Source organism: Apus apus, chromosome 8 (genome assembly GCF_020740795.1).
Source record: "Apus apus isolate bApuApu2 chromosome 8, bApuApu2.pri.cur, whole genome shotgun sequence".
NCBI classification, from domain to species: domain Eukaryota; kingdom Metazoa; phylum Chordata; class Aves; order Apodiformes; family Apodidae; genus Apus; species Apus apus.
The window spans coordinates 15,020,466-15,076,306 of record NC_067289.1 but is presented as its reverse complement, the minus strand read 5'-3'; the positions used below and the strand labels follow the sequence as shown (position 1 = coordinate 15,076,306).

The 55,841-nt window shown below is 45.3% G+C and overlaps 3 protein-coding genes across 3 annotated transcripts in view; 1 reads left to right on the top strand and 2 right to left on the bottom strand.

Moving 5' to 3' along the window:
* CLDN1 (claudin 1) overlaps window positions 1-2,152 on the bottom strand; it is an 11,500-nt gene extending 9,348 nt beyond the window's left edge. Inside the window, exon 1 of the mRNA XM_051626897.1 lies at window positions 1,824-2,152. Coding sequence (XP_051482857.1) covers window positions 1,824-2,046 — 223 coding nt within the window. The 5' untranslated portion in view covers window positions 2,047-2,152. The remainder of the gene's footprint in view (window positions 1-1,823) is intronic.
* A 13,848-nt stretch (window positions 2,153-16,000) lies between these two features.
* Window positions 16,001-22,957, top strand: CLDN16 (claudin 16). Its single transcript, XM_051626589.1, has 5 exons — window positions 16,001-16,114; window positions 20,652-20,754; window positions 21,020-21,184; window positions 22,288-22,479; window positions 22,818-22,957. Exons 1-5 carry the CDS (start codon window positions 16,001-16,003, stop codon window positions 22,955-22,957), a joined length of 714 nt encoding a protein of 237 aa, XP_051482549.1.
* Window positions 22,958-30,850: 7,893 nt separating this feature from the next.
* On the bottom strand, window positions 30,851-34,944 carry TMEM207 (transmembrane protein 207). The gene is made up of 5 exons (XM_051626873.1): window positions 34,852-34,944; window positions 33,003-33,040; window positions 32,550-32,594; window positions 31,960-32,102; window positions 30,851-30,999 (listed from the first exon to the last, which is right to left on the bottom strand). Exons 1-5 carry the CDS (start codon window positions 34,942-34,944, stop codon window positions 30,851-30,853), a joined length of 468 nt encoding a protein of 155 aa, XP_051482833.1.
* Window positions 34,945-55,841: the final 20,897 nt, after the last annotated feature.

Here is a 55,841-nt window from a genome sequence, read left to right as displayed (position 1 = left end):
TAAAAGGACGAATTGCTCAGCCTCAATTCCTGGGCACCTCACACCTCCCTCCCCAGTAGCCCTGGAAGAGAAGAGCCTTTATTGTTTGCAGCACAAAGGTGAGGGGAGCAGCTGGTTTTCAGCACTCAGCATGAATGAGGCAGGTCTGCAGGTCCCGGGGCAGGTTTTCAGGAGTCTGTTCAAGGCAGGCTCCGCATCTGATTCTGCAGGCTGGGCTCATTTACAGCACAATGGGCTGCAGCCGCACAGCCCCCCGAGGCAAGTTTACCTTCAGCAACCCATCCAGGGGGTGGCTGAAGATTCCTCGGCCTTGCCGGCATCTTCACCCTCCACCCCCAGTGCGAGATAAGAGGCTTGAAGCTGAGTTTACACATAATTACTACTCAAGCCACCCCGGACTGTGTGCTTAGCCCCAGCCCTGATTATCCACCGCCCTGCGCCCTGTTAGTGCTAAGTGGGTGCACTGCACCCCTGAAGGGAATATTTTCTACCTCTGTCTGCTACAGGGCCCTTGGGTGTTGAAGGCAAGCGAGCAGGAGTGACTGATGTGGGACAGCAACGAAGGTGGGGCCCGGAGTAAACGGCTTCACTGCGTGACACAGGAAGGGTTAGTGGCAATCCTAACTTGGGGATACTCCCAGTGGTTCCCAGATTATGTGAAACTGCTTGGCCATTCCTTTGGGAAAGAGAAGGTGACCGAAGTGGTAATTATTATTTTATTAATTAGGGAAAGAGATGGTGTTCCAGGGCACTACTGGACTCGGGATGAGGGAAAGTATATTGAGGAAGTATCTTTTTTGTTAGCTCCTTTGGGTGGCAGCTGCAGCTGCGCGCATCAGCGCTCTAGAAACAGCCCTCACTGGGGCTCCCGCTCGGCGTGACGGCCCAAGCGACCCACCCTAGCAAGCCAGGTTCCTGCATGCATGACATGGCTTCGCTGTCCCAGGACAAGATAAGAGATCTAGAGATTACCTTAATGTACTGGGTCTGCCTGAAAAACTACAGGCAACGCGACTGGGCTAGAGTCCAGCTCACCTGCCAGCGCTTTGCTTAAAAAGCCCCACGGGAGTCCCGGCCACTTTCCAAGAAAACAAAAGACCAAAAAAAGTCAAACGCAAGAACGAAAGGATCCGTGGTCGAAAACGACCACTTCAGCACCACTGATGACCTTTCCCTGCTGAGCCATGCCCAACCACCGCAGTCCCTGTCCGAACTTCTGTCGCCAAAAGCTCTTCTGCCATCACAGCGTCTTCCCAAACACACGTAAAGGATGTGACCCTTTCCGTCCCGAGACGCTTTCCCGGGGCCGGGCAGCCGGCGTGCGGGCAACAGGCTGCGGGACGGCTCCGGCTCCCCCCGGGTGCTGCCCCGCCGAGTCCCCCAACAGCCCCGAGGCGGCGGCGCCCGGCCCCGGCTGCCCCGAAGTAGAGTCCCCGGGGGAGTCACTCTTAGCCATGGCGGGGTTCTCCCTGAACCTCCATAACCCCGAAACACATCCATCTGAGCTCCGACGGGTGACCCCGAACCCTAGACCTTCCAGCCCGAAGGGACACGCGGCGTAGCTCCAACGAGACAGAGACCTTGAGACCCGACGGCACCGGCACCCCCAGCGGGACAGGCACTGGGCGAGGCAGAGGGGTGGGGGAGACAGACCCCAGTCCCAGCACGTAAGCCCGAGCCCCAACACGACCGGCATCGATGTGGGGGTAATGACCTTACGGGACCGATACCCTTCAGCCCTGATCGGAGAGGCTGGAGCAGTAGAAGGGATTACGCCGATGGGACGGACACCCCAACACCCGCAACCCCCAGCCCCGACTTACTTTTCAGGTTGAGCAGCGAGTCGTACACCTTGCACTGGATCTGCCCCGTGCTCTGCATGGCACACGTCATCCACAGCCCCTCGTAGAGCGCCTGGGCCGTGACGATGTTGTCCCCCGCGTAGGATGCCATTTTCCACTGAGGCATGGCGGTGCTGCTGATGATGCCGATCCAGCCCAGGAAGGCAAGCACGAAGCCCAGGAGTTGCAGTCCCCCGCTGGCCATGTCTGCGCGGAGCCGGGTGGCGGGGAGCCCGGGTATGGGCGGGGGGGCTGCTCCGCGCCGGCGGAGGGTTGCTGCGATGGGGAGCGAGAGACGGCAGCCGACTGCGCGCACCTGACTGGCGCCCGCGCACCGCCCCGCGCAGCTTTTAAAGTCGCGCAAATCGCGCCCCCTGGTGGCCGCGCCCCCGACCCGCGGGGTTTTCCGCGGTGGGACGCGGCCCCTCACACCCACGCACCCACCCACCCCCCTCGCCTCCTCCGCGGTGAAACCGGGGGAGCCGCCCTGGCTGTTGCCGCTCCCTCCCTGGGTCGCAGCGCCTGGGGGGGATGTCGATGCTTTCCCCACGCCCCAGGGAGTGACACCCTCCTGCAGGGTTTCGCCTCGACCCCACAGCCCCGGGGCCACATCCTCCCCCTCACTGCCCCTGGAAATACGGCTGGTGGGGCTGTCCTTTCCTGTCCTGTCCCGGGGGATGCTTTGGCACCCTTGGAGGTTTTGACACCTCCAAAGGGTGGTCTGGCTGTGGTTGTGGGTCTGCTCTCTAGCGTAGGGGGCCCTTAGAGCAGGAACCCACACTCACTTTCCTTGGTCTTGATGCCTGTTGCTGTCCCCCAATAGCCGGATCTATAAAAGTTCCCACTTCAGTGAAAACACTCTCCCTATGCCAGCACAGGGGACAGGAAAGGTGGAGATGAGGCTGTGTCAGTCCCACCTGTCCTGCTGGTATCTGTGTGACCCACCTTCCCCAGCCCACCACAGAAATAAACTGCTGCAGAGGAAGCAATAGAGGAGTCATGAAAATTATCAGCACTATGATTTTAAAAGGCTTTCGAAGGCAGCTGAGCAAACACTCATTGTCCATGCACAAATGTTGCCAGGAGACTAAATCCCAACTTTTGAATCTACTATTTTATTAAGGACGATGGGCTGTAGATCTTTGCATCACTGGGTCGCTCTTGAGGGAGAAATTTCGATTTTTGAATGCTTCAGTGATTTACTAAGGTTTACTGAACAAGGGGATTACAAACCAGGAAGAAATGTCATTTTACTTGGGTGTGTAGTTGTCCAGTTACTGTAGTTTCCCTTTCTCCTACGTGAATATTTGAATATTGACAGATCTGGATTCAGAATGGAGTCTTCAGGTGGAGGGAGGAAATGCTGTTTCCTTCAGAGGGCCTGGGGAGCACAGCACGGGCTGGGTGGTGCTGCCTGCCCTCACCTCAGGCAGAATGGAGGGGATGTTCAGCCTGGACCTGTTGTAGTGCCAGGTTCCGAGATAAAGTGGTGATAATTACTGATAAAGCTCCTGCTGGAGGTAGGGATGGGGTTGTATTGTTTTGATACCGTGGTTTGCTGCATTCTGATGACTTAGGAGATTTTGCTGGAGCTGCTTCCTGAGATTTGCAAACAGACAAACAAACAGACTCGTGATTACCTGACCAGTTCTGTGCAATGCCAGGGGGGTCAAAGGGGAGAAAAGCAACTGCAAATCTCGTCACACTGGGCAGTGACAAAGCAAGGCTGGTTTGCTCTGAAAACAGTTGTGGCTGCCAGTCCCCAACATCCCGGCAGCAGCACTGATGTGATGAAATCCATCCTAGCTACCTGGTAGCAAACTTTTCTTTTCCTGTTGTGTCCTTTTTCACTTTTGAAAGAATAAGGAAGTGTGAAACTGCAGCTAAAGAAATAGTGTCTGAGTATCTCTGGACCCCAGTTTTATAGCTCTGGGAGTGAAGAAGAGGAAAGCAACAAAGAAAGTTTTCTTTTGCGATGGCAGAGATAATGAAGTAGATGCATCTCTCCATATTTATTTGCTACAGGGACTAAAGAAACCAGCACGGTGCTGATTCTTGAAGCTGGTCCCTGGGAGGAACAATTCCTTGCCTGATGAGGCAGGGTAGAAGCCCATATAAACCTGAGGAGAGCAGGGTTAGGAGTGTCTGGATTTGATCATTGATGTCTGGGTAGTCATATCAGTCCGATAATGTCAGTCTTCAAAGGAATGTGCAATGTTCCCAGGTGCATCAAAGGGCACAAGTGACTCACCCCTTTCCTGACGGTCCTGCCACCCCCTAGACAGACCAGGCAGCTCCTCCCTGTCTCCTGTAGGGCAAGGTCAGCTATGGACAGGGGTACAAGTAACGAAGACACTTTTAGCAGGTTTAGATATTTTTGCTACAGACTCTGAACAGCCAGGTGGGGAACAGAGCTGTTTTGTGTGGGAAGGACTTGGGCTTTCCCCTAAATCTCCTAGGAAAGTGCAGGGAAGGGTTCTGTGTGGCAATGATCTGATTGCACTTGTACTAGAAGGGACACCAAGAGTGGTCTTGAGGAGATGCATGTAGCAGATGTGTGCTGTATGATGTAGCACTCTGGCCGTGCCACTGGCTCTTGGAAGGACTGCAATCCATGCCTGCTCTGTACTTGGGAAAAGATGGGCTTAGGGTGTGTCCTGGTGGCAGCTTTGAGCCAGTTTGTGTCCAATCTGTCCATAGTGTGAGTCTGACTGCCTGGACACATAGTAGGACATCATGCATCCTCATTTTATTCCCCTTCCACAGAGCCATGGAGCTTAGACAGAATGGCCTTGGGTCAAGCACAGCCATTGAAAGGCAATACAGAGGTACACCCATGTGCTGTTGGACTTCTCATAGTCCATGTAGGCTGCAACACAAACTCTTCCGTGTCACTTTATGTTCACTTTCTAGGTCCGAGTTCAGTGCCTCTATCTTGCTTTGTGGTAGTGAGAGCCTGAAAACAAGTTGCTCATATCTCTTTGACCGTTGGACAACACTGACAACCCATATAAACATGTTGTGCATGGAGTCCCAGCTTCATGAACACCCAATTTATATTTTCTTTCTAGGGAAAATTTGAAGTTGGTACTTATTACTTTTCATTACGTTTCATGAAGGATTTAAAAATGCAGCAACTCTTTCTGTGGACATCATAAGGAATTTACAGAGTGTGATAAACACTGAAACTCCAGTTTTCCCTTCGTTGCTCATCAGTGTTCTCAGAGCTCTGGAATTTGCAGAGAATTTTACAGCATCTCTGAAAGCATCAAGTCTCCTGTTCTGGATTTCCTTTCTTTGAGATGTGAAATATTTATTTTCTTTACATGATTTTCTGCACTGGTTCAATGGGCAAAGAAACCCTCTATTAACTCAGTAATCATTGCCTTTCCTTCTCTGCCTAATATTCTTTTTTTAACTGGATAAGTCCCAAAGAGTTTTCACTCTATTTTCTCCTATTTCTTCTACCTGATTTTCGGGGAAACACCATTCCTTCAGATCATTAATCTTCAGCTGAAAGACCAGGGTTTATCCAAGATGTTGCAATCTCCTCTGTATTCTCTAGGCTAAAGGTACTCCAGTCCTGACAGTCCTTAGTGACTGGCCTGTTCTTAAGTAAACATGTGAATCTTCACTTTTTGCCCTTTACAAAGGCAGGGTCAAGTGAGAAGAGGCATGTGTATAGACAGTTACTGAAACTAGCCTGGGATGTTTTAGACTCCAGGTAGACAGACTCCTCTAATTGTTTATAGAGATCATCTTCATGTGCAACAGACCTTGCTGCATGGAGCAAATACTGAACACCTCGGTCAAATCCCTCCTTTGGGTGTTGTTAGTCAGACGAGCAGCCTCACCTCCGTACTCAGCAGAGGTTTGTGCTCTGTGGGTAGCAAATGGTATCTGTAGCAAAAACAAGCTTTAATACTTGCCAGGACTTGCAGGTGAGCAGGCTGGTTTCCTCTTCTCTCAGGTGTTTCTTGGGGAAGGTCTCACTGTGCGGTGCCTGCGCTTGGAGAGCACAGGGTCGTGAGTGATCCTCTGTTCTGGAATCCCCTAGAGCTGGCCCCCAGGCTGCCCTGAATTCATCCTTGAGCTGTAACTGGTGTATTAAATCTCACTATGATTGTAAGTTATTGTAAGTATGGGCAGGTGTGCAGAGCAGGCATGGTTGAATGATCTTGATTTCAGAATGAAAACATAAGTTCTAAATCTGGACCAGAAAATAAAAATGGCCAGACAACATCAACTCAGCCTGCTGTTTCTTGTGGCAGCTAGTTGTAGAGCCAGGGAATGACAAAAGCACATGGTGACACTATGCCAAAATGTGTAACAGTTTACCCTGATCCATATCTGAATGTATCCTGAGCCAGTGATTTAATTTTGCTCATGTGATTTTTCCTCCATATATTTGGCTGTTTGTTTTTTTGAAGCTTCTGACACCTGCAGCATCTTGCAGTAAGGAGTTTTTCAGGTTTTCTCTACATTTCACAGGAAAGTACAACTTGTATTTTTTGGAAAGAAACCAAGTAAAGAGTGCAAGTCATCCCTATGTTTTGCTGTTTCGTATGATGCCCCCAAGGTTCTGGGGAAAAAGGGCAGACTGGTGAGACCATATACATTTAGCTCTGGCTTATAGTGGTTAGAAAAACCTTAAAATTACTTTGTTGTTTATCTTCAGGCTGTTTTAAATTCTCTCTTTCCCCTTTATTCCTCCATCCATCCAGGAGGAACACCCCTGCTGAACCATAGCTCCAAGCACTGTTTTGCAAGCAGCATCCAGATATCTTTGCCCAGATGTCATAAGGATCTAAGACGGCTGCAGATCTTCCCTGGGATTAGTCAGGACTGTGTCCAACCCATTCTGCAAGAGGGGCAGGCATTGTGTTTGAACATGGTAGCAGCTGTAACAGCCAAAGATCACAGCTGGCAGGGCTGCAGAGCACAGCAGCACAAAGCTTAACCCTTCATCAGCCGCTCACTGGTGCAGGACTGACATTTCAGTACTAAGTTTTCAAACAGGTTGTTGAAGACCTCTGCCAAATGACTCTTACTGCCTAAAAGGCAACAGGACAGTGAATAACACTGAAACCAGAGCTTTTCCCTGATCATCCAAACTGAAATCTCCATTTCCAGGAGGAAAGCTCAGATTTCCTCTTTGGAATTGAAATTTGTGGTTGATGGAGGCAGCAACAGCTAGAGGGGCTGACTGGACTTATTTGGTACTGACCATACACAGGGAGTATCCTGTGAAAATTTGATTTAAAATGGGCTGTATGAGTGATCCTTTCTCAAATGCTGGGGGGGCAGAGACATCATAAACCTCTCTGTGTTTGGTCAGCAGATATGAGCTGGAATTCCTAATCTGCTGAAGATAAACCAAGCTAATAATCAACCCTATTCTCACAGTCATTCAAACATTCATGTTTCCTCACCAGCTGTAATAGAGCTAGACTTTGGGTGTCGTTTCACTCTACTCTTCACATGGTGGATTTCATCTGACTCTAGTTAAAATGTGCTTGTATGTAACACATACTGGAGACTGGCTGAACTTCTGGCTGCTCCAAAGCACCCTCTGAGTGAAGGCTCTGGAAGGGATCGTGTCTCCCCCCTGGCTTCTCGGTTTTCACCTGTTGCCTTTGCTTTTTCTCCACTCCTGAATCAGCAACCTACAAATGACCACAAGGACTGAGACTGTCCTCCAGAATGCCTCAAAACACTGAAATCATTCCTGTCTGTAAACAAGAGTTTTTGGCATGTGGAAAGCTGCAGTGTGTGTGTCATTACACACAGCCCTCAGATCACTGGGCTTGGCTGTGCAAGGCAGCAAACTTCTGAGAAATAAAGGTGGTCCTGCATTTGACCACTTGTGTTGTTTACAAAAGTGATACTGGAACCCCTGCTAGAGATTCCATGGCATGAAGCCCATCCCATGGAGGCCAAGATATTTAACCCTTATGGTAGGATTTATTTTGTTTTCAATTTTTCTATTTTAGGATTGTTCTTTCACTGGACATTCTGTACCAGAAGCCAGATAAAAAACAAAAGTCAGACACAATCAAATTAATGGAAACAAGGAGTTTCACAGTGCCAAAGAGGTAATGGTGGGAAAAGCAGGGAGTTATTAAACTTGCTTCTGCATGTGATTGATAGAAGGTAGAAACTCTGTGTCATAGAGTCAACAAATTTCTTCCTCAAAATGTGTTCAACTAATCACAGTGTCATATGATGGGACAGATACGGTGGGACATTTAGGGAAGAGGCTCAACCATAAAATGGCAGGTGGAGAGTGTTCCTTGTTGGAAGGTTCAACCCACAAAATGTGTCCACTCTCCCCACCATGTGCCACTATGGCCAGGTGGAGCACAGCAGCTTCTGGGATTGAAATCCCAGGGCAGGAGAGGGAAAGCCAGGAGGATAAGTGAGACCCAGGCCTGATTGAGAGGGAGAGGGTAGGGCAGATCCATGTATGTGTGTCATACTCAGTGCATGAGCCATGACAAATGTGCACCAAGGTTTTGACATGATAAAATTCATCCCGGGTACGATCCATGGAAGAGATTTCTAAGTGCAGTTAGAAAACGTCTCTCAGCTCCTCCAGAGCATGGACTCTGTGAAGGTCTAACCCTTGGATACCCTGTTTGCTCTCACTGTACTCCTGATGCCTGCAAGGTCCTGATCCTCCAGGGACCAGTTATAGCAGGGATCACATTTCTACCCTTATCTCACCAAGTCTTCACCAGGGACTTAGTGATGGGTGGGTCTGTGTGTTCATGTATGAGTTTGATGGCCTAGTTACAGAATTAATCTCCCGAGATTGGCAAGTGAAGAATCTGACCACCTTCAGAATCAGCAATGAAAAATGTTCTTCCTTAGAAGATAAAGAAGATGAAAAAAGGAGAGGCATGGAAATGACGTAACAAACAGATAGAAAGAAGAAGAAGAGAGGATGCTTGATGACTAGATCTGAAATCCTCTGCAGGAACTGCTCTTAAGGCAATACTAAAGACAGTTACCACGACTTACATTGCTCACCCAATGAACAGCTAAGCCATCAAAGCTCAAGTACTTGTGAGTCTGGTTTTGGGGCAACCTTCATGTCAAGGAAAAGCCCAAGCCATAGTCAGCATTTTAGAGATTGCTCAAAGATTCCCATCCCAGGATATGGCTATGTCTCACTTTTTTGTGCCTGAACCACAGCCTCTACCCATTTCCTCAGCCCTTATGGCGTGTCAGATAATTGGTGCTTGGAAGATAAGGTCATCCTGAGTCCTTTCTAGAAAGGCTCAGCTGTAAACTGCTGCAAGATTTGTGGATTAGACTGTCCAGTTGCAATATAAAAGCTTAGGAGATGAGGTCTCTTTTGGGCTGCTGAACCTTGCTGGGGTTGCTGGGGTTCCTACATTCCCTTGCATGTAGGAATCCCTCTGAGGATCTCTTTCACCTAACCTTTTTGGGATGTACTTGGATATTGGAACAACTCAAGATACACAGATTACTGTGCTTTAGAAAATCTTATGACAGGCCAGAATACATGAACAATTGCTCAGCATCCTTTTGGATCTGCTGACCCTGTACAGCCACCCTCCAACAAACAGTTGTCGATGGGAGGCAAGAAGAGCACTAGGATGGGATTTTTAGTACTGATATTCATTATGCTTCAGTCCCCTTTAAGACACTGAAATCAGAGGCAGGTATTTTTGAAGCACTCAGTAGCTGCTGCTGTGACACAAATGGCTGGATTTTCCAGTGGGAGCAGTATCAAACATTTTTAAAAAGTCTTTAAATGTGGCCAGTTATTCTAGTGCCTTTGTGGAAATGAAACTCCTGAAAATCTTTTGCTATGTGCAAGACACACTGCACTGGAAGTGGAGCTCATGCATGCACACATGTGCAAGGCACAGGAGGAGGAAGGGAGCTTCTGCTATGGACTTTTAAATACACCCTTTAACATTAGGTCTGGGAGAGCATATTGGCAACCCAAGGTCATTATTTCAACGTCTAGTAGGAGTTTACAACTGGGTAACTCCAGTTATCTGGCTGGTGGCCAGAGGCTGGATGTGTTTCTCTCACAGCTGTGTCTTTCTACTCATGAAAAGTCTTCTTTAAGCCCTCTGTACACAGAGATTTGGCTGGTGGGTGATTCGGGAGCACTCGGGTGGGCCCACACCCTGTGCTGTTGACAAAGAAGGCGCTAACGAAACTCCAGCCAGAAGCAGGTGGAGGGATGGTCTCCTTTGGGAGAGCTCAGATGAGGAACAGCACATCTCCATAAACAACAGAAAAGGAAACCGAGCCCTGTGTGAATCACGACCACCAGGGCAGAATAGAGACAAAATAGGAGACAGAGGGAAAAGATGTGCCGTGCTCTTCTCTTTGGGTGCACAGAGACACTCTGATGTGGGGGAGAGGACAGGGCAGGAGAGAGGACGCCTCTGAAAACACTCCCTATACAAATGCCTCAGGCGAGATGAGCACCAGATGCTGGAATCAGCCACTGTTGTCTCCTGCCCCAGGGCTGAGACTGCAGCTCTGCTCTGTCCCCCCATTCCTCAGGGAGTTTCCGTCAAGGATTAAGCTATTCTTCTGCTTTTGTCCTCCAGCCTACAGAACAACTTGGCTGCAAGGCAAGGGCAAGGGGTAAAGGGTGTAGGTGAGCCATGAGGGGCTCAGCTGACACCAGTGCTCTCAGTGCAGCGGCAGAGGCAACCCTGGCTGTCCCCTCCCAGGCAGAGGGAAGGCTGGAGAGAGGGGGTGGCCTCGTGGGAGCCTTCGGGGTGTTTGCAGTTGGCTTCTCTCCCTTGCTGGAGCCTGGCCTCTGTGTGCCAAGCCCTTCCCATGGCAGGGGGACAGACCTGGGGGTCAGACCATCAGCTCTGGGCAGGTCGGCAGACACTGATTTTACAAGAGTCGCAGCCCCAGAGCTCTGCAGGGAAACTCCTCACAGATCCCATATCCAAACCTAACCTACACTCACCTAACCAGGTCCCAAAACTCTCCCATATTCATTGGCTGTGAACACAGCAGCAACTGTTTCCTCTGAGCCTCAGCTCTTGCCCTTCTTGTCCCTTTATAGCAAATAAAACATCCTGTTACCAAATGGTGTATTTCTAATCCAGTAGTTACTCTTCTTCCCCCTCAATGAGTTTCCTGGAGGGACTCTCCAACAGAAGGTTGGTGAATAGGAGTGAGGGGCACAGAGGTCTAAAGTGGGTGTTTCTTGTTAAGGGAGTCACAAGAGGGTCTGGATTTCAGCCAGGAGAGGCTGAAACCGCACGTAGGACGACCCTGACACTTTAGCTAAGGTGAGCTGAGTTTGTGAAGCAGCTGCCAAGAGCACAGGGACAATGCAAACCCCTCCCACCATGGGACGTTTCTTTCTTTGGTTTTCTCTGGTACTGTGAAAAGAGATAAATATTCACCCTGCTCTCCCTTCCCTTCCTACACGATTGCTATTAGTGGCACAGACCTTGCTCTTTGCTCGCATTTTATCACGTTTGCATCAGGGCACGGGAAAGTTCAGGCTCACGCTGGGAAGCACACGCTTGGATGAGGATGACGCCACCGTGATGTGGCAGGGCATCAACAGCCCTCGGGGTGCTTGGGGACGAGGACTATTCACTGGAACTACTGACATGCCGAGAAAAGGTGTGTCTGTTCCACTGCCCGACTCCTCTGCGTGGACACGCCTGCTTGGAGCTGGTATGCAGGGACTGAGCTCTGTGTTCTCGGTGGCTGCTTTCAGGAAACCTGAGTGGTCAGGCTTGTTTTCACCCATAAGGATCTTACCACACCCATGCAGAGAGTGCTGCCCCATTGCTAGAGAGGAGCAGGACTGTGACTCCTCGCTTTCGATCTAAGTCACTTAGTGACTCGGTTTCTCCAGCTCTAAAATGGGGCTAGTAATACATCGTTGAGATCATGTGTTTCGCAGGTGTGGGATTTCATAGACAGCTATAAAACAAAGTTTATTGTATGGGAGGTTGCAGGGTACTTTGAAAGCCTGAAAAGACAGTAGTGAAATGCTTATTTTACTATGTATTGCATTGGAGTGATTGAAAAAACTTTTTTAAAGGACAAGCTTTGTATCTGTGTGTATAAGAGTGTGTATAATATCCATACACACACACAGAGTTTTTACTTATGAATCCTTTAAGCTTATATCTACTAGAAAATGCCTTTGCCTTCCTATTTTCTTTTCATCCTATATGCTGCCTGCTTGAAAAGTCTCAGGATGGTCAGAAGTTTTACTATTTTCCTTGAGGTTACTGACCTAACCCCAAGCTAAATCCTAGGGATTTGTGACTGTAGGAGCATGGCTGGCGTGGTGCGTTACAGCTGACGTGCATTGCTCTGTAACCCATGTGCAAGGAGCATTGCTCTGGAGATGAAGAGGCCACAGATGGTGGTGTATGAAGCTGGCAAATGGAGTACATAAAACCAGGGGGGGAGGAGTGGGAAAGGCTGGGTAGACAAGCCTATGGAATCTTCCATAGCAGCAGAAGAGATCTTAGGGAAACCTCTCCTGAAACTCTACCACCTCTGGCTCCTGAGCTGTGCCTGTCAGACAAGGCCCTGACTCTGAACATGACTGCTGGCTTGCAGGTACGTCCATATTTCATGCATTAATGTGCAGCATCACCACTTCCCTCTTGCTCAAGGCCCTCTGTTACACTATATATTAGAGAGTGCTCACAGAACTGCAACCTCATTGGGGTGTTGCTGCAAGAATGATTTTGTCGGTAGACGGATGAAAACCAGCTATGATCCTCCTAAGAGTGATGATAGTTTCTCTCACTGTCTGTAGTATAATGGCTTGCCTTTACCAGACAGCCCAGACCACCTTGGGTTAATGAGTAATAAAATCATCAACCCGTAGTGCATTCATCTCTTAACTGGCAGTGTGTTAATGAGGTGATAAGGGTGCTACATTAATGAAGTTTTGTTGCATTGATACCACCCAGTTTGAGTGCTACAAAGCCAAGCTCTGATAATTAGGTATTAGGATACCCTAATGCTTTTGTTAGTGTCAAAGTACTGCAAATGTTAGGTTAGCCAAGAGAACTAGATACAGTTAACATACATAGACAGCCAGGTTTTAGGCTATACAAAGACATCTCAAGAGGTAATTTTGGGAGAGCTGTTTTCTGAAGCTGAGGGGACATGTGTTGTGCTAAGCTGGGAAAGAAACTGCTACAGACTTGGCTTCACAGAGATGCTGACTTGTTTTATTTGAAGAGTGTTAAATGTGCACTTTGCCATTTTCTACTGAATAAGATTCTTGGATTATTTCTGTATTTATAAGAACTCCACTAGTTACCACAGGAATGTTTGGAGACATGGGACTAAAGAAGGACCAAATTTTGGATTGGCCTCTCTGTCAGGCAAAAATCACAAACCATCTTCAATGTGTTGCCTGCTCTGGAGCAGTCTTATACCAGGGAAAACTGGAGGATCCTGACCTGCTCTGCCACAGAGGCCAGGATGTTCCTGACCCCTGAGCTAGATGCAAATGACTGGTGTGAGGCCACTTCCCATCCCTGTCCCCCGGTGACTCACGGCCAGGGAAGCACTGGCATCCTGCTCTAGGAAGGGTCACTCACCTGCCCTGCCCTGCAGGGAGGGTGAACACAGGGATGTGGATGGAGCTGGGACAGAAATATGAATTACTGGGCATGCGGAAAATAAACAAGACTTTGCCAGGACTGCCATGACAGCTGTGGAGAGATGGAGCAAAGCACAGGCAGCACTGCCATCTGGACATGCTGCCTTCATCCCTTGGTAGGGTTTGTTCCTTGGGTCGACAAGCCTGAACATCTGATATGCTAAGCTGGAAGGACAGAGCATGGATGTGCCCATTACAAAAGCTTAGAAACACCACACTGGCTATTACCGTGGTCCTGCTGGGAGTTCTTCTCTTTCTACTTTTGTCATGTTTGTATTGGGCACATTTTCACCATGCAGCAAAGAAAAATGGCCCCATTCTCCTCAACTGAGCTTACTGTCTCTGCAAAAGGTGCATATTTGGGTGCAGGACAGAAAGAGAAGTCAGTGAGATCCACCTGGCTATATAATACATTTCCTAGCTAATTCAGGCTCTGCTTGTGTCAGACTTCACTTTTGCCACCTCTAACAGCTTAATTGTGTTTGTGGGAAGGCTCTCAGATTTTCCAGGTGTTTACTGAGCTGAACGCATCACTTTTTCTGGGTAACTACAAACAACAACGGGCTCAGATACCTTGTTTTGAAAACTGGTTCAGCCACAGGTTAATTAATACAGTGTGAGACAAGTATAGGAAGATGATGCATATCATCAGTACCTGTCTTCTATCAATGCAATCTATACATATGTGGCTAATGAAGTTACTATCGTTTATGGGATCTGTGTGACCACTGCCATGTCCCTGTGGGTCAGAAATGCTGGGAACACAACTCTGTCCTTGTCGCAGACAACTATGGAGTGATGATGGGTTGTTGTGTTTTTTTTTTCCTTATGTAGACTTTTGGATACCAGAATACTCAGCAGAAGGCATCATACACATACAGCCACATCAAGACATGCAGCTGGCAGAAGAAGACAAAGAAAAGTTCCTCACTTGTAGGCTTCTAAGAATTAGATAACAGACAGCAGAAAAGCTAAAGCATCAGAATCCTGCAGACCCTGGCTTTTTGACTTGGGATTTTTGTTCTCTACTTAGTGTCTTCCAAAGCATGTGCTTAGGGCGTCTTCTGGCCTGTGACTTCTGAGGAACAGAGTGATCCTGGGATCAAGGCAAAAAATTGTTAACTCTGACAGTAAAACTGCCTCGTGAAGGAATTAATAGGAAATGATAGGAATTGTACAGGTTATATATATTGTAAGAATAATAAACTTCCTATTGCTGTTGTATTTGGAAGGAAATCTCGGAGAAGAGAATGCAAGAGTTGAGCATCTCTGTAAGAGTACCGACTGGCTCCATCTGGAGGTGACAGCTGAGATGACAGACATCATCAGCTCGGGCAAGCAGATCATAAGCAGATCTGAAAACAGAGTGAACATCTGCTCCTCAGCCCTCTGTTTAAAACTTGCCCGCTAAAGACAGGTCTCCAGTCTTTTATGGATTCTTTTTTCAAAAATAAACATCACTGAGGATGTGACGGTTTCTGTGCATTTGTAACTTTGGGATGGGAGGAATGTCTAGTCATGCCCCTGGAAGGTGTCCTGGAGCCCTGCTGCATTTCTGAGTGCTGCACGAGAGAAAGCATTGAATGAGAAGCCTCCTTACAGATGTCCTTCAATCCCCAGCAGACTTTGTGGCTGCTGTTCACTCAGGGAATCCTGCAGGAAAACAAGATTGCAATGGCAATAAGTGAGCAGGCAAATTCCAACAACAACAACAAGATCCCCCCCAGATGCCCAAATGGCACTGACTTGTAAGGCTTAAGATTCCCATATCGGAGGTTGACTCAAGCCATGAGCAAACTGAAGTCCAGGGCATGAGCAGTATCTAGACTTGGCTTAAATGCAGAATACACAGCTCTGAAGATCCATGACTGCTACATTTTCTCTTTTCTTTCTAGTGATATTCCTTCATTGAACTACGTCATCATTGCATTAGAGACCACCAGGGTGACCAAAGGGCCTGGAATCTACAGCAAGACAGTTTATAGTTGCTCCCTGCTAAGGCATGAACTGTTGTGCAGGAGTTAACACACGTGTGCACATGAGAGCCCTTCTTTCTATCCTTTAGCAGTGCTCAAAACTTCTGCCCTGAAGGACAAGTTTGGATTCTTTTCTTTAATGCCTATTTTGCCAAAACCTGCAATGATACCCCTGTTATCCTTGAAAGTCCAGGACTCCAGCTAGCTGCATGCCACTCCTGCACAGTCCCATTTCTCTTCAGTCAGGCATGACAAGAGCTTTAACTGTGCGGGGCGGATTGGCTGCAGCAGCTCCCGTGGGTGCTCTCACTCTCCTCCCGTCCCCATTACTGGTGAGATTGCTCCCGTGGCCATCACTGACGGATGGCATCTGCAGAAGTGAAAAGTTCCTAGTGTTCCCATCCACTGGAGGAGAGTGGTAGTGACCTGGGACACTGAGGCTCTGCCTCTACCCCAGCTTTGAGAACAAAGGCTGGGCATCGTTTTTCTCACCCCTCTGGATGTGCTGAACAGCTGCCGGGATGAAGTTTTTCCTCCAGTATGTGGGCTGCCTTTTAGCTTTTTTCTCTACTGGGTTTTTGATAGCATCTACCTGGACAGACTGCTGGATGGTGAATGCTGATGATTCCCTGGAGGTAAGAATAGGGTAACAAGAGCCTGATCACCAGAACAAATATATCCAAGAGAGAGTTTGGTTCCTAGCATCATTACTCCACTCTTGCATACTTTTCTCTTGTTGTGCTCTATGAAAGTGGATGAAAATTAAATTAATTACTCTGGCAAGAGCAGGAGGAAAGTTGTAGTTTGTGTTACTCATTCTGCCTGACTTTATTAGTCTGCTCTCAGGAAGTTCAGGAAAGATCTACAGGCTCTAGGTTTAAATGTGCATGAACTTCAGTACAGTTATCCTGCATCTCCAGCCTGCATGGATATTTTGGAGATATTTCTAGTTCTGCAGGTCAGACTTGTCGGTGGCAAAGTTCAGTGTGCTATGCCTGTGATCTTCAAGTCTTTTTCTTAATGCCCATGGAGCTACAGGGCTAGCAGAAATTTCTGGGGAGGCATAAATAATAGGTTCTCTGGCACACTGAATACTTTATGAAGGCAAAACATCTTCCAAGATGGTTTGGCTGAATACATCAGGAAGAAACTTTCTGTTACCCAGCACAGATAGGAAGCCAGAAGAGCTCCTCTGCACTCAGTGATCACAATGTAACATTTAGCGGCATCACATCAAGTGAAAATTATCTGAGGAAAGAAGGATAAAACTGATTACAAGAAAAATATCTTTTTGCTCCATGCCAAAAGAAACAATGACAATCTGACTGGCGGTCCCATTCTGGAAAAGCGTTTGTAGATGCTGAGGTGGTCACAGATCAAATATGGTGAGGTTGCTGTGTCTGCTCAGGGAGCCTCTCTGCAGGGAAAACTGTGCACCCACTGATGCTGTCTAGAATATCACTCTTCATTTACGGTCCTAATTTTGGAGATACTTTAGATTCTCTTCAGGAAGGTGTGAATTGTCTGTAGTCAGCTGAAGATATGAGTATACTCAGAAAAGCCAAATGGCAAGAAAAACGGAAGAGCAACTCCTGAGCAAAGAGTCCAGGAAAGAACCGGCCTGATACCCTTGGGGCTCTGTAACCTTGTATTCTCAGCACAAAGGCACCTGCGAAGTGCTCCATTAACACCCAGCTTGGCTATTAGCAGCTACTACTCTCACATTCCTGCTCTGAGTGTGAATACTAAATAATGGAGCGAAACGCCCCCAGCCTTAATACCTGACCACTGATCTTCTTAATGGCCCTAATGACTCACTGCCTCTCTAACAGGGGCATGCGGGTAAACTGTCCATGGCCAGAAAGGGGTGATTCAGGCACTTTCGACTTCAGGGGGGAGGAACTCCACCCTCTAGCATAGAAAGCCGTTTGGCTTTGGCACTGGTCCCCAGCAGCCTGGGAGCGTGAAGCCCTTGCTTTGGTCCCGCTGGAGAGCAGCAGCCCGGGAGAAGGTGGCCAGGGAGCATCAAGAGCAGTAGCCTCCAGAGGGGCTGCGGGTCCTCTCACCTCTCCTTCAGAAGCAAACATGTTACAGCAACACAGAAAGTGGTTTAAGCTGCTGCAATCGTTGTGAGCATCAAGGCAAGGCTCGGACGGTTTTTGCAGTACTTTGTGCTGGAAAAAAAACAGAATGACCAAGGCTGGAAAAGACCTTTGAGATCATCAAGTCCAGCCTATGACCTAACATCACCACATCAGCTAGATCATTTACCCTTGACACTTCTTAACCATAGACCTATAACAGTACACCCTTACCCTAGACCCTTAACCCTAGACCCTCAACCCTGGACCATTTAATCTAGACACTTATGCCTAGACCCTTAAACCTTGACCCTGATCTGCTTCCCAACAAACCCTGTGTTGTGTACACAGTCCCTCCCTGCTGCAGGTGGGTTCAAAACATTACCACTACTGTGAGGCACTGCCTGTTTTACTTTCATGCTGGTCTTGTCATCATTGTATGTTGGCACCTTTTTACAGTGCAGTGAAACACTGTGACTAACAACACTCACATGATTGTCTTCTGTGCTTCCCCAGAGGGGAAGTGTGTGCTTGTTCTGCCATTTCTTTGTATTAGAATTATTTTAATATTAATTATACATTATGCATGGACTATAATTATAAATATTACAGCCATTATGCAGTTTATGTTTTACATGCATACTTCTGTTAGGGAAAGCAGGTCGTGGCAATGTGTTTCATAATCAAAGTGGGAGTTGAGGAGTTGGGCCATGATGCTTAGTCTCCTGGGGAGTCCTTGGCTGGGCCCATGGAAGCTGGAGATTTGCTGTGGGGGAGAAAGAGGTGATGGGGAATCAGTGCTACCAACAAGGTGCATGGGTATAGCCATGGCATGGAGAAATCCCAGCCAGTCCTAGCTGCTCTCCTGTTTATAGCAGTGAGTTCCTGTGTGCCTGAGGGTCTGTGCTGTCTGCTAAAGGGCAGATGTCCAAGGGTGGTCTGGGAGCAGACTAACAAACAGAAGACCAAACAGTGCACAAAGCAGAGGGGAGCAAGGGATGGTCAAGGAGGTTAAGAAGCAGATAACAGAAATCAGAACAGTTCAGCATTGGCCTGGGCCAGCCACAGGTCCCCCCTTCGACTTCTTTTTCCATCCCTCCTGCACTAAGCAAGGACCCATTTTTTTCTGCTGCACAGGGATGGACTGATCCCTGCTTCTGCCTGTGCTCTGCACTAGCAGGAGTAGGTGACAACTGAAACATCTCAAGAAACACAAAACATTTACAACTTTTTTTCTAGTCTAGGAAGGAGGTTATTTCACAAGCTAGATCATGATTCCAACTGTTGCATCTTAAGACCTCTGTTTTGCTTGGAGGCTGCCACAGCCTGGAATCATGTTAAACTCTTCATTCTCTTCTAAATTATTTATTTAGATGAAGACACTGCTTGTCTGATTTAAAGAACAATAGTAATGTCAGTAAGGGAGGAAGTAACTGAGAATATTGGCTGAATACTGAGTAGCAGAAATAAGCCTATGGTAGTTTGGGAGGAGCATGAAATTCTATAAACACAAGTGGAACAAAATGTAATTTAATAAAAACATGTTAATCTAATGCACAGCGCCTGAATGGTGATCACAGCGCCCGAATGGTGATGTCTTAAGGCAGAAGAGGAGCTTCAGCTGGGTTAAGAGTGCCACAGTAAAAACTTATATCTGATATAAAGATAGCAAATTGTTTTGCATGACTCTGTTCTCCTGAAAAATGCAGAATCAATGAAACCAATTTTTTCCAGCACTGCTTCCTTTTTTTTTTTTTTGTGTATGTGTGTGATGTTTTTTTTGTTAAACCTGCTCTGAGATACTCAGAAGTTGTAAGCATTTGTCATCTTCATGAAACAAAATGTGTAGTTTGTTTTCATTCAAACATAAATAGCATAATTTTTTTTTTTTTTCCAGTTTGAAACAGTGAGTAGTTTTTACTCACCTTTTAGCCACAGTGCAGTATCACAGAGAAGGTGCACAGCTTGTCTTGGACACTGTAGTGCGGAAAAAATATTGCAGACTTCAATACATCCTGAATGAGACTTCATTAAGTGGCTGAGATATGTTATTATCTGCTTTGTGATTTACACAGTGCAACAAAAAGGAATTGATTGCGTCATCCAGGCAAGCCCAGTCCCCCTCCCCTGAGTGAAACCCATTCCCAGGGAGAGTTTCTCCTTCCATTAACTGCAGCGGGTGCTGCTGGCAGCAGGCTGGAGTCTAAAGCTGCACTGACATTAACTCTGCTCCTTGTATGAGCAATTCCAGGAATGTTTTAGAGGTGCTTGTTGCCATATTTGCATTGGTAATGAAAATACCTCCCATATTAAAGTGATTTATGGAAGGCTGGGCTGGTAATGATATCTACGGCTTCAGGACAGCGGAGGCGATTAGCTGTGATGCTGCTGCAATGTCTGCCCCAGTCTGGATGTCTCAGTGATGAGTCTGGCTCAGGCACGTGTGGTCCTGTAGTCAGCAGCACACTGGGAGCTCCAGGGCCAGGACCAACGCTGGCTGACTCTCATTTTCCAGCAGTGTTCACGGCTAAGTCGTTTGGGGGTAGCTGTCCACACACCTTTGGAGAGGGGCTCACGTCCCCACCTCTGTTCTGCAGCACAGAGCTCCTCTACCATGCAACGGCCACCTCCCTTTGCTGCTGCCTGGCTCCTGGTGCAACACCTGCCCCACCAGGCACACTCCCCTCTGATCTGCTCCCTGGCAGGAGGATGGTGTAAGGAGAGCATGGACAGCAAAGTCCAAAGTTTTCTGGTCCAAAGCCCTGCCCAGCTCAGCCTAGACAAGCATTTGGCAAGGAGAGATCCAACCTGCTCTTAGATCTCTCCAGTCAGCCACCCCCCCCAGCTCCTCCCAGAATTTTCCTTCAGAATTCTTATCCTTATCAATAGGAAAATTTTCTTCCCGAATGTCTAGTCTGAATGTCTTCTGCTCTAATTTAAAACCATTACAGAAAACACTAGTTTTTCTTCACCCTGCTACTCCTTCTTCCAGTGAAACTATTCCAGTTTGCCATCAATGGAACTGGACCAGGATTCCACCAGGTTGGTGGTTTTATTAACTTAGGTTCTTCCTCTTCTGCTCCACCCACAGGTGAGTACAAAATGCCGTGGCCTGTGGTGGGAATGTGTCACAAATGTTTTTGATGGCATCCAAACCTGTGATGAGTACGACTCCATCTTCGCCGAGCACCCTGGTATGTAAGAGCCAAAGATATTTCTACAAGTGATGGGGACACTTGAGTGTAGACAAAAAGAACATCTGTTCTGTTCAGTGAGAGATATTTTGGTGTACATACATATTAGAGCCATGTTTCTTTTCTTAGTGAGGTATTATTCCCAGGGGAAGCTGGAGAAATCTTTATCCCAGGAAAAAAAAAAATGTTCTCATGGGATCTGATCCCATTGCCCAGTCACATTTCCAATCCTTGTGCACTGGAACGACCTGCTTTTGTCCTGCAGTAAAGCTGGTGCTGACTAGAGCCATGATGATCACAGCAGACATCCTGGCAGGATTTGGATTTCTCTTCCTTGTTCTGGGACTGGACTGTGTGAAATTCCTGCCTGATGAGCCGCACATCAAGCTGCGCATCTGCCTGGTGGCTGGAGTCACGCTGCTCATTGCAGGTATTCTCTGCTGCATCCCCACTCTGCAGGGCATCCTTCAGCAAAGAGGGAAGCTTTAAAGCCTTCTCTTGTTTGGGGGGGAGGATTTGGTGATTTGTTAGAGGGTAAACAAGGGGGAAGGATCTTGATTTGCTTTATTTGTGCAATATAGCTTCCTTTGTTCACCACTTGCCCCTAACAGCACACAGTTGAGTTTATCTGCTTTCATTTTATGTATTGACCAAGTGACTTGGCTCTGAGTTGACCGACTTCCATTTACTGCTCTTCCACTCAGAAGAGGTCAGTGTTGTTGATAAGCCAAGGAGACCTAATTGCTGAAGGACTAGAAAGCACCCTAGCATCCTGGTTTGGTCCCTGGCTCTGCCATAGATTATGTGACCTTGGGCAAGTCACTTAGCCCAAAATCTCTGCAGCTGATCTCTAATAAAGGATAATAACACATCTGTCCCTCCTAGGAGATAAATACCTGACCGAGGTGCTCTGCTGTTACAGCCAGTGAGAGAACTTTAATTGCAAAGCTAAATAGACTATCAACTAGGTACAAAGTAATTCCATTTGATTTTATGCCAATATCAAGTATCTATTTCTATTTCAGCATAAGCAGATTTAACACATAACTCACCCCAGTTACTGGGAGCACACATAAAACACTTTGAGAGGTTCTTTTAAACATACCCCATCCACCTCCCAAAGTTTGTCAGAAAAAATGCTGTCAAAATTCTGAAAGTCAAAACGGATTACACAATTAAATTCTTGAAGCAACTTTACAATAAAGTGATAAATGAGCTGAGAAGGGAGGAGTTTTCTACCTTTTACTGCAGCAACCTGAGTGCTGCCAACCAGCACTGATGGTGCCTGTGAGTGCCAAGCTGTGAGGTACAGCCTCTGCCTGACAGAGCTCCAGCTGCTATCAGTAGGAACCAGGGTGAATCCACCAAAGTGACAGGGCTGAGACTGAATCGGGGCCAAAACCCACTGAGGAAGCTATTCCCATCCTGAAGTCTGACCCAGAAGATAGCAGGCTACAGGTCCAGATTTTATGTTTGTGATCTCCTCGTGGTCCCTCTGGGATCTCTGTGTGGCACCTCTCTCCTATCCTGCAGGTCTCCCAGGCATCACTGGCTCAGTGTGGTATGCTGTTGATGTCTACGTGGAGCGGTCCTCTCTGGTCTTCCACAACATCTTTCTGGGCATCCAGTACAAGTTTGGCTGGTCGTGCTGGCTTGGCATGGCGGGGTCACTCGGCTGTTTCTTATCTGGGGCCCTGCTCACCTGCTGCATGTACCTCTTCAGAGGTGAGGAACCCTGTCAGGGTTGAAATGCAGTTCAGAGATAGAGCCACTGCTTGGGACATGCTCCAGGCACACAGAGTGAGGAAAGTCCTTCAGGGACATCTTTCAGGATTGTTGCACATCCCCAGTAGCTATATCCTCAGCTGTAAAATGAGAATAGTGTTATTTCAGCAGCTCTAGAAAGTACATCAAGGCCTTCAGGTGGGAGCTGATGTGTAAGGATGACATAAATGTATTATGTCATACCTTGGAATGCTGCTTTCCCTGCATTTTGAGACTCTGCAGCTGAAAGTCATGAAGCAGTCATTAGCAGATCCTATTTCTCTCCCTGTGCCTCACAGAGACCAGCTCTGGAAGACTCCACTCTGCTTACTCCTTGAGGAAAGGCTACTATTCAGCTGGGACAATCGTATCGAACATGCATTTGCCATCCTCACAAACAGCTACGGCCAAAATGTATGCAGTGGACACAAGAGTGTGAGGAGGAGGTAAGCACTCCAGAAAGAGCTCTACTTTTGTTTGTAGTGGATTGAGCAGAGACCCAAGCTCCTGCGGTTGTGATACAGATGCAAAGCTAAATTTCAAGGATGTACTGTATTCTACAGTGTTTTCATTATGAGAGCTTAAAAAAAATCACCTTCCTTCAAGAAAGTTATCTCTGAGAAGTTCTTACTTTAGGGATTCCTGTTGTGTTGAGTGCTGAGGCTGCTTGCATAAGCATGGACTGAAATAACCAGCATAAAGTGACATAAATCTCCTGGATCAGACACCAGTGTTCAGCATGAAGATCCCCAGACTGTTAAATGGAGCTGTTCTGTGTCTGGCAGCGTGTCGACAGAACAGACAAAGCAGAAAATACAAGCAAAGAGAGGGCTCTACTGTCTGGCTAACATCTGGACCCCATGCATCCAGTGTTGGGGTCTGCTCATCTTAAAGGCAGCTGAAGAGTCCAGCAGAAGATCAAGTGCTGTGCTAAATGCCTAGCCCTCACTTTGTCCCACGAGCCTTTGCATTGAGGAAACACTGCAAATTCAGGTGCATACTTCCCTACAAAATACAGTCCTACTCAGTAGGTGTTAAAATGTACATTATGGATGCTCTAGACTCACTGAGACCTGGAAATTGTCAGCTTCCTTCTGCTTAGTAAAAATTTTGCCTGTAAAAAGACAAAATGAGTGAAGACCCTAGATCTGACATTGTACATGGTAATGTCTATAAGAGCTAGAAACTAGCATAAACAATACTAAAATCTATTGTCTCTTTCTGTCAAAAAAAATTAAATCCATTTCAGGACTGCTGTCCTCTGCTGCCACAAGCTGGATGAGGCTAAAGTATCTATCAGCCATGTCTAAACTAAGGTTGGTGAAAAATCCCAGTGTGGGTTAACACATTCCCTGGGGTTGAATGAAGAAGTGCTGACAGCCCTTCCACACCTTTGAAGGAAAGAGAAACTGAAACACAGTTTTCTTAGGGTGGGTAGGAACTGCCCAAATCCAGTCCAAGTGCACTACAGAGAAATTCCTGTTCAGGGAGAATGGAGAAACAGCAGAGGACTCTCAGGCTTCATCAGAATTAGACTTCCTGCACCGAGTGCTTGGTGGGGAGACTGGATGGGGAAACTCACTTCCTCCCTCCAGGCAATATGAGATGAAGCCTTATGTTATGAGGGTTAAAGGCAGACAGGATGGCTGTGGATGGAGTGGGCTGTGTCCCAAAACGTACCTGTGATGGAAGATGAGATGCTGAATCCTCTCACAAGTTCTCCCCCTAAGCAGCATCTTGTGCTGCAGCACAAAACTGACCAGCTGTGGCAAAACAGAACCCGGTCCTGACATGGCTCCTGGTCAAACAACACTCAGGCCCTGGGACAGACGAGACAACAGCAGGTCCATATGGCTTTGCTACAGGCTCAAGTTCCTTCCCAAGGCTCAGACCATAACGTAACCATCTCAGCAAGAGCCCTTGTGGCAGTGCTGCTGCCCGGGCAAGGGAGGCTTCGTGCCTGCTGAGTTCACGCTGTGCTGGTTGGCAGACGTTTCTGTTAGCCAAACCAAAAGCAACTGGTTGCCAACAGAAGAGTTATGTTGAACAGATGTACACACAGTAGGAGAAGTGTCAGAGGCTCTTTTACAAAGTCCTGAGAGACAAGGAGTACATGAGTTAGGATCAATGTGATGAATTCATGGATTATATCAAGAATGCACAAAGAGATCTGAAGGTGATAGGAGATGCTGCCTGTTACTGAGGAAGCTGCATCCAGAGATATTATTTTTCCTTTTTAAACTTTTCACAGTCATGTCCAAAACGTGTATTTGCTGTGGGGCATGTGAGCTGGAACTGGCATGCTTTGCTGGGGGAGGGAAGCACCAGGGATATTTGTGGGCCTGGTTTCTGGACTGTGCCTCTGCTCCTCTGCTCCAAGGGAGAGAAGAAAGGAGGAGAAGGAGGGTGTACCCACCACGGAGCTGTGCTGAACTCCTGCTCCAACATTCGCATCCCTGCTCCTCTCCAGGGAGGCCAATGCTGCCTCAGCCTCCTGAGGGAGGAGAGATGCCTCAACATCTTTGGCTGCCCCAGCCTGACTCACCCAGCACAGAGAGGTTCCTCAGGAGGAGGGACTGAGCAAAGACATCATCATTTGGACCAAAATCCTGAACCAAATCCTTCCCAGACTATGCAGCCAGGGCGTTAGTCCTCCTCACTAATATTCAGGGACACCTGCCAGCCTCTTGTTGCTGTTTTCTATAGCTTCTCCTCAGTCAAGAGGATTATCCCTTGCTGGGAAGATTTATTTCTTGTTTAATAGTGGAGAAATAGTCTGGGATCACCTGTGAATGCAGGTGTAATTGCAGATCTCAGACCATTGATTTTTCCTGTTCTTTTTCTTCTGCAAGGTATAGTTGAGGAGACTTCTGGGCCTTTGTCCTAATGGTCTTCAGCTTATTTTAAGGTGGTGGGAAGTGTTCTGTGACTTGCAACATGTGGGTCACATCGCAGTGGCCCAGTGGACACTTTAGAATTAATTGTATATTCCCTGGTCAGGGGTGAATATAGAAGACTGGTCTGATTAGTCCCTTTAGGCCTGTGCTCCTTCTTGGGGTACACAAATAAGGCAAACAAATACCACCTTAACTCAGAGTGCATCATCCCCAGGTACACATGTATACCAAGAAGCTGCATAAATACTTGTGAGCCTTCTTCCAGTGTGTATGTAGAATAAGGGTTAATTCTTTAGCTGTGCTCCAGTTCTAGCCATGCTCCATGATAGCTTTTGGGGATCTATCTCCTGCACAAGAAGACAAGGGAAAGGTCACAACAACCCTTAGGTTTGACAGGTCAGTGTTTTGTAACCAGTCTAATGCTGCATTGCTTCATTATTCAAATCCTCCTGACAGTCTATCTGATGTTTTGATCAGTTGTTCATATTTAATTGTTATTTCACTGTTTGATTTAATTCTGACTTTGATTTCATGACTGCAGTATTCACTCCTCATTAGCTCATTACCACACCAGGATTCAGTTCTGTTTTAGTTTGGTTTTTTATTCATTAGCAAGAAACCTACCAGAAAGTGTACAGGACTTATTTTTTCTTTCAAAATCACAACCAGTGCCTAGGGCTAAAGATGTGGTGGGTGAGCTCAGGTGTTAAGGTATTTCCCTAATACCTACCTACAGCCCGTGCAGCAGCAGCTGGCTGTGGGGGAGTAGTGTCAGGTATGACAACAGACTGCCTCTGCCTTCCTGATGGCCACTGATGGCTTACCATGGCTCTTTGCTCAAAGGCAATTTCCAGCTGAGGTCCAACATTTGATCCTTTAGCGTCAACAGCTTTTTAGCCTTCTCCAGAATTTCACTAACTTCCAAGGAGTATTTTTGTGTGCTTGGGCATCTCATCCTAGAGTACAGGCAGAGTCAGGGACTAAGTTGAAACCCAGGACTCTCAGGTTTCCTCCCTGCTATACCTTCCCCGTGGTGTCTCTTTGACCCTGGGGCTCCTCATTGCCCTCTCCACTGATGACACACAGCTCTGTGCAGCCTACCAGGGCTTCTGCTAGTTACAGTTTATGGAAAATAGCAAAGTCTTGTAGATAAGCTCTTTGCTGAGTTGGTTTCATGCCTTACAGGTAGCTATTGATTTCCCAGCTCTGATATACACAAGTGAGAGTACAAAACACTGACATCTGCAGTGACTCTCCTTTTCTGCACGCAATGTTTTGTCCTCTCGCTACCTCAATCAGCCTTGTTCATAAGGGCTCTTAATGACTGCTGCTCTAATTAGGACTCACTGTGACCTTGTGAACTAGACTATTTCCTACTGCAGCTGCATGAATATTTCCCAAATTTTGAGTTCCCCTCCTTTTTACACACACTGCAATGTGATTTTAGTGTGAATTCATTAGGTTTGAATAATTACTTTCATCAGATAAGAATGTTACTTAAAAATCTGTTTTTCTTAAATGTTGTAACATTAGTGAGATCTAATAAATCCAGTTGCCTCTGAGCGTCATGTTTCTCTAACCCATGTCCAAGTTTTGCCCAGAAAGGTGCTTTGCCAGGTGACTAGATCTGACTCCTGTGAGGGAAATCACTGCTCTCCTGCAAGGACACACAAAAGGCAGCAGCATAAACAGGACCAGCCTTTCGGAAATTGGGGTGTAATTTCAGAGTCTATCAAAACCCTTTCCAATAGCTACAGAGCCCAGACCCCAGTGCATACCTACAGCAATGTCTCCTTAACAGCTGTAGGCTTTATTCCCAGCTTAGACACATCTACCTATAGTAATTTTACAAACCTTCCAAGAGAGAAAAGTTAAAATCCACCAAGAAAGCAAAGTTTTCTCTCTCAGCTAGGGCTGGATCCCCACACTTTGTTTTCTGCACCTCTTAAGTATAGTGAACAAGCTATTAATGACCAAAATACTGTCCAAGCACTGTCACAGGCAGTGGAGAACAATTTTCTCCCGGTGGCTCTTGGGTCCCTGCTGTAAGGTGCCTTTGAGCGAGAAAGGCAAGAGCCAGACTTGTGCCATCTAGTGACCCGAAGAGATGGAGCATCTCTCCTCAGCCCCATCCTCTTCCTCGCTGCACAAAAGCCTTTACTCCATAAGCCAGATGATGGTAAAAAATAGACTAATGAGCATTTCTATTATTTTCCAGTCTTTTGTGTGTAACCCTCCTGGCAGCCCTGACTGATCCCCTGTTGTGACTCAGCTGCCTTTATTTTTGCTCTGTTTTGCCTAAGAGCCAGTTTATGACTTTATTATTCAGCTCTTGATGTACGGAGGTGAAAGTCCAGCCTTGTGCCTCACCCAGTTCCCTTTGTCTTTTGCTTCCAGATGGTCACCAAGCAATTAGCTCCTCTGTACCATTCCCATTTCTTCCTCTCAAGACTTACTGACAACAATTTCCCCCACAAATATACCTGCCTTCTAGTGTTTTCTGGGTTTTTCTAGAGCAGTTTGTCCTTTCTTCTCAAAATCAGCAGGAAGCATAAGTCACAGAATGTGTGGCAGCCAGAGGGTCACAGCAGAATAAATACTTTTCCAAAGTGGACTCTGTTCCTAAGGTGATGAATTATACAAAAATGGCTCATCTTTCCTTATGTGAATGTCTACTAATCAGCATTAACTGCCCCCATTAAGCACTGAGTGCTTATAAGAGCATATAGCCAGGCTAAATTGCTGTTTTTTTAAGAATGGGAACACAGGTCTGGAGCAACTGTGTCCATTCTGCTGGCACACCTGGGAGTTAGGGGGCAGACTGGGAGAAGCAGTTTTTGTAGGCAACAGTAGGTCAGTGGAGCAGTCCCAAAAATATTCGTAGAAGGAAGAAACTTATCCTTTTCACCAGTTCAATGATCAGGACCAAGGACCAGGACAGTGCCCACTGAGCCCCCTCTCTGGGTACTCTCCTTCCCCCCAAGCCAGCAACAAGGTCAGTTTATGCTCCCCTCTGAGCTACCCTACATTAACTGCTTTTTTTACAGATAGCTCCTGCTCTTCAGTGGTTTTTAGAAGCACCCATGGCTCCTGTCATGTTACACAAATACCACAGCACACAAGTTCTCCCATGCTAGTGACCAGCTAGAGCCTCATTTTGTGAGGGCCACTAGCTGGCTTTGCTGTGAGCCGCTTGATAGTTTTGATGGAATCATTTTATTCCTTTTGCGAATAATCAAAGCACCCCGAACACGAAGCCGAATGCACTGGAACGTACACTAGCACGGAAACACAAACCTGTTTCCCACGAATTGTTTCTGCAAGAGCAGCAGCCCCGGGGGTGCGTTGACAAAGGCCTCGCTTGCCCTCTGTTGGGAGGCTGGGGAAGGATTCCCCATCTCTGCCACGAGTGCCACTTACTGGACCTGGAAAGAGGAACTCGAAGCGGTGGAGGCATTGAAAACAGAGCAGTCCTTGCTTGTTAACCTCTCCAGCCATCTGATTAGAAGGTGACATTCCATGAAATTAAAGGCAGCAATTTATTTAGAGCCAAGCAATTAAGAAGCAGAAGACAGGAATGTTTTATGCAGCTTCTAATGTAGACAGCCTGTGGAGTTCACTTCCACGAAGGGGTCACTGAAGGAAATGTAGCGTGTTGGTAGGAAGCGATGGCTGATTTAATGCCCGCTAGCAGGTTTTGCAAGTTGAAGTGGCAAACATAATCAAATCTCATGCCTCAGGGCATAAATTGAAGGAGTTGAAGAGTGGAAGTAGTTATGTACATAAAATGTCTGATCCTGAGAGGTGCTGATTACCTGCAACTCTTATGAAGTTCAGCCAGCAAAAGCACACTCAGGAATTGCTTGACTTCTCCACTGTCTGAGTCTATACTTGCTAATTTTCCTTATTAATAAACTGCAATATTTTTGCCTGCTGGCACAAACATTCATTTTGCTACAGTAACATTTATTTCCTTTCACACAAGCGTCAAACACTAAAGCTGCTTCTAAAATAAGATTTTATGGAGACAATTTGCATTGGTGCTGGCAGAGAATTTGTCTCTCAAAATACGCTCTAATTCTTGATCTAGTGAAAGTACTGATATAGCCTCATTATGAAAATGTGAGCACTTCCTGACCTTCAGTGGATTTATCTTCCCACTTTTCCTTCCTGAGCAGGGGAACTGGTACTAACTCCACGCTACAGGTGAGGAGCTGCTCCACTAGGCAGGCTCTGGGCTTCCGTTAGCTTTTTGGGCTACCTAAGATGGACTCACTCAGCTCTCCACTCTGGCCATGAGCTTATGGCTCCCTGAGCACATGATGCAGAGCACTAGGTTGTGACATTTACCTTCTGCACCAAGGAGAATCTGATTGCAGCCCCCAGCGCTTGCCATTGAGAGAGCAGAGGCAGAGAGGGCAGACAGGCTGAATCCAGCCTGTTCATGACAAAGGAAATCTTTGCTTTCATCTGGAATCTGGCTAAGGGGGAAATTCAGCATCTTTCCTCTGTAATTTGAGAACTAGGCAGGTAAATACCTCCTAGGAATGGCTTAGATAGAGCTGATCTTGCTTGGGTACAAAGCAGTCTTCTTGAAGCCTCTTCCCTCTCTGCCTCAAAGAAAATGGCTTTTTTAATCTTATATTTCTGTAGTAAACACCAAATACCTGACCTTATAATCTGTGTCTCTGGGCAACTGCCATGTAGGTCCTGGGCCATTCAGAGCCCATAGGTCTGCCCATGCTAGGGCAAGAGTTGCTGAGAACAATCACCACAAAATGAACAACACCTTAAATGAGCAATTTTTTTTTTTTTTTTCATGCTCTGTAGCTAGCTCCTGATGCTGCCTACTCACCCCATAACCCCCATCTCTTGCTTTCCCTCACTGGCCATAAATCTACTGCCTTTTGCACTAGACAAATCTGATATGCTGGGCTAAATATTTTAAATGTGGCAAACAATCCTTCATCGCAGAGTGGCATGATTGCATTACAATGTATTAGAACAGCATGACTTTGCCAGAGGGTGTTTGTTGGCACCACGCCGAGTGAAGGAGGCAGCCCAAGTTTGAGAAGTAACTATCAAGTCATTTATCAACATTTGGTCCTAAAACACATGGGTTTGCATGAGCTCAGGCAGCCTTAGAGAGATAAATCTGAAACTCTGAATACAGGTAGATCTTTGAGGGAGCTTCTTGAAAACCAGACCACTATCAAAATGTCAAGCTGAGCTCCTGTGACAGATTCAACACATGCTTTTGGCTGTTATTCAGTTGCATTTTGTCTCCCCTTTTTGGTTCAGATGAGATATGGTGCTGCTTTTCAGTCTCTCGGCCAGCTTGTGGAAAGGGCTGATGATTTGATCTCCTATTACTGTAGCATGATGGAAGTTCTTCAACGAACCAAGCAGAATCACAGGAAGCCATCACATGGCATCTAGAGCTTGTTTTCCTTCATAATATCCTCATAGGATGGAGGCAACTCAGAAACCCCAGGGCTGAACCATGGGACAGGAGAAGAGGACATCTCTGCAGTCATGCAGGGGCTCAGAGATTCGGAGAATGGACACTGAGGTGCTTCACTTGCTGGAAAAAAGCAAAGCCATAACTGTACAGCAAACAGCCATGAAGAGCAAGTGTGAGGGTGTGAGGGGTGAGCCTGGAACGAGTAGTCAAACCACTTGGAAACAAGAAAGGCATGGATGTAATTTTTGAAACATGGCATCACAAAGCCTCTTGGCCACAGACTCCAGACAAAAGAAGTGTGAGCAGAGGAATTTGGGTTGGTTTGGGGTGGGTCCTCCCTGGGGTTTTTCATGACCACTCAGAAAGCAGGCAATACCTCTGCTGGGAAGGGCTTAGTCCAATGACAAAATTAGCTTTTTTCTTCTTGAAGAGACTGTTGTTTGGCCCAGCCTGCCAATGCTGCTGGCCATACCCCAGGTCACTGCTGGACGCTACACATAGTCATAGCCCAGTCCTCAAAAGCCTGGGTGCTCCTGAGGGAATGCTGAGGGTGGCTACCATGAGGAAAAGCACTCGCCAAGTCAACTTTTTGGCAGACCCCAGGGTGAATCAGCCAGTTGAGCTGCCTTCTGGGGTAGCACAAGTAGACCAGTGTGGTCTTGCCTGAGTGAGAAATTCAGGTCATGTTGGAAAGGGCTGCCTGATCCCAGGCAGTGCCTGTGGCTCAGTATGTCAGGTCAATTAGTGTTTTGACCTCAAGGAAAAGGTCCCACACATCTACAGTGTTAGCACAGCCAAACCCTGACTAGGCACCATTGAGACACACAGGCACAGGGAGAGTGCTGTTAGGCTGAGTTAGGCTGAAGGTATGTCTGGGGAAAAGAGGACATGGCTTGCTTAAACCCTCCAGCCCACAGTCCAAACATCTCGCCGAGACGCCCAAGCTGGGCACCCCACCATTGTTCACCAACAACACAGCACCCAGCTGCAGTCCAGGTTCCCGCTGAAGCCTGGTGGCCTCTTACTGGACTGTGGATGGGCCATATGCAGGACCTTGCAACAGGTAGGGATAGGACTAACCACAGAAGGCATCTGAGCTGCTGAGTGCAAAGACTGCCACGGTGCGCTGGGGGGGGAGGCAGCTCCGCCATCTCAGCCAGCACTGCAGGAAGCAGCAGATCCCACAGGACAGGAACAAGGCCAGGAAAAACAACATCAGGAACCTGAGGCAGAGGCAGCAGGGTAAGAATGGTACCATCACCATCTGCAGGCAGCACTGACAGATGGCTGCATGTCTTCAAATTAGCATAGTCATTAACATCTTTTTTTAAATAGCTGTTAAATGTTGTGGCTTCCCCATCAGTGTACGGGACATGATCAAAGTCCCTGAAAATCAAGGTCTCAACATGGAGTGCTCAGCATTGAGTGCTGGCTGGAGATTCAAACATTTCTCTCTGAAATCGTTCATTGGTTTTGCCTAGCTCAGTTGTCAGCATACAGTGAGGAGGAAACAGATAAATTATTCCCATTAGTCAGTAAAGTCAGAATACAGGGACAGCCCAGGAGCAATGTTTTCTAGCTATCAGTCTCTCTTAATGCCTCTCTCCATATATATCCATCAAATAATAATATTTGCCAGTTTTTCTCTCTAAATCAGATCTGAAACTTACCACACATACCAGCTGCTAAAGTTCTCATTGCTTTTCCCAGTGCATCTAACAAGGGAAAAAGAAAAAACTTTCAGTCCAGCATGAGGGGACAGTACTGGCTCCAAGTCTGTCAACACAAAGAAAAGCATCATAAGTGAGCAGGGGATTGAGAAGTTTTCCTCTATCAAGGAAGCCTTATTAAAAGTTTCTCTGTGTAGATGGGAGCAGATGCAGATGATGTTTGAAGCAGCGTGCAACTGGTTTGCCTTTCAGCACCACCACCCGCCACCAGCACTTTTGCTGAAGCCCAAAGGGTTGGCCACCTCCTTTCCCTCTTGGAAGAAAAACCAAATGGCCTTTTCCTGGAAGCCCTCAGTCCTCTGCCATGCTGGTGTGCCAGGCAGAAGCACAGCATCCCCAAAAGAGCCCAGATGGAAGCAGCCACAGGTGAGAAAACAAGAAAGCCACACTCACCTCTCCCCAAACTCACAGTCCGACTCAGAGTCTGCTAACTGAAAGCACACATGTAAATCAGACAGGGCAGACACGTGTTCTTTTATTTTTATAATATAATTTACCAGTACAATTCCTTATCTTAGAGCAGGAAGTTGGAGAAGAAGAATCCTACAGCTGCTGGCTCCAGCAGGGATGAAAACAAGTTGAGCTCTCCCCTCTGCACATCTCTGGCTGCAGCCAGTCCATATCGATACCCGTGGGTAACCTCACAGAGAGCTCAGTAAATTCAATAGGTTGCAGATGAAAGCTAGGCTAAGGGGAAAGCATTTCTTTTGATGTGAAAGGGTAGGATGAGAGCAGAGAGACACAATCAAGTGTCAGAGATCAGTTTACAGGGCTTTGCTATTCCAAAATATCTGCTGAAATTGTTCTATGACCAAATTCTCAGTCTGTAGCTCATTTTCCAATAGCTGATTGTGAATGTAGATGTAAATTAGAGTTGTTTTGACCAAATCTGTGCTTTACTCAGTATTTTCCTGCTTTCAGATAGTTAAGGTACATCATTCCCAGAGTCAGGTTTCAGGTATTGCAAATATGTGAACCTAAAACTTGTTTTTCAGGTATATTTTTTACTCTCTATTCAAGCAAGTTCGTTTTTGCAAGCCTTGTTGATCTTAGAGTTAGTTTCAGATTAGCTGGACTAAAAGTAACCAGAGTGGTTCCTCAGTGAGATTAAATTGAATTCAATACAATTTTTGGCTGACTCACATTAGGTGTGTTGTGTCACTTGTCCAAATTCACTACAACAAACTTGAGATGAGGTACAGAATTGCAATAACACTGGGAAGTAGAATGAGCAAGATGGAAGAATTCAGATGTATTTATAGGAGAAAACTATTAGAATGTAATCTAATCTAGAGAAAACCATTACTTTGCATTGTATTTCCTTCTGCATGTATGCAAAACACAGAATTCTGACATTCTCTGAGTCAAACTGGAAGCTCTGTTCTGTATTAGAAATTTGTATCAAATATGTATAATTGAGACATCTCACATTACATCTCTAATTAACAAGACTTCTTTTTAAGGATTTTGTTGTGCAAAGCTTGTGCCCCTATGAACAGCAAGAAATCACCCCCAAAATTTCTATAATGGGTCTGATCCTCTCCACACAGTCTTTCAGTCCCTAGTTTCACCATAGGACTTAAGGCATTTTAAGTCTTTAATATAAAACATTATTCACAAAATTTCATGAGTAGTTGAAACCCAAATGAGGAATAGAGAAAAAGACAGAAGCTTCAACTCTCCCAGATGTGTCCTTTTAAAACTGAGCTAATTGACCATGTCACACACACACCCTAGTGCAGAATATTTTTTTTTTTTACACTTCAGCTGATTATTAGAATAACGGGTCAAAACCAGACAGCCAATCACTGTGATTATATGCAACCTTAGTATTCTTCATGGCTGAATGACAACCTCTGGACTCCCTTTTATCATCCATCAAACTGCATGAGCAGAGCTACCTTAGCATAGTTAAACTGCAGCAAAGTGCATCTGCTCTGAGGCAGCAATTATCAGTGCAGCCGAACACCCACCCGTGCTGCTGAAGACCTATGGTCCTCCTTTTCAGTAGCCACAGGCAGAATATAGTCATGTTTTCTCTGCATTAATTGGAATTCTTGCAAAATCCTCCCCAAATTCATCAGGACCTCAAAAAATTCCTCCCTCCCCCAAAAAACACAACAACTCACACACACGCAAAAAAATAAATAAAAAGGTCTGATGACTGAATTCAATAAGAGTTGAAATCTCCCTCTCCCAAAATCCCTAAAATCAGCCTGGGCCCAGTGAAGGGTTTGGTTACCTGGAAGAAGGTTAAACACAGAACTCCAGTTCTTGTCATCCATGAGGTGAAACGTAAAGCTCCAGGTCTCTGCATCACTAGTAGGAGAAACATAGGAAGCACTTTGTTTGCAGCAGTGTGTTACCCTCTGTAATTTGGAGCTTTTAAAACTTCTCTGCACATTGTGCCTTCAGCCAGAGAACATGTTATCCAATAGTTTCCTGAGCTTCACAAATTACCGCTAGCCAGGGAACAAATTTGGGTTTGCATGGACACACACAAACAGCTGCTAGAAGTTAAAGGAACACTAGTTTAAGGTCAGCACCTTGCAGTTGTTTCAGTATTTTCATAGCTGTTCACAAATTCCTGTGGCTGAAGCTTAGTTTCATATTAACCCACGGCTGTATTTAGCAGGACCTGCTACAAATAATCACTGCAGACCGTACTGTGAGGCCAAGGTTTAATTACATGTTGTCCTCAGCTGCAATTCTGGTATTACAGAAAAAGCAGAGCTACTTCCAACCATCTCCTGTGCTCTTTGCCTACCACCTCAAATACATGCAGCAAAGATGAAGAATCCCTTCCCAGCCTGAGACCACCACCACAGGCACCTCTACTGCTGCAATGCAGCTGCTAGAGTTGGTTAGCTAGGAAAATACATTGAAGAAACACACATCCCCAGTCATTCTCCTAAGGGACACACATTTCCTTGCACAATATAAGGACCAATTTGGTCCTAAAAGATGCATCTAGATGATGTAGTTTGCATGGGTAGAAGATGGTCGCACCACAGCTCTGCTCACGGCAGCGCAGACAGTCCCGGTTTGTTCAGCGGTCGATAATAGGTTGTCACTGAGGTTTGCAGCCCGTGGCTGAAATGCACCATTAACTACAGTTCTTCCAGACTTAACACAAAGAGTGTTGCTGTGAATATGTTTAGCTGTCACGCCAGAAGTTAAGCATTATGTTGTGATGCCATTACTTCAGTAATGATTGACAAAGCTAAGCTGCTCTTGAGATTTACCTCTGTGGCTTTGTTTCAGCTAAAATGTCGAGAAGTCTAAACAACTGATACACATACTCAACCCACACTTGTTATTTATTGTTAAAGTTTTGCATAACTCCAGTCCAAACTCTGTTGTTTTCAAATGTTTACTTTCAGCTCACTGCTAATCAAAGGCAAGCCTCTGAGACAATGTCCCATGAGAAGACATCTCTCGTCATGTTGCTGAGTGCATGTGCTACACAATATAAATGGTTTGAACATGTTGGTGTTCTGATTCAGGCCAATCCTTTTCAATTTTGTTCAAGAGTAAATTGCCAAACCAATTTCCTAGCTGTTTTCTTAGAAGAAAAAGCTCCTGCACTATAAAAATGTGTACAGCCTTGCTGGGAACCTTGTGACTCTCACAATTTCAGGCTTCAAAGACATCATCCATCAGTGAACTAATTTCAGATTTTTTCTCTCACAATTACTTCCCTCTTGCCTGCACCCAAGCTATTTCCAATTTAGAGCTACTGAATGGATCATCCCTGGTATTTTGGAGGGCAGGTACCAAAATGACCTCCTGGTACTGAAAAATAATGCATAACATCTATTCTGGATCTATTTCTAGAAGAAAAGGGGACAAATTGAATTCTGCCACTGCTCAGCTTCCTGGCCTAAAGGCAAACTTTGAAGTTTTCTGCTGGTTGGTCCCATATAGAGGTTTCATGTGGTGGTGGTAATTAGTGTAGCCTGCCCCTATATTCTCAGTAACAATATTCAGAGGAGACACAGTTGGCTAAGAGAGGGTCCACTAATAGTCCTGTCTTTTGCTTGAAGGGTGATCCTGATACTGAAAAGAGCTGCTGCTTCAGCAGTAAAATTCTCCCTGTCAATGTTCTGCTGAGCAGCTTGAGTACATGAATATCAAAGAGCCCCAGCACTTGTTCTAAGCCAGTCAGGACCTGACACTGAAAGCCCAGAGGAGCTCTGCACCAAAACCCCCTCCTGCCTGCTCCCTGCCTACTGCAACACTGCTACCCTAGGGGTGTTGCAATACCAAGAGACTCATCTTCTGTGTAGCCTTGTGTCTGAGGATTGTCTCCAGTCTGAGAGATTTTCCTAAGCTTTTTGCCATTCCTTCCATGAGGACACATGCACACACAGGTATATACCTCCATGAAAGCTAACCCCTGCTCCCTCCTCCTCACCCGCTTACTGATGAGAAGTTTGGTATCTCTCGCCTCAATCACATATATCCGTCTCTTATAGCCATTGCATCAGTGGACTTGGGAGGCTGCTCTCTGATAGATGTTAACTCATGGCTGTTAGATTAGAAATTATTATTTCCTCATTACCTTATGTCGTTGCTAGGTGACAAATGCATCTCCCAGGCAGCAACAGGGAAGACTGCAACATACAGCAATTTGTGATTGTCCATTATCTCTCTGCCTAAAGTGTGATGAGAGGAAGATGTGCAGTCCTAAGATCACCCAAAAAATGACTTTTAGAGTTGCCACAGAAATCAGCTCTGCTGGGTGCTGGCTCTTGCAGGGCTTCATGGGAAGGGATGCAAGACTGGGAGACAAGAGGCAACAGGAGAAGCTGATTTAACTTGTCAAGTCCTACAGCACTGATTTTGGATTAGGGGTCTGAACTTCAGGAACTGAGCTTGTTTTTGCATGTGTATGTGTTAGAAGTGATGGGTTTTGCTGGTTTCAGTATCCTTCAATACTTTTCAGACATGCTTTTGGGTCGAGCCAAAGTTTCAGGGAACACCCTGGGGACTTCTGAATTCTGGTGAGAGTAGGCGAGAATTTACAGGCAAACAAGATCCCACACAGAGCCCCTGGCAGCTCATAGACACAGCTAGCAGCTTAAACCTGCTTAAATCTCTTCCTTAGTTACCTTCAGAGCATTTGGGGCTGCTGGGGATGACTTTTGGAGAAGCAGTGACCTTGCTAAGCTCTGACCAGCTTCCCAGAACAGCCCAGAATGGGATTGTGAAAAAATTCAGAAGGCAAGCAAGAAAGGAGAGTGGCAAGAGGAGAGATGGAATAGACCCAGGTAAGGACATAGGACAGAATAGAGAACATACATGAAAGGGAGGACAGCCCTGCTCTCCACATTAAGGTTAACTAATTGGAGTTAATTAAGAATGTGTTGGCTTTTCTATGTCACAGTGTTTTCACATCACCATCACAACCAATTTTTTCCTCCAGCCCAAGCCTGCTGGGAGCTCACCCCTCCCTACTTGACTTCATCACTGTTACTGGCTCAGTCTTTGCTTTTGCTGCTGCATCCTCGGCATCTGGGCTCAGCCAGGCTGCCATTGTCCCAGCTCCAATCAGCCCTTCCAGCCTGTCCTGGAAAGACTTAGGGCAGGCTGGTTGAATTTAGCCAAAGAGAAGAGTAATGGGAGGACCGAGGATCGAACATTGCCCCTCTGCGATAAGAGAACTAAAACAAATTCAGTCTTATCTTCACAAAATGGAAGCTGCAAAAAGCTGCTTGCCTCCTATGAACAGACTGAGACAAATCCAGTGCTGAGGAGAGCTACTTAAGCTAATGGCCAGTGCTGGCATGGGAATAAATGAGAGCAAACTGGCCATTAATAAATTGAGGCTGGAAAAGCAAAGAAGGCTCACCCCATCCAGAGCAGTAAGGTTGTGCAGCAGCCTGTCTGTGGGAGGAGTGTGGGCACAATACCAAACTACTCCAAGGATGGAAGTCATTGAGCTCACATGGGGGATGCAACCACTTCAGTTGGACTTGCTGACCCAGGGAGTCCTTTCCCACCCCATGGAAACTATCCCAATCACTTCTTTGACCCTCAAACCCATCTGCATGTACAGGAGTCAGCCACGTGCTTACATGAGCAAGGAAGGATGAACTCTTTAAGCCAAGCCTTGGCAGAGCTGGCACAGCTTGATGTCTTTCAAATGGATTATAACTAGCTGCTGCTCACTGATGAACAGTGCCCTTTGTGAGCCCGTGCGGGGGACGTGCTGCACAGGGAGAAGGAAAGACTCTGGGCACTGATTTAAATGAGTGCAAACAAGGATGACATTGTTCTGCTGCATCCTCCCCAGGAGCAAGGCTTTGCAGGTCACCCTGGGATCTGAGACAACTGCAGCCACTGCCACTACTTCAGATGGTCCAGAGAGCCCTTTAGTTTGTCTTGGTGTATCAGTAGGGAAAATCCAGCAGAGAATGGGATCAGTGAAGCCTTTTGCCTGGCAGAAAGCTAAAGGAAAAGGCATCTCCTTTTTGGTTAGTTATCTTTAAAAGGGCTTTATCCTATATTTGCATGCACATCCCTGACTGAGAACTATAGAAAATTGTCTTCATTACACAGGTGTCAATGGGGTCCTCAAATCCTTAAATCACATATTCATGTGAAGTAAAAAAATTAAAACTATCCCAAATACAAAGTCCACTGAACTGTGGTGAGGCATTGCTGTGAATTGTCCAACAGTCCTAACCCTACAATGAACACCTGAAACAGATACTGCAACAACTAAGATACCAAGCATACATGAAACAATTTAAGCAGGAGATTTCTGGCTCTGGGATTCACAGGGAAAAACAACTTTGAGAAGGGCACCTTTCTGCCAAGTGTCTTCTATATGCCTGTGATTCTGCTCTCACCACTAAAACCTGAAATCAGTATGCAGTGTTTTAAGGAGAGCTCTTTTGTGGGGAGACAATGGGAAACAGAGAGAATTTAAAGTGGTTTGTTTGTTTTTTCCCTCTGAGTTGAATTTTGTTTTGAAAACTGAAGTTGGATTATAAAACAATATGTGCCAAAATAACAGGATTTAGGCTAAGCCTATCTTGTTCGGTTTTACAGGAGGATTCAGAGCTCAGAATTACATTAAGATCTATTACACCTAAGGAATAAATGTTTGGTTTCTCTTACTTCTGGATATTACGACTTGAGATAATTCCCAGCTCTATCCCTGACTTCCCACACAGCCACAAACTCCTGTGTATTACAGCCCACCTGGAAAAAATGGGCAAGAGACATTTTATCTCACAAGCACTCCAGATAGACACTGTACCTCCTGCAGAACATGTCAGAAATCAGTTCAAAGGGCTGGGTAGCCCTCAAGACTTGCAGAACAGAAAAGCAGAATTAAGAATAAAGCTGATAAAATTAAAAGCAGCTTGAATAAAAAGGTGAAGTATATTAGAAATGCAGTCAAAGTAATCATCAGCACAAATTCCCTCCCTTGGTTTAATTTGAAATTGAAACTGATCACAGCTACTTGAATCCTGAAGCCTGCTGCTGTTCCCTTGTGCTCAAACAGGTCCTCTTACTTTGAATCAGTTAAGGCTGCATTTGTATTTTAATAATTAGAAATTATATTTGGGGTTTATTTTTTTTCTTAATTTCTCTCCTTTTTTTCATTACTTTGTTGCCAAGACCTAAGAAATTACAGTTAAATTAAATGTCTTTTGTATTTTAATCCCTGTAATTTACTTAGCTGCTGGATGTATAAAGACAAAAGGAGAATAAATTGCTTGAAAGCAGATAGAGGCTTCATTTTTCCCTGCCTTTGAGTTACTGATATCACACTGGACACCACATGTGAGGTTTTGGCTGAGAAGTTAACATGAGAATATCTGGCACATCCTGAAACACATTTTCAAGTCAATTTTCCAAGCAGAACCACTTAGCAATTAATGCTGAAATAAATTACACTGCTGGTCGTTATCAGCTGATACATGCACTACTTAGCCAAGAGTACCTATTAATCCTGCCTCCATTCAGGGGTCAGCACTGCAAGAGGAGCCACATGGTCACAGGGATACACACATCTCTTGGTGCCTCCTGCAACACCCAGACCCCAGGCACCAAAGTCTGCATGTGCTGTGCTCATAAGTGAAGGCACTTGCTGGCATTTCAGCTAAAGGCTTCCCAAAATTTTTCCCAAAACCTAGTGGCTGCTGCCACAGATGATGGCTATAGCCTTACCTTGCTTCTTGAACTCTTGTCAGTTGCCCTTTATGGGCTTATTTTGAATTACTGGAGCCTCAGGTACAACCTGTCCCCTGCCAAGCACTCTCAGCCCACCTGGGCTCCAAACAAGGAGGAGCAATTATTTCAAAGCTTCATTTTTTTGCAGGCAGAGTCAGCTCTGGGATCCAGAATTAGGAAGAGCTCACATCAGCACTTACAGATTCAAGAAATACAGCAGCTGTGGGCTGCTCTTTAAGGTTCCTCTTGTGGTAGTTGAAAATTCAAATGCTGTGACTAGGAACACAGTGAGCAGTTGCTTAGGATGAGATGCTGAGTTCTCACCTGCCTTGTGCTCCCCAAGCACACTGCAGCTGCAGAGGTGGATCAGGATAGGGGTAGAAAGATGAGACTCCTCTGGGCTTGCTCGCCCTCCACATCAGCCTTCAGCCAGGCTGCCCTCCTGCCATCCAGCTCAGCTCACCTCCTCACCAGGCCAGTGCCAGGGTGAAAAATGCTGGCTCCCTGCTCTCCAGAAGTTTGCTGCATGTATAAACAGATGAAGAGAAAGATGGAGGATTCTTCCAGGGCAGAAAGGGGTTACAAATAAAGCTATGCAACAGGCACATTGAGCATAGCTCTCTCTTCCCCTCAACTCACAAATTCCCCAGCTCTACTGTTTTGCTTAATTTCCCAGTTTGGTATCTTACCACAGTAGTATGGCAGAAGAACACACTCCAGTTTTCAAATTCAACACACCCAAACAGCAAGACTCAGCACATTTTTTTTAACCTGTCCCTTAAAACTGGTCCTGTGATTTCCCCCCTGACTCCTGCTTCTGCTCCTTCAATTTCATTCTACCCAAGAAGCATCTTCCTAGCAATATGAATCTTCCCAAGCTTACCTGTCCTCCCTAGAGATGTGGCTCAAAATCCCCAGGAAGCTTTAGCTTGCCCTGAAGCAGGTTTTTATAATCCCCCTTGTAGCTCACAGGCCTTTGCAGGTCTGGAAGCAAAAGGTGCAAACACTTAAAGCTGCCCTTAAAACAGGTGAGGGTGGTTGTGCAAGACCTAATCAATAGAAAGGGACAACAATTTCTCCCTCCTTTGCTCTGATGATAATCTCTTTCTTCTAGAGCAAATAAGCTCCAGCTGGCTGCTTTTCTAAACTCCTGCCTTGTGGTTGCAATTGGTTTTGTTTTGTGCTGTAAAGGCACTTAGATGTGCAGGGTGGCAGGGGCTGCAGAAAAGTAAGACTCCTCTTACATATGAAAGTCTGGATGTCAGGGACATGACAGTCTTCTGAATTCCACCAGCACAGCAATCAATATTAGATAAAGATGTATTTTTTGACCTCCCTGTTCTCACAAGGTGTTACCCCCATACCACCTCTCCCTGAGTCTCTCCAGTGTACTACAGACATCAACTACCCTCAATCCTATGAGAGGAGAAGAAAATACTCTGTTTGCATTGCCTCTTGGGATGCCTGGGCACAGTGTTTGAGTGACTGAACAGTCTTCCAGGGACTTGATGGCAGTGCTGGGGCTGGAACATGAGAGTGCTGAGGTTCAGCTACGTTGTGTTAGGTATCATAAATTGCATACCTGAAAAGTATGCCTGGGGAAGGCTTTCTAGAGGAATACCCTTGGAGCAGCAGAGCAAGACCAGTACAAACAGTGAAAATTACAGCTCAGACACCCAACTCCTCTTCTTGTGCCCAGACCTCATTGTCCTTGAGGCTGTCATCCATGCTCCCATACTCCTTATTCTTGCAAGCTCTGGTGTCAGCAACAGAGAGAATGGGCCTAATCCTGCAAGATGCAGAGTTCCTGCTGCCTGCAGGCAGGATGGATGGTGTAGGTCATCCTCAGGGTAAAACCCAGGCCATTGACTCTTGCCAGGGAAGATGTTGCACCAGGGGCCCAATACTGCATTGCCTACAGTGCAGGGGGCCCTGAATGGAGCACAACCATCTGTGAATTTACTATTCCTTCTTAAATGCTAATTAGTTATTTACATAAAACTTTGGAACATTTTAATTAGTTGCGTTAATTTAGAATTCACAGAAAGAGAGCTATAAAAGTCTATTATATGGGACGCTTATTCAAATGAAGCTTGAAATGGCACATGGTGATGTACTCGCAAATCTCCTGCCAACACAGTGAGAAAAGAGTGAGGGTGGCCAGGCTTTGAGTGAGGCTGTGGGGAGACTGGCATTTCTGCTGCTCTGGGTAACACTGAGAAGGTGGTCCTGGTTAGGGAGATGGTCCTTTCCCACTCAAGGTCCCAGCTGGACAGCCCCAGACTCATATTGTCTTAACATCACTGCATTTGACATCTCCTCCTCAGGGAACCATTAACACTTTTCTGCTTTCTACTGGTCAGCTGTTTTTCCTAAACTTGTAGGAAATAAATGCTATTTTTGAGTTGATTTGAGATGATTCAAATCAGACTAAAAACTGTCAAAAGTTTGTAGAGCATCAGGAAGGAGATGGATGGATGTTAGTCCTTCAGTCATATGATCACACTGTCCTATTTCTTTAGGAGATTCAGTGATGCAAACAAGTGCACCTCCAGTGCAGACTTGTTTGATGGGCTATAAGCTCCCCCTGGGCTGCTTCACAAGTCTCTGCCATTCAGCTCAAGCCCTGGGATGGGCACCACAAGGCAGCACAGCTCCCTCCTGCTCTGTGCAGGCTGTGACAGCATGCCCAGGCATTGTCCCTCTGCCTGCAGTTATTGCTTGCACAGGCAATAAAGGCAAAGTGTTCTGAGCCTGCCTCAGCTGGACCTTTATTCTTCGAGGCAGGTGGAGAAGGACTTTCTTTCATCAAATTCTTCCTTTCCTTGGCACTAAATTCAATTAAAGCAAAGCTGTTTGTGTGTGGCTAGACTGATAACTCTGTGGTTCCATCTGTCTCAAGATGTTACAGAATCTAAATTACACCATCACCATTAATCCCAAGATAGAGAAATGCCCAAGCAGCTACATAAAATAAAAGACACTCTGCCCTAAGGTTTCATCTGGCAGGGAAAATTATTTTCTGTATGAAATACAGTGATTGTTACCTCTTGAGGTTAAAGACTTGATTCAATGTATCTAGAATTATTCCAAGTATACTTTCACCTGGAAGCTATCTTCCTTGAAGGAAGGTAAGTTCCAACAGCAGACCCGGTTGTGACGGAGCTACTGTCTGCCTGAAGAGCTTGAGGACTGCATGAAGCAGGGGAGATGTGATGCTACATCCCAAAAATAACAAACACAATTCATGGATGGCGACATTAGAAGTGAGAGTGAGCCACAAACTCTTCTCTGCTCCATGACAAAGCACCTGCTTTCTTGGGGCTCACAAGAAGTCTAGGAATATTTTCATGTCATTTTTGAAAAATAAACAGAACAGTAGGAATGCTGCACTGAAACAGATCCGTTCCACTGAAATCAAAGGGTCAGCTGGGCTTGCTGTGCTTCTTTGGTGACCCATAGTCTGGTGTTTTGCAGGCTGTTTGGCAAATAATGCTAGAAAGACTGTTTTCAAACCACAAAGTAGGTTTTAAGCTGCATAGATTCCCTAGGTATCTAATACTCTGCACAGATACTGGAAAATGGAAGTCATTCTTCATAGCAGGGAAAGATCATAGAGGACTATCATGAGAGGCAAGAGGTGATTATTAGGAGCAAATGACCCATTCATTAGTCTATGGGTTATGCTTGCAGAATACGAAGCAGGGATAAGTCCTGCTAGAAGGAAAGTGAAGAACACGTTACCATTTTCAGCTCTCTATCATCTGGGAAAGCAGGTGGACCACAAAACCTAATGATGGACTCATTCACCTGGAGATGGAATAACTAACCTGGAGGTGGCTGCTTCCATCTCAAAGGTGTTTGGCTTCAGGGGAAAGGATTGTGGCATAGCCCAAGACTGTGCAATTCCCTGGGAGCAGGAGCATTGATTTGATGAAGGCCAGCCTGGGGTTGTTGTTTCGGTCTGTATCAAAGATGAAGAGCCTGAAGATACTTGAAGAATCACTACCACCATCAAGGCAAATTTGAAATATTTTCTGGGTAAGAGTTTTCTTGACAGCAGCAACGCAAGGGAATGAAGCTAGAAGGCACTGGCAGCCAACTGGCAGGTAGTTCATGGGTGTCACATCCTTTAATCTAACCTAAATCCCATCAAAAGATTTTACAGCCAGTATATAAATGCCCTGTGAAATACGAGGCTGCTGGAAATTCTTGAGGACAAGAGTCAAGGACAATTCAGAAAGAAATTGGATATCACCATGGGAAAGGGAAATTTGCAGAACAATTTAGTGGTTTTGGATAGCATTTCCATTTTGATGCACAACTAGATTTACATTAACAGAGGTGCAGAAGAAACATAATTACTCTCTTACTTTCCTCTGGCCATAGTGGGAGCCAGGACACCAGAACTGTGCTCAGCAGAGCAATCCCTGTTTCCAGCTGTGGGCTCTTGCTGCTTATTCATAGCTCACCCGTTGACCCATCTTCCTGTCACAAACTGATTAAGTGCACATGTCAGGAGGACTGCCTGCAATAGAAGGCAATCAGTGAAAAGGAAACAGGAACTGAAGGGTATAAAACAAGTGGCTTTTCACTAATGACTTCACTGTGAAGGAGCTGGAAATCATGGCAGGGCAGTGATACATGTCAGGATAGTCCAGAGGACAGCCATGGAAATGCCTGGGAAGCTCAGCACAGAAAAAGCATCTGCAGCCTTGTGTTGGCCTGAGCATTCCTTCCCTTCTTTCACCCCAGGGTGGGTGCTAGGAAAGGTGGGCAGAGCATCACCTTGCCGCATACATGTGGTCCACCCCAAACCTCATTCCTACTACCTTCAGCACTCACTGGTCTGTCTCAGACTTGTCCAACATGAAAGTCTACATGAAGGACGAGCTCATAGAAGTCAGGGACATGTTGCCTGGCCCTCTGAGTGGAGGGAGCAGGTCATCTCTCCTCTCCAAAGAATGAATAGTCTCAGTCTTAATGTCTTAGAATCATAGAATCATAGAACTATTCAGATTGGAAAAGACCCTTGGGATCACCGAGTCCAACCATCATCCCTACTCTACAAAGTTCTCCCCTAAACCATATCCACCAACACCACATCCAAATGACCCTTAAACACATCCAGGGATGGTGACTCAACCACCTCCCTGGGCAGCCTATTCCAGTGTCTGACCATTCTTTCTGTGATTTTTTTTTCCTAATGTCCAGTCCAAGCCTCCCCTGTTGCAGATTTAAGCCATTGCCTCTTGTTCTATTGCTAATTACCTGTGAGAAGAGACCAGCACCAACCTCTCTACAATGTCCTTTCAGGTAGTTGTAGGGACTGATGAGGTCTCCCCTCAGCCTCCTCTTTCTGAAGCTAAACATTCCCAGGTCCTTCAAACGTTCTTCATAAGATTTATTCTCTTGGCCCTTCACCAGCTTTGTTGCCCTCCTCTGTACTCGCTCCAGCACCTCCATATCTCTCTTGAACTGAGGTGCCCAAAACTGGATGCAATACTCCAGGTGTGACCTCACCAGTGCTGAGTTCAAGGGGACAATCACCTCTCTACTTCTGCTGGTCACACTATTTCTAATACAAGCCAGGATATCATTGGCTTTCTTGGCCACCTGGGCACACTGCTGGCTCATATTCAGATGCCTGTCAATTAGAACCCCCAGGTCCTTTTTTGCCAGACACTTTCCAGCCACACTTCCCCAAGCCACACTTCCCCAGGTCTTCTATGTGCTGGATTCAAAGAGTGGTTTTAATTAAACTGAGGACGAAAGGATAGAGGATGAATGATAAAACAGGGTTTGGGGTGTGATGGCTGTGGCTTTGTTTTGTTTGTAAGTTCAGTATCTTGTGAACAAAGAGAAGTGGAACAGAATGGCAGAAATGGGTGCTGGAGAGTGTTGGTCCATAGTAGAAGGGCTGGGGGTGTTAGGAGCTGTCCTGTGCCTCAAGCGACAGCTTTGCCACCTCCCAGGCTGGCCAGGACTCCTTGGGGCTGCAGCCAGGCTAAGAGGAAGAGCTTTATGAAGGAATAGACTCACCATCTGGTGAGAGTGAGTAGATCTAACTTTACATTTCATCAGAAAACAGTTTTGGAAAGCTTGTATACTCAGGTGGTGAAGAATTGCTCTTGGCAGATAGCAAATGCACATCACATCCTGTAAATCTTTTCTAAAAGGGCATCACAAATTAATCTCTCTGCTGTTCCTCTTCATTTTTTTTTAGAGCATCATTTATCAATTTAATTTAACATTACTTCAGTTGCTAAGGAGTCATGATTGGAAAACTCCAGCAAACAGATTTGAACACTAATGCCTGGTCATCTAATTGGAAAATATTAAAAAATAAAGTTGAAATCTATGCTTTCCAGCTACACTGCACACAGAGACATGGAAATATTCCTTATTATATATAATAACACTGTTTATTAGTCAAGACTTCCAATTAGAGAGTGCAGCAAAATCACAAAAGTTTCAATAAGAGTGACTCACAAATTAATCTCATTAGGCTTGAAATGGAACTGCTTTCCATGCTACTGGCAGAGATACCTCAAGGATCCCCAAATTGCCTATGCCTCTGTACTGCATTTCATATCATGATCCTTTTGCTTTCCATAGTAATGCAGTAAGTCTCAGCCAGGCCAGTGACAGGAAGGGGGATATTTACTTAGAGATGTGTGAAATGGTGAATAAAACTTCAGGAGACTTTTTGGGGAGAGGGCAGTGAGGGGAAAGCTTTATTACATTATTGGGTCACCATCAACTCCAGAAATCCAGAAATTTTGCACATCTCTCAAATAATGAGCATCAAATGGGGGCGGGTGGGGGGGGGGGAAGGAGGGTTCAATGGTGCTTCAAATTTCTGCAGATCTGAAAATGTATCTTCATTTCAATTAAATCTTGACCTATTTTTAATCAAAAGATCCTGCTGTGTCTTGCTACTTCAGAAGACTGGCATTGCCAGCAGGATGCTGAAATCTCAGGTCCTGGCTCACCAGGGAGTGATGGAGGCTTTCCTCAGGGCAGCACATGCCCGTGCAGCTCGCAGCAGGGTCTGCCTCTGTGTCAGGGCACTGGAGGGGGGACTGTGGAGGGCACCCCACATCAGTCCGAGGGCCTCTCCTCTCTGCCATCACTGCAGGAGAGGGACAGAGCAGAGACAAGGAGTGAAATGACTTATCTGGTGTGGTACAGCAGCTCTCAGATGTGCAGGCAACTGGAACCACAAGAACGAATTTGTCCTTCCAGCTCCCAGCCTGTGCGTGGCAGAGGCTGGGGCATTGCATTGAATCCCACTGTGGGGTCACAAAAAGGGACCAGAGCTGTCACTGAAAGGGACAAAACAGAGAGGCAGGCCAGTAACTTTGCTAGATGAGTATTTTCAAAGAAAAAAGATAGAGCAATGTTTTGAATTAGCTCCTGCAACTTAAATAATAAATAAGCAATGTTATATCTCCATACAGACATACACACATATAAATTTGATTTATGAAGGGCTCTTCTTTACCCATTAATTCCTTTGGGAGTTAGAAAATCACAGCTGAAAACATCATTTGTATGCAGAGATAGACAGAATGTTCTGGTTTTACTAAGACAATAGTTTTTGGGTAAAAAATAAAAACAAATTAATGTGGGCCAAACTCAATAATTTTGTCTAAAAAAAATAGTGAGAGAGATATTTTCAAAAAATAGGAATTGATTTTATATTTGCAACTTTCTAAGTTTTAATTTATAACACTGTTCTCAAGACCTGAATAATTCAACACTTGCATAAGACTTCTAAAAAACTGTGTATCACACAGGAGGCAGGGGGTACTCACCAGGAAGAAGGCAAAGCCCCCCAGATTTTATTTGAAGTGATCTTAGACCAATGCTTCTGCTTTTCTGATTAATCTTCAAAACGAAACATACAAACATCCCCAGCTCTCCTCGCTAGCTCTGCTTGTTCCTTCCAGTCCCTGATCACCACCAGTAATCATGGGCTCAGGCAGTTCCACTTCTGCCCCAGCACTTCCACTTGTGTGTTGCATCTTCAAACCACAAGGCATGAATCCTTGAGCAATGATATTTGATCTGATATTGCATAATCTGCTCCGCATATAAAAACTGGGGAGATCAGAATAATGTCTATCAGCCATATGATACTGACTGATTAAAAAAAAAAAAAAAGAAGAAGAAAAAAAAAGAAATTATAAAAAACCTGGAAATTTGCCCTGGGCATTGGGAGAATGAGATGCTCTCTACCACTTGAAGTGGTAGTCAATGTTTCCTGCAGTTTTCCTGGCCTTTTGCAGCATCCCCCTGGCTTTATTTCTGATCTTAAACATTAAAGATTTAATCAATCATTTCTCCCCTCTTCTTGGGATCAAAGCAGTTCAAAGCACTCATGTTTACTGAATGTCATTAGGTCATGGTGGTGAAATAGCTGTGTTTGTATCCTCAATCCACTCCTTATTACAAAGCAACATAAGACAGAGCTGACTGTGCCGTCGGCTCGTGACACCAAGTACAGCCCTGGATGTTGTACCAAAGCACAAAGTGGGAAGAGGAAAGAATTGATCTTCCACACTTCTCTAGGCTAGTCCTAAGGGTTACTGGAAAGAGGACAACAGAATACTTGTGAATTACTTGTTTGTATATTACACCTTCTTTCTTGTATTTAATGCAAAGTTGAGATGTTCCTTATTTTGTTACAGAGACTAGAAGTTGATTATATCCATAGTGCCGCCAGTTCTTATCTACTTCATGCCTGGAGAGTTGTGTCAGGAAGAGATGACAGATGCTAAAAGCAATAAGAAAAGCACGTGTCCTTTGAGTATATAGCTGAAATGCAAAGGACTCACCTAGCTACTTCCAGAAGTATGAGCATGCCTGACTACATTGGGAGAGAAAAATTGAGAGCTTCTCCCTGGGGACTTGCAATAGCTCCTTTCCTCACAAGGATGCCTGTGGATTTACCAGCTCTGCTACTCTGGGTGTACACACTGCTGCTTTAGGCAAGGCTGTAGAAATCCATCTTGCTTGGGTTTTCATGATCTAGAACAAGGCCCAGTGAGTACTCCACGGAGCTGCAGAACTCCACAGTGACAAACAGTGCTTTTTTAGGGTTCCTTAGGAGTTAAACTAACAGTAGTATCTGTTGTAAATACTTTCAGGAATGAAAAACTTCACCCTGCACTGCAGTTGTTGAGTTGCTGGATGTGCCTCCTTGTTCATAAATACATGCTGAATATTTTGAACAGATAATGCTTAAACTTCAGGCTCTTCCCTTCAGGATATCACCTAGTGACAATTCGTGCTTTACATTGAAAGTAGCTGATTCTTAATTCAACAAATAAAATGTTTTCCAGAATGGCATTACTAAGAAACCAAACTCTTTGCCCCTCTCTCACCAGGAAGGACCCAGCTTTACTGCCCTGCAGCAGGAACCCTGCTGCTGCTCAGCTACCAGAGCATCATGTGGAAACTCCCCCAAGCCCTCCTCACTGTGTGCTCCTCCCCTGCAACACCAACAAGTACCTCCATAGTCAACATTTCTGAGGTAACCGTGGCCTGTGGGGCTGGACCTGAGTGAGATACACAGAGCAGAGATGTTTGCTTAGAGACACTTTGAGTCTAAACCACATGAATTATTTCACAAGCAGATAAAATGTCCCCGAGCTGTTTTGTTTTGAACATCTGGAACATTTATTTTGCTTGGGCAATTAATCAAATAGGTGTTACTCTCACTGTGTGTAAAAGAGCACTTAAGCTTGTCTTTAATTTGTAGGATAGTATTTAAGGTTAAACTCATGCTTAAACCACAAGCAATTTTTTTCCTTTTAATTAAGATTTATACAGTTTCCCATCTGTAGACCGATGCAATGAAATCCTAATGAGCAGAGAGCCTAATTATGATACTTCTGTAATTGAAATAACGGTGTGCCTCAGAATAAGACTATTATGTTGACAGATAACGGACTAATGAGCTCCAAAGAAGGACTAACGAAGGTCTGTAGAAGACTCTTGCACTTCTTATGAGGACGTGCCTACTTGTGAACACCTCCATGTAGTATTCAAAAACATATAATGTAACACATAGTGTGACATGTCCAAAGATTTATATCAAGGTGTTGGTAATGGCTGAAGGTCAAGGGCATGCCAGAAGCAGTGGAATTAATTCTTAATGCAAGAGAGAAAAAAATATGCCAGAGAAGGCTGCATGAAGTGATGTAGGAGACAGATTAAAAGTATAAGAAGGGAAGTCAGTGGTAGTCAAGTCCAGGAAAACAATCAACATCTGCCACATGACTGATCCCATTGGCTGAAACCAGCTCCCTCCACACTCTGATGAAATACACTTGAATTTGATATTTTTTCTTGCCTAAATGACCAGTTCTAATCATGAGCTCCACACATTGCTGCTTTCTTCATCATTCAGCTGGTCAGGAAAGAAAAGATAATTACAGGATGTTTGTTTAGTAATTGTCTGGTTCTATTTTGGAGTTTGATTCTGGTGCTAACGAATGCGACTCCATTATGTTATTTATCATATGAACAGTCAGGTTGAGGAACATTTTAAATCAAGAACTATTTTGGTTTGCATGAGAAATAACCCCACAGAACAACTGACAGCATGTGTGAGCAGAAAAATTCCATGCCAAAAAATGATAGGTTAGGTGATTTCACCAGATTGAAACCTTAAGGAAATATCTTTTCACCAGCAGAGCAGAGCACTCATGGAAAACAGGTGAGGTGCAGCCCCACACTTATCCTCACAAGCAAGTCCAGATTGCAAGTTATTTAACTGGCTTGCTAGGAAACATTTGTTTTCTGTTACCTTCTCTACTATCACCCCTTCCAGGGAGAACCTTTATTTAGAACTTTAACAGGCAAAAAATTATAGTCTAAAACTGACTTAAGTACAGATTACATAGGTTGTAATTATGTCTCAGGTGTGGCAAGAGCAGGAAAGTGGAGCTAAGGAGTGGCACCAGCCAGACATTACACACAGATACATTTGCAAAGCCGTGGGGAGTCACAGCTCTTGTCCAAACAGCTCCCTTCCCATATCAGAAACATTACATTCCCCATGTTTTACTGTAGCACCTGGTACATTATTTTTCCCAACTTTAATACGGCCTGAAGTGATGCACTTCCCCATTGTGGTGGAATCTCACATGCATTCCCCCTCCTAGGAATGGGTGTCATTCTTGGTGAACCTGAACGTGGTGATTTGGGCTCAGGTGACAAAAAGGCAGCTGGGAGCACACAACCATGTGAGAACAAACTGGAAATATCCTCTAAGCATATTTTCAACCTCAAAATAATTTGCTAGCTGATTGCACAACTGTGGGTTGAGAAACCTGTCTGAAATGACTGGACAAAGAAAAAACATCCATTTAACAGGGTGCCCTCCCAGTAACAATGGAGCAGAAATTGTTTGACAATACTTTGGGTAATATCTTGAAGACTGTAGGTGACTATAAATAGCAGTCTCTTTTTTTCCAGAAATATGAAAGCCATAAAAATGACAGTTTAGAAGGACCAAAACTATTTATAAACTGAAGAAGAATTCAGTGAAGAGTTTTAACTAAAAAGGAGAGGAGGGGAGAATTTCAATGTGCTTGAAATAGAAGTCAAATCTAAAAGAAAAAAATGCAAATGTAAAGTCTTTTAAATGGTTTTTATAAAAGTTGAGTGGCTCAAACACAAAAAGACACCTTCGGTTTCAGATCAGATGAAGATTTTACGTTTACCAAGATGAGCAACCTTCCTTTGAAACACAGTCTAATTCAGTCTTCTGAGTGTGGGCAGAGGGCTTCAGTTCACCTAGGACCTTTCATCCAAGCTATACACAGAGAAATAATAATATAGAGAAAATTAACTGGGAAGAAAATATAAAAGTTCCCAGGAGCATTGACTTCCATTATAGAGTTTATTGTTAATTTCCTTTTGGCCAATTACTCTCTTCAGAAGTTTTTCTGGCATATTATGGAGACTAAGAGTTAAACATGGGAGGTCATTTAACTTGCAGCTTGTCAAGCATATCTTTACATAGCTGGTTAACAACTTGTGAACTTCATTGTCAGATGCTGCTTTGTGACTTTGCATCTCCCAGTTGATGGCTCTGTGCCATGAGCAGAGCAACTGCTGGAGTTCGAGAAGGCCTCTCGCCCTTGTGAAATTCAAGTTCATTGCTTTTCTTCTTCCCTCGCTTTCTCCCTGCAAATTTATGACTTGCTAACAAGTTTGTTGCTCTTGATTTCCTCCTCTTCAGTGATCTTTAAGATCGCTCATTTCATAAGGAAGAGGCAGGTGGGTGATTTGCTTCCAAAAGAGAAAAAAAAAAAAAAAAAAGACTTTCCATAAGTGTGGCTTATGTCTTAAGGCTGCTTATACATGTACCCAATGTCAAATGATTTAATTCAGTCTTTTTTTGTCAAATTACGTAGCAGTAATTAACTACCCTAACCAAAGTGTTTTTCTCAAGATGCCCACATTCCCATGAGAGGTGTAAGTTGTTGTACCGAACAGGCAGGCAGCATCTTTTCATCATTCTTCATATTAATTGAATACTTCCTCTCCTGATCTTTACAGTTGTTCTCCGAACACTGTCCATAGTTCATGAAATAGTCCTGTGGCTCACATCCATTCCTTCAAAAACGTCTGTCCAAGCTTGTTATGTCCTAGGAGGCTAATATCATTTATTGCACCTTTGCAAGTTTTGGCTCAATCCCTCTTCCTGCTACAGGAAAGAAAACAGTCTTAAGTGCTTCTAATTTTGCCTTGAAGATTGACATGGAAACCCAGGACTGAAAGTTATCAGGAGTATCCATGAGTCCTGCCCTCTTTTTTCACTGAGCTTATGATGACATTTATAATCATACTGTTTTTAATTTAAAAACTGATAGATCTGTTAGGCTATTATACCCTTCCTGAATTTACCAGGAGGCTGCTCCAGAAGCTTTCCTCTCTAGTACTTCAGGAAGAAACGATAAAGGAGATAGGTGGGCCATTACCATAAACCACCCATGCTCGCTGCTGCTGTGACAGAGTGCCAGCAAGACCAGCACATTCCCCTGCTCCTGCCACCCCAGCTGGACCACTGCTGCTGCATGGAGCTGCATCGTGCTGATCTGGCACTTGGGGAATCAATAGTAGTCGGGGTGGGAAGAACTACAGCACGTTCTTAGTAATTGTGCAAATGTAAATTTATTACTCCAAAGTTTTCTCCAATGTAAATCCAGTGAGATCGATGGAGTTACAGCAAAACTGTCTATTCTGCCTTGTCTGTTATGCTCATTTTTATAATGATGGATAACAGCTACTGAGAGAAGGGAACTTAAAATGCCTGGAAATACAGTAACCTGGGAAATGAGCTACAGGGATGCCAGGAAACACTCCTTATGCGGAGCAGTGTTCAGCCTAGCCACAGCACTCAACACTGCCAAAAACCTCCACACGTGTGAACTGCTATAGATCCATCAGTGCAGTGCTGATTAACAGGAGCAGAAGGTCCTGCCCTTTGGTTAAAACATGACAGCCTGTTATGGGGGAATTCCTAATTTTGGCAAGAAACAGCATCGCCCTACATCAAGGCCTTGCTAACCTGCAGCTGCCCCCACCAGGGATTGTGGAAGGTTTTCTGCAGTTTCTTGGCTTTGCTTCTAAAATCTTCTGTTGCTGCGTAACCTTTCCAAGAGTTACACAAAGGAATTGTTTTCCTTAAGAAATCCTTAACGTATGCACAGCTAAACTGAGAGTCTAAAGGTCAATGTTTCTTCATCACTGTTGAAGTGAAATCGAAGATTTAAAAGGCCATTCTGTGGAATGATCTTGCATTTTTAGGGGAAAAAATAAACTGTTATTGATTGCAATAATAAGCTTTTGGAATGTGCTAATGGGCTTTTCTTCATTCACCAGACACGATGCTCTCTTTTTTCCCATAACCATTGCATTTACTCAGATAAACTGGGGTTTGTTCAGGAAAAAAAAGACTGATGAAAAACGACTGAAGTGTCAAAACTTCTGTATAAACTTATGTCAATGCAGGAAGGGCTTTTACAATTAAGTAGGATAAAACCATGATGTATTAAGGCTTTTCCTGTTTTCTTAAGATAGTTTAATTGGCTCAATTTACCCGGGATAGACAGTGCATTACTTCAGTGCCTTTTCCCTTTTGTAACGGCATCAGCGAACCATCAGTCAGAGAAGCAAGGTGTTTGAAAACAACTCCAGAGACCACTCCATGTAGAAATACCCAGCAGCAGGGAATTGCCGAGATGAGCAAGGCTGTATTCAGACTACCCAGCTTTATCAATCTGCTGACAACCTGATGCTTCTCATTGGCATCAGTGAGCACGCAAGGTAAGCTGCAGCTAGATGCTGGTCTTGTCCAACTGAAATTCTAACCCAGTTTGAGTGTCCCTGCTAACCCTAATTTGTTATGTTTGAGTGTGTCACACAGATGGGTGTTCAGACAATCTAAACACAAACTGTGTCCAACGTCTGTGTACTTGTGGGTCACCTACCTGCCAGAAGTTGAAGCCTTTGGCAGGATGAGAAGATATTACTCTCCATTGCTGATCTGAAATAATTTTAGCTTGAATGTAACAAAGATTCATGCAACTGGAAAGTATCTCTGGCCTTAGGCTGTATCAAAATGCTTGTGACAGAAATTTGAATGGACTTAGGTGCAAGTCATGTAAGGTCAAGTTTCCATTTGAGAACCATTTGCATTAGCAGTCCTACCACCACAGTAACACAGAGGAAGAGACACTAACAAGATTTAGCACATGAACATGGACAACAGCTATTTGAGACATCCTCAGGAATAAGTGCAGATGAACTCCAAACGAAGCTGTTCTTCCAACCCCTCCTTGCTGTGCAGGGCTTTTATAGAGGTTCACACAACATGTCTTGCCAGGGAGTGAGATGATTTGAGATCTAGTTTGGACATAGTCAATATGGCAACGCATACACTATGTGTGTTAGACAACATCACCTGACATAGACACAACTGCAGCTCCTGGTGCATTTTGGTGACTGAGCAGTGCGTAC

What these genes read in the sequence shown, in the direction of transcription:
- CLDN16 (XM_051626589.1), top strand. Translation starts at nt 16,001, where the DNA reads ATGAAGTTTTTCCTCCAGTATGTGGGCTGCCTTTTAGCTTTTTTCTCT. An exon ending in AGTCACGCTGCTCATTGCAG is followed by an intron (nt 21,185 to 22,287) that starts GTATTCTCTGCT and finishes CCTATCCTGCAG; the next exon opens with GTCTCCCAGGCATCACTGGC. An exon ending in CTGCATGTACCTCTTCAGAG is followed by an intron (nt 22,480 to 22,817) that starts GTGAGGAACCCT and finishes TGTGCCTCACAG; the next exon opens with AGACCAGCTCTGGAAGACTC.
- TMEM207 (XM_051626873.1), bottom strand. Translation starts at nt 34,944, where the DNA reads ATGTTTCTCCTACTAGTGATGCAGAGACCTGGAGCTTTACGTTTCACC. An exon ending in TTTAGCAGCTGGTATGTGTG is followed by an intron (nt 32,103 to 32,549) that starts GTAAGTTTCAGA and finishes CCTCTGCCTCAG; the next exon opens with GTTCCTGATGTTGTTTTTCC. An exon ending in CAGCTCAGATGCCTTCTGTG is followed by an intron (nt 31,000 to 31,959) that starts GTTAGTCCTATC and finishes GCTTTTTTCCAG; the next exon opens with CAAGTGAAGCACCTCAGTGT.